This window comes from Theropithecus gelada, chromosome 10 (assembly GCF_003255815.1).
Source record: "Theropithecus gelada isolate Dixy chromosome 10, Tgel_1.0, whole genome shotgun sequence".
Classification (NCBI taxonomy): Eukaryota; Metazoa; Chordata; class Mammalia; order Primates; family Cercopithecidae; genus Theropithecus; species Theropithecus gelada.
Window position 1 is genome coordinate 25,106,364 of NC_037678.1, and position 72,089 is coordinate 25,178,452.

Sequence of the window (72,089 nt, forward strand, 5' to 3'; positions counted from 1 at the left end):
TAAGACACGCAGTTCTAAAGAGTTATTGTAACAGATTCTAGAGTCTGTGCTCTGGAAGGGAGGAATGGGGGTGGTCACTAACTCAAGGAGGGGGAAGCATCTGTGCCTGAACCATGAGTTGTTTTCAGCTGAAGAAATCAGCACATGTGGAGAGAACAAGACAAGCTTTTTATCTGAGTCCTTGAGTTTCATTAGCATAACAGGTGTCTCCATGGCCTCATGCTTGGACATGACTAATTCTAAGGAGGCTTTCCTGTTAGTCAAGTCCTAGTCTCTGGGTTTGACCACTCATTCATTCATTAGATCGTTCATTCAATAAATACCTATCAAGCCTCAACTACATACTGTGCTCTGTGGATATACTGAATGAAAAATTAGGCCTGGCCCTTGCCCTCATAGAGCCTAGGAAGAGAGACGGAAATGAAATCAAAGAACTAAACAAATATATATAAAGCAACATGTGCGATTAGGGCTTCCAAAGAGAGGTGAGCACTGCAGAAAATTGCACATCAGAGGATTGGCCTGGCCATTGAAGCCAGGGAGGACACTGGGCTGAGATTTGAAGCCTGCATAAGGGGGATAATTAGGTCAGGTGTGGCTCACGCCTGTAATTCCAGCACTTTGGGAGGCCGAGGTAGGCAGATCAGTTGATCTGTCAGGAGTTTCAGACCAGCCTGGCCAACATGGTGAAACCCTGCTTCTACTAAAAAATACAAAAATTAGCCAGGCATGGTGGTGTGCACCTGTAATCCCAGCTACTCGGGAGGCTGAGACAAGAGAATCACTTGAACCTGGGAGGTGGAGGTTGCAGTGAGCCGAGATCACGCCACTGCACTCCAGCCTGGATGACAGAGCAAGACTCTGTCTCTTAATGGGGATAATTAGGTAAGCTGGAGGAAAAATGTGTTTCAGGAAAACAGCATGTGCCAGAGTCCTGTGGCTGGAGGACTCATCAAGGGTACACAGGACAGAAAAAAAAAAAGTTTATTTACATGGTAGGAAGCTGAAAAGACAAAGCAAGGGCTGGCTCACACAGGTCTTGTGAGTCAGTAATTAGAATTTGTATCCAGAGGGTGAAGGGGAGCCATGGCAGGTTTAAGCAGGAGGGTCTCACGATCAGATTTGCATTTTGCGATCCCTCTGACTTCTGCGTGGGATTTGTAGGGGAACAGAGGGAGTGCAGACAGACCTGTGAGAAGGCTGCTGGCGTTGTGTGAACAAGACAGAATGCAGGCCTGGATCAGGGGATTGGTGAGAAGTGTGTGAATTTAACAAATTCATGAGCTCAAATGGGTGATGGAAGTTCAGGAGAGCTGCATGAAGAAATCATACACTCTTCTTTTAGGATCTTCTTCAGGGCTGCCCTGCCAAGGCTCCCAGATGCCTGTGTCTACCACCAATCAACTCCCCCACTCGAGATGCGGAGCAAAGATTTGGTTTTACGAAGCCACTATTGTGGTGGACTGTGGCTCCGACCTGGGCCTAGCTTCCAGCCTGGATTCCTCACAGAGCCTGTCAAGAGCAGCCACAAGACGCCGGGACTCTCAGCCCAGAATACCCCGGCAGCATCAACGACCACAGCAAGGGGGAGGCCCAGAAAGAGCTATTTTAGGCTTCCTATTTTTAAAGCTGGGGTCAGGGTGCCCTGCCCACCAACATTTCCAGTACTGGAAGCTTCAAAAACTTCACCTCCCGCCAGCCCAGCACGAGACAGGCTCTGTACACAGGGCTGTGCAGTGACCATGGGCAGCCAGGAGAGAGGCCTCCAGCATGGTTGGAGCAGGTTTTGGAGTGCCATGGTACAAGGAAAGCCAGAGAGGCTGACCACCCTGGGTGGGATAGAGCCCTGGGTTCAAACCCAGCTTTTTCATTTTCCACCAGCATGGCCTTGAGCAAATCATCTCACCCTTTCTGAGCCTCAGGGGCTCCCGTAGAAAATGGGAGTAAGCCACAGGTGGTGATAGGTTGGAGTGTGAGGAAATCAGCCAGCAATCACTTAATAAATGCCTCCTGTTAGCCTGTCATGGTACGCGGTGGCGGTGACGGTGACGCAATGGCGAACAAGATGTGCTTCACTGAGCTTTCATTCTAACAGAGAAACCAACATTAAAGAAAAATTGAAGGCTGGGTGCTGTGGCTCACACCTGTAATCCCAGCGCTTTGGGAGACCAAGACGGGAAGATTGCTTGAGCTGAGCCCAGGAGTTTGAGACCAGCCTGGGCAACAGAGCGAGACCCCACCTCTACAAAAAATAAAAACAAAAAATTATCAGGGCATGATGATGCACACCTGTAGTCCCAGCTACATGGGCGGTTCAACCAGGAGGATCAGTTGAGCTCAGGAGATCAGGGCTCAGTGAGCTGTGATGGCACCACTGCACTCCAGCCTGGGCAAGAGTGAGACCCTGTCTCTAGAAAGAAGAATACAGTTTCTCTCCTGAATATATAATAATGATGAATATAAAGTATGCCTGGAAGAAAAGGAGGATTTGACCAATATGTGGACCAATCTTTTGGACAGAAACTGCTCTCTCAGGAAATGGCAGCGTGAGCCACCTGGTTGATGTCTCCTCATTCCTGGATTAATGGAGAGAAAGAAAATGTATGCCCAATCCACTCAATGTTGCCTTCTTTAGTGAAAAAAATAACTCTACGAAGTAGCAGCATTAACTATAAACTGGTCTTGGAAAATGAACATATCACCCACTTATTTTAATGAAAGAAAGATGCAGAAAGGTGAACAATTTAAAGAAATACAAAACCCAAAGGCAATGGTAGCCAGATGCAATGGCTCACACCTATAATCCCAGCACTTTGGGAGGCTGAGGCAGGAGGATCATGTGAGTTGAAGATCAGCCTGGGCAACGTAGCAAGACCCTATCTTGGCAAAGCAATGGTTCTTAAACTTGGGTTTACAGTTGAGAGGGCTTGTTAAACGAAGATCGCTGGACACCCCTCCCTTCCAAATTGTGATTCAGTAGGTTTGGGTAGGACCGAGAACTTGCATTTCTTTTTATTTATTTATTGAGACACGTTCTCACTCTTTTGCCCAGGCTGGAGGGCAATGGCGAGATCATAGCTCACTGTAGCCTTGAACTCCTAGGCTCAAGTTATCCTCCCACCTCTGCCTCGAGTAGCTAGGACTACAGGTGTGCACCACCACGCCCAGCTAAGTTTTTATTTTTTATGGAGATGGGGTCTTACCATGTTGTCCAGGTTGGTCTCGAATTCCTGGCCTCAGGCAATCCTTCCACCTCAGTTTCCCAAAGTGTTGGGATTATAGGCCTGAGCCACGGTTCCTGATCAGAACTTGCATTTCCAACAAGATCCCAGGTGATGCCAGTGATGCTGGTTTGTGGCTTACACGCTGAGAACCACAGCTTCAGAGCAGCTGGGAATACCTTTGGGGATTCACTAATATTAACCCTGCTTCGCTGAGTCTCTTTTCTCACAAGAGGAGTCAGGAAGCACTCGACAGCCTCTTAGGGGGCAGAAGGGTCTGGTTTTCAGCTTCGTGCTGGGAGGAGCTTCGGGCAGCCTGTGAGCTCCTTCCCATCCACATCCCCAGCCAGCTGCTTCATCACTTGGGAGGTGATGGTCAACCTGCCCAGCACCTCGGTCCCACCTTGATAGAAACCAATTCCGTTGCTGAAGAAGATGGGTGGGGTGGAATCCACGTCCCAGGGGATTCTGAGGCAGGCATCCCATCCTGAGCAGGCATGGTTCTCCCCACTGGATGAGGTCTTATCTGAGAGAGAGAACATGCTCGTCTCCATTTTTTTTTAAACCCTCCCCACCACTCTGCTCACCTGGGTTGTCTCTGCTTTGAAGACTCACCCCTAGTGGTTTTCTTATTTCACCCAGGGGGCACCAAAAAGGCAAGAAAGTTTTGTTCCCCCCATCCCAAGGTCCTGAGACTCACTCCACAGAATGATCCTGCTTGCCAGAAAAACTTGAAACACCCCAGAGGTCAGAGATGGCCAAGGAAGTGCAGAAACCCCCCTCCCGGGGCTGATGACTGCGCTTTCAGCCTCCCGAGAGCAGTGACCACATCTCCACTTCTACTTTCCAAGGCCTCCTCACGGGTGGGGGATTTTTTAGAGTCATTGCCAGTCAGGAGTGAGAGGGACAGAACACAGCACCCTTCCAGGACTCACGATGATTAAAAGAGACACTTTCTGGAAATTAAAAAAAAAATACAGAAAAGCACAAAGCAAATGGTAACAATTGCCTAAATGGCCCATACTACAAATTCAACATTTTTTAATAATCTGGCATGTTTTCCAGTCTTTCTTCTATGTGCATACTTAAAAAAATTATGTAACTCAATCAAAATCATTAGCATTTTGTTTAAAAAAGAAAATTGGATAGCAGCTATGTTAAATCTTCCTGAAAAAAGAAACAAATATTACGTTGATTTGTGTCTACTGCTGGATAAGCTGGAGGAAAGGTCAGCAAACCGTGGCTTGTAGGACAAACCTGGCCAATACTTCATTTTATACAACCCACAAGCTACAAATAGTTTTTACATATTTAAATAGTTGGGGAAAAAAATCAAAGGGTTAGAAATAGGCGTGTTCTCACTCATACGTGGGAGCTTAAAAAGTGGATTTCACGGAGGTAGAGAGTAGATTGGTGATTACCAGAGGCTGGGAAGAGAAGGTGGGGAGGGAAGGATAAAAGAGAAGTTAGATAATGGTACAGAAATACAGTTCGATAGATGAAATAAGTTCTGTATTCAGGCTGGGCATGGTGGCTCATGCCTGTAATCTCAGCACTTTGGGAGGCAGAGGCAGGTGGATCACTTGAGCTCAGGAGTTTGAGATCAGCCTGAGCAACATGGCAAAACGCTGTCTCTACAAAAAAATACAAAAATTAGCAAGGCGTGGTGGTGTGTGCCTGTAATCCCAGCTACTGAGGAGGCTGAGGTGGGAGAATTGCTTGGGCCTGGGAGGCAGAGGTTGCAGTGAGCTAAGATTATGCTAGTGAACTCCAGCCTGGGCGACACAATGAGACCCTGCCTCAAAAAAAGAAAAGAAAAAAAGTTCTTTTATTCAATAGTACAGCAAGGAAATTATAGTTAGCAATAATGTCTTACAGATTTCAAAATATCCAGAAAAGAAAAATTGTGTTGGGTAACGTTCCCTACACAAAGAAAAGATAAAAGATAAATGTTTGAGGGGATGGGTATCCTGATTACCCTGACTTGATCATTATACATTGTGTATGTGTATCAAAATATCACATCTACCCCCCAAAATATCAGTAAATAAATTTTAAAATGTAAAAAGGTATCAAAAATATTTGTGTTAATACATGACAATGAAATTCAAATTTCAGTGGACATAAAGTTTTACAGAGGTACAGCCTCACCCATTCATTTACCTACGGCTGCTTCTATGTGATGCCAGCAGGGATGAGTAGTTGCCAGAGACCATATTGTCCTCCAAAATGTGAACTGTTTACTACCTCGTTCTTTACAGAAAAAGTTTGCCAACACCTACTCAAAGTCTGGTCGGTGGTAATTGTTATCAATCTGCGATGAGATAAACACAGAAACTGACAGTAAGATTAGAAACTTTTGGCTGGGCATGGTGGACTCACCCCTGTAATCCCAGTACTTTGGGAGGCTGAGGCAGGAAGACCTCTTGAGGCCAGGGGTTCAAGACCAGCCTGGGCAACACAGTGAGACCCCCCCCCAACTAACCCATCTCTTAAAAAAAAAAAGATGACTTTTAATAATTTGACAGTCTGTTTTAATTGTTAATATAAAAACTTTAAATTGGGGATGTTTGTTGTATTTTTCATTCTGCATTTCTGGTCATTCATTTTTATTATATTCTACTAACTTTTCAGTTCATAAGGGATCAAAAATAGTAAAATACAAAAACTGATCCCTCACTACAGGTAATTTGTGTTTTAAAAACATTTTTATAAACATCAAATATTGTTCTGTAACTTGCCTGTTTTTTTGGTTTGTTTTTGTTTTTTACCTCCAGCAATATTTCTGAGATATGCCCATGTTGAATACGTAAGGTCTTGTGTATCCCTTTTGTCTGTTGCATGATAATATTATTGCATGCTGATTATTTACTCATTCTCCTTCTGAGGGACACGTAGGTTGTTTCCAGTTTTTTGCTAGTGCAGACGACGCTGCTCTGAGCATCCTGAGCCTATCTCCTGTACAGATGTGGGAGAGATTTTCCAGGGTAAACACCCAGTGAAGAAATAGCTGGGCCTCCAGATTTCTGCATCTTCAACATTACTAGAATCTGTCAAATTCTAATTTTTGCAAAGTGATGGCACCGGTGTACATCACTGCAGAAGTGCTTTAGAGTTTTTGTTCTCCAAGCCTTGCAAACATTTAGTATTGGCTGATGTCTGAGTTTGGGTTTAAAATTCTTAGCTTTGAGCAAGCTTCAGACCTTTATAGGCATTGAGGAGGCGGCGAAAGGTTTTACCTTTTCCTCCTCCCTCCTGCTGTCTCTCCAATTTCCTCCAGTTTCACCTGCCTGCCCACTGTGAGCTGACCTGGCCTGGGGCTGCACCTGGACCCTGATTTTCATAAAGCCTCCCTCCCGGTTCTTGTGCACACCCCACAGCTCAGCATCTTGCGTTCTCTCAGCTCCATTAACCAGGGGCTGCCCTAGGAGGGAGCAGGAGTTCCTGGCAAGTGACAAGGCAGGCTTGACAGGCAGGCTCCTTTGCTTTGGAGCAGCGGGCAGCACAGGAGAGAGTCCCCAATCACTATTCAATGAATGAATGAAGAGCGAAAAGGCAACTAGGCTGTCATTTATTGAGCAACTACTTCGTGTCAGGTCGGTGACCAGGTGTCTGAGAATTACCAATGGGGAAAAAACCCCATGGCCCTTGGTTAGATGAGAAAACAGAGTCTCAGAGAGGTAAGGTCATTTGCCTGCCGTCACAGGGTCAATGAGTAGGAGATCTGGGACTTGACTCTAGCGCTGCCTGACTTCAGGGGCCTCTGGCTCCACTGCCTGGCTTGGGGCTGTTTCCACTGCCTCTGTTAGGGCTGCCCTGTGGCTTCCTCCCCATTTCTGCCAGGCTCCAGCCCACTTCCCAGGGCCTAGTCTGGCTGCTGAGTCCAGCTCTCCAACACCAGGAACTAGTCCCCCTGAAACCCAAGGCTCCTGCAGATGGTCAGGCAGGCCCTCCGCAGCTGCTTAGAGACAGTGGTCTGTCCACCTTCATAAGCCCACCTGCCCGTCCCTCTACCCCATCACACTAGAGGGTGACGCTGGGGCCTGGCTGAGTGGCTGCATCTGGGGCCATGAGTGAGGAGAGGAAGGAGAGAAGGTGGAGGTTGGAGAAAAGTGGGGGTGCAGAGCAGGAGAAACCAGAGGACCAGGAGGAAAAACAGGAAAAGGGCGAAGACGACGGAAGCAGAGCAAGGGCGGCAGGAGGAAGATGGGAGCGCTCAAGTTTATAAGAGACCATTGGTTTGGACTGAGCTCCTGCCCTAGGCCCCACTGACCAAATCAAAATGGAGTGACTCGTGCTGACATGCCACACCACGAAGCCCAAACCAAGCTGTTTGCCCAGCCTTCCAGTTTCAGCCAGCAGGAGAACGAAGTTCCCTAAGATTTAACCTTTACAGGGAAAGTAACTTTGAAAGGACCATTCTGCTTTTTTGTTCTATCTTCTTCCATCTGCCCATTGCTGTCTGTAAATCTCTTCTGTTCAACTCATCTGGACACATAATTCTATTTTACAGAATGAGATGTTGTTGCTCAATTCTACAACGGCAAATAGAAGTCAATCAAAGGCTGGGTGCAGTGGCTCACGCCCGTAATCCCAGCACTTTGGGAGGCCAAGGCGGGTGGATCACCTGAGGTCAGGGGTTCAAGACCAGCCTGACCAATATGGCAAAACCCCCTTTGTACTAAAAATACAAAAATAAAAATAGCCGGGCATGGTGGCATGTGCCTGTAGTCCCAGCTACTCCAGAGGCTGAGACAGGAGAATTGCTTGAACCTGGGAGGTGGAGGTTGCAGTGAGCTGAGATTGTGCCACTGCACTTTGGCCTGTGCGACAGTGAGATTCTATCTCAAAAAAAAAAAAAAAAAAAAAAGTCAATTAAGGCCTTTAAACTAAATTTGTTGTAATTTTGTGACAGGAATGAATAAGCGAACTGGTAAATGAACATATGGAAGGTGTTTCCGTCCACGCCATCTGGCAAACTCTTATTCCTCCTACAAAACCCAAGACGACTCCTCCTGGGAGCCTTCCTTGCCCACACCCCAGCCCCCACAGCCACTTCTCACACTGTGCTTTTACCCAGGGCCTTGCTGTGTGACTGGCTCTGCCCTAAACTTTGTTAAGTGTCATCTTCTGGACTCTTCACCGCAATCCTCTGAGCGGCATCATTGCTCCTATTTTAAAGGAAACCGAAGCACAGAGCGGTTGGTCTGTCAGATGCCCAAGTGGCGGGACTGGGGTTTTGCTCCGTGGCTTCCAGTGACATCATGGGTGAGAAAGGGCCTTGGAATCTTGGAATCACCTTCCTAAGGCAAAGAACGGTTGCTGGATTTTTTTTTCTCCCCCGCCCGAGTTTTGGAAAGCAAAGACATGGGACTCTTGGCCACACTGTTCGGGCTCCGGGCTCTCTGAGCCTCAGTTTCCCTACTGAGGGTGAGGAAGTGCGGTGGCCCCACCAAGCTTGGGCTGCCCGCCCGTCACTAACGGCGCTTCAGAGCCTGCGCAGCTCTGGTCGCCCAGCCGGGAGCCCCGAGGATGACGCTTTGCTGACACCTAGTGGCTGCAGGAGAAAGTGGAGCCTTGACGACTGGAAGAATCGGCCGGGTCCTGCAGAGACCGCAGGAGGAAACCGTAGGCCCCCAGGGGAGGTGAGTAGGGACACGAACAGAGCACTCCTCACGCGAGAAAGAGGGGGAGGAAGAGAGGGGACGGGCAGGGTACTCTCTAGGAAGTCCCCAGGAAGGCTGGAAGTCCGAGGTTAAGGCATTGGCAGGGTCGGGTCCCTCTGGAGGCTGCGAGTGACACTCGTTTCTCCCCTAGCTTCTGCTGGGTGGCCGACAATCTGCGGCACTTCTTGCCTTGCAGAAACATCACCCCAGCATCATCTTCACATGACATTCTCCCTGTGTGCGTGGCTCTCTCCAAGTTTCCCGTTTTCATAGATACCAGTCACATTCCATTAGGGGCCCACCCTACTCCAGTATGATCCACTAATATAACTAACTACATTTGGCCAGGCATGGTAGCTCACACCTGCAGTCACAGCACATTGGGAGGCGGAGATGGGATGATTGCTTAAGACCAGGAGACCAACCTGGGCAACACAGTGAGTCCGCCCCCCCACCCCCCAATCTCTACATAAAATAAAAAATTAGAGAGGTGTGGTCATGCACGCCTGCAGTCTCAGCTTCTCCAGAGGCTGAGGCAACAGGATCACTTGAAAGCCCACGAGTTGGAGGATGCAGTGAGCTATGATTGTACCACCACCCTCCAGCCTGGACAGTAGGGACCGTAGCGCTTCAAAAAAATTGCACTTGCAATGACCCAGTTTACAAATAAGGTCACATTCTCTGAAGTACTAAGGATTAGGATTTCAGCATATGAATTTGGGGGGTTCTCATTCAATCCATAATAATCACCATTGCTCTACTCTCAGACTATTACAATCACCCCCACCCCCCCAAGTGAGAGCTTCTAGGGGTAGAATCTATTACTTTGTACCCCTACTCTGCCCAGTTCCAGGAGTGAAATAGGCACCAAGTATCGGGTGAAGAATCAATGAAGAAATGGATGAGAGTAACATTTATTTAGCATTTATTAGTTTCCACCTTTATGATAATCATTTTAACCACTTTAACAAGGTTTTCCATGTGCCCCCACATCTCTGAGCATTCCAGCCACCACCGTGCCTTTGTGGAGTTTCTCAGAGCTATCAGGCTCCTCCCACCACAAGGCGTTTCACATGCCACTCTCATCTGGGACGCTCTTCTTTAGCCCTGCAACCTCTACTCTTCCTTGAGATCTCAGCTGGAGTCTTTTCCTCAAGGGAAGTACCTTAGACTTGTGTGGATTCTGTTTTTTAACTTTTCAGTTTGGGGGTACATGTGCAGGTTTGTTATAAACTCGTGTCATGGGGGTTTGTTGTAGATTATTTCATCACCCAGGTACTAAGCCAAGTATCCAAATAGGCACGCAGTAGGTATTGGTTGAAGAATGAATGAAGAAATAGATGACAGTAACATTTATTGAGCACTTAACTGTTTTTTTCTAAGTTCTGGGATACGTGTGCAGAATGTGCAGGTTTCTTACATAGGTATACATGTACTATGGTGGTTTGCTGCACCCATCAACCCATCGTCTAGGTTTTAAGCCCTGCATGCATTTGGTATTTGTCCTAATGCTCTCTCCTTGCCCCCCAACCCGACAGGCCTGGGTGTGTGATGTTCCCCTCCCTGCGTCCATGTGTTCTCGTTTTTCAACTCCCACTTATGAGTGAGAACATGTGGTGTTTGGTTTTCTGTTCCTGTGTCAGTTTGCTGAGAATGACGGTTTCCAGCTTCATCCATGTTTCCACAAAGGACATGCACTCATTCTTTTTTATGGCTGCATAGTATTCTATGGTGTATATGGAGCACTTACTGGTTTCTACCTTTATGATAATCATTTGAACCACTTTACCTCATTCAACAAGGTTTTCCACTTTTCCAAATGTGAGGGAACGCTTCTAAATGGAGTCCTAAAGGGGAAAGAACATCTAAAACATTCCTAAAGAAGAATCATGTTATAGGGCAGTGGTCCCCGAATGTTTTGGCAGCAGGGATCGATTTTGTGGAAGACCATTTTTCACGGGCTGTGGGCAGCGGACATTAGATTCTCATTGGAGCATGCAACCTAGATCCTTTGCACGTGCAGTTCACACAATAGGGTTTGCATTCCTGTGAGAATCTAATGCCACCGCTGGTCTGACAGGAGGCGGAGCTCAGGCTGTAATGCCCACCTCCTGCTGTGCAACCCCCATTTCAGGCCCTGGGAGGCCCAGGGTTTGAGGGCCCCCGTTTTAGGGACCTCAACACTGACTACAAAGCAATAGTCATTAACAATGTGGCAAGAGTGCAGGGATACACAGACTACAGGAACAGAAAAGACAGCCCATAAAATCACCCCATCTGTGGGGAAGGGGATAGGACAGCAAGGTGACTGCGCCGCAGTGCAGCAAATGGACTCCTTCATGAATTGACACTGGACTTCCAAAGAGAAAAAAAAAACAAAACACTGAATCTCTACCATACACCATATACAAGAATCAGCTCCAGAAGGATTAAGAACGCAAATGTAAAGAGCAAATGTTTAAAAAGTTTAGAGAAATAAGTGTATTAGGGAATTTCTTTGTGACTGGGGATTAGAAATAATTTCTTCAAGGTTGGCCGGGTGCAGTGGCTCATGTTTGTAATCCCAGTACTTTGGGAGGCTGAGGCAGGCAGATCACAAATGTTCAGGGATCCCAAGACCAGCCAGTCACTCAAGAGGCAAGGGAATTGCAAGTCAGGTGAAGAAACAAAGGCTCAGAGAGGTTGGGCACTGTGTCCAAGCTCACACAGTTAAGAGCTAAGCAGCTGCAGAGAACCATAAGACTCCCTAAGGGTTCTGTTGCCCTATTCCTAGCCCAGATACTTGGCAATTCTTATTTCTATCACATACACACACGCGCGTGCGCACGCATATACACACACCCCAGCTGCCAGGGGAGATCAAAGACCCACAGCAGACAAGTTGCAAGTCATACTTTACTCACTCTCTGCGAGGTCTGGAGGGTTCCTGGGCAGCAGGCCTGGGTCCTGGGAAGGAGGCATGGTGGGGAGGGCACTAGTTGGAGGAGTGGAAGGCGCCAACATTGGTACCACTGCATATCGCGGATGTGGCACATGGACTGTACCTGGGAGTGACACGCCCTGAAGTCGCTGCTGTCCTTGTAGTCTCCTTCTCCAGCAGGTACTGCAGTCCGCGGTAGCCAGGGTACTGGTAGCCAACCCACCTGCAGGACCAGAGGTGAGGGGAGGGTGAACCGGGGGAACAGGAAGAGAAACAAGAGAGAAGCGAGGGGAGAGAGCATCCATAAGCCACTAGGAAGGGTGAAGCCTCCCAACCACTGCCACTTCCCAGGGGTAAGCAGGACACCCTTTCCACCCCACCCTTCCAGCACTGAGCCTCTGCTTTCTTCCTTCTCTTGACAGGGAGCTCACTGCCTCCTGAAGCAAATTTTGACTGAAGGCCTGGTACTGGGGTCAGAGCAAGGGGGTGGTATCTTAAGCTCACTGAAGTTTAGAATAAGCCAGGCCTTTGAACCATCTCCATCCACTCCTATCCCACCTCCAAGCCCAGCTGCAAGGCCAAAGAAGAGTTGGGGGAGGTTCCAGGAGCTACTTAATGAAAGTGCTGGTCTTCTCTCCAGAAAACGTCACACAGGCCTGGCCTGCAAGGACCTGCCTGGCCAGTCTCTGTGGACATCTCCAGCACTACCTTCGCATTCTTACGCTCCCTCATCTCTGCATTCCAGCCAGTGGCCTTTACTGTAGAGTTTCTCAGACCTACCAGGCTCCCCCGACACACACCACAGGGCCTTTGCACATGCTGCTCTTGTTGCCTGGGATGCCCTTCCTTGGCCTCTTTACCCCCACAATTCCTAACTGTTCCTTGAGATCTCAGCTCAAGAATCTTTTCTCCAAGGAAGTAGCTTAGACTCATGTGGATTCTTAAATTAACAGTTGCCCCTTCTAGACTGTTGGCTACACAGGGCAGAAGCCAAAACTCTTTAATCTCCTTCACCATCGGCACCTAACACAATGCCTAGCATATGGCAGCACTGACAAACTGAATGAATGAATCAATGAATGAATGAAGGGAAAGAGGAAATGAAGGGGAACAGGAGCACAGAACTTTGCACACCACTTTAGGAGTTTGACAAACCCCAAGAAGCCAGTATGTTTGGCTAAACTGGTTCTGTTGGGGGGAAAGAGCCTTAATTCATAGCACTTGCTCATTTCTATGCTGTAAATGCACCCACTGTGGCTGGTTTCAAGCTACCAATGATTAGTCAACCAGTTCACACAAATTCTGAAAATGTAAGAGTTGGTTCCAGGCTGGGCGCGGTGGCTCACACCTGTACTCCCAGCACTTTGGGAGGTTGAGGTGGGCAGATCTTGACATCAGGAGTTTGAGACTAACCTGGTCAACACAGTGAAACCCCGTCTCTACTAAAAATGCAAAAAATTAGCTGAGCTTGGTAGTGGGCACCTGTAATTGGAGCTACTTGGGAGGCTGAGGCAGAAGAATTGCTTGAACCTGGGAGGCAGAGGCTGCAGTGAGCCAAGATTGTTCTATTGCACTCCAGCCCGGGTGACAGTACAAGACTCCATTTCAATTTAAAAAAAAAAAAAAAAGTTCTTACAAGCTGGTATAAGCTGTTCAGCACACCACTGCCCAAAGCTCATCTGTGGACCCCTCATGGAATCCAAATTTTTTATCATGAGAAATCCTCCATTGCTGATGGCCAGGGTCGATGTGCCCAGGAACTTCCATTCAGAGGAAAATGACACCTCCTGTTCCCAAACTTAGGGACACATGCGGTCAAAGGCAGCATGGGCTGGTCCTCCTGCTTCTCACAGCTTTCAGACTACTCAACTCATTCCTTCCCTCCTGCCTCAACCTAATCCTCCCTCTGCCTCAACTTGCCCCTCTGACATACATGTCTTGCTCACTGGGGCTGAGGTAAAGGCCAAGGTTTCTCCACTCCAAAGGCCGTTTCCCCAAAGGCAGCTCTAGAGAGAAATTCAGGGGCTGTAAGCCACCTGTGGGCAGAGAATTCCCATTTACTTTCCAGAGGGAAGCCAGAGGTCAGCAGAGTACACTGATGTGTGCAAGATCACCAGTGTATACAGAGCAGAGCAGGACTTAGGACCCGAGAGTCTCAGTTCCTGGGGCAGGGTGAGCCAGGGCTGGCAATGCACTTACACGTGCCACTCTGCACCCGCACAGATGACACCTTCTCCTGGTAGCCGTGGGCGTGGAAGCTGGGTACGTCGTCATCTATGATTTCCATCTTCTTCCCGGTGAAGTTGGGGTTTTCATAGAGGATGATCTTGTGCTTTTGGCTGTCCTATTGGCAGAGGATATGGGTAAGTGAGTATGGGTGACGGGGCCCAGGGTTGGCCTTCCCACCCCATGCTCATGCCCCAGAGTTGGGATCCCCATGTCCCACACATCACTCTCTGCCCAGTGCACCTACCACGTGTCTATGACAACTGCTGTTGGATCGCAGCCATTTGTTAAGTTTCTACTGGGCCATTTTCATGTAACAGACACTCTGAGATGCTACACTTTGGGGAATATTTGATTCTGAAATGTCATTTTTTCCTCCTATGCCTCAAGTTTCTCTTTTATAAATGGCAGCTATGATCTACCACCCACTCACAAGTGCACACCCACACATGCACACACAGGCACGCACACACACACAGGCACACTCATAATTATGCCATTTGGCAGATGAGAAAAACAAGGCACAGAGAGGTCAAATGACGTGCTCAAGGTCACAGAGCTGGGAGCAGCACAGCCAACATGGCAACCTGGGTCTGTGGGGTGTGAAGTCCAGTGTTCTCCAACCTTCCAGTAGGTCCTGGGAGGAGCTAGACTGGGCTTGGAGGGTTTGGGAGTGTAACTGAGCAGTGATGGGCCCTGTCCCCTCCCCGACAGTTTACACACTCACACACTAGTAAGAATCAGGATCTCAGAAGCACTGAAAACTCACACTGGCATGAGTCTTGAAGAAGAGCTAAACCACCTTCTCCTCCAGTCCTGAACTCAGAATTTCTTGTATTTCGGACGGCTATTGATTATTGAGCAATGACTCTGTGATGGGAGTTGCCCAACCCTGCGGGGTGGGGGGTACCAACCACATAAAATAGAATGTGAATAGTGCCCTCTGGAGCATTTCATAGTCTTGTGATTGGAGCCCCCTGGAGTTGCGCAGCGTGACAACCCTCAAGCTAATAAGCACATTGGAATCTCAGGACAGTAGATACCAATATGCCCATTTTACAGATGAAGAAACTGAGGCTCAGGGAAGTAAAATGACTTTTGCAAGGTCACCCAGTGAGGAGGTTCCTCACCAATCAGAAGGGGCACAATGCTAGAGGGGCAGGCTCCTTCCTGGTCTCAGGACCTCCGGCTCCAAGGTGGCAGAGACAAAGTAGGATGATGGGCAGAGAGAGGAAACAGAATGATGGCAGGGGGCTCACCACTTTGATGGGCCTCAGGGAGCTGAGGGAGTCCGTCCTCTGGCTGCTGGTCCACGGTCCCAGCCAGGGTACTCGCCCTTCTCAAACACAAACTGCTCGCCCTTGCAGTTGGCCTGTTCATAGCCCACCCAGCTGCCATGGAGACAGAGAGAAAGGGGGCAGGTCAGTTCCACTCCAAGCTTCCTATGGCAGGATCCTGGCTACTCACATTGGCCCCTGGGGTTCACTTTTGCCCAACTCGGCAAGATGTAGTAGCCCCACCCGAACCTTAGCACAGCAAATCCAAGTGCACAGTCCCCTCAGTTATCCAGAACTCAGTGCTATGTTGCCTTTAACCACCTGGAACACAGGTAAGAAATAAGAAGGCGGTCTAAGTAACGGCCCGCAACAAATACCAATATATAGACGCCATGCACTAAAGCCAATAGCATGCTGGTAAGTTAACAGCCAACTCTCATAAAAGCAAAACAAAAAGTAACACTCTTGATTTGCAGCGTTTGCCAATTTCCATGGTGTAAATGCTCCCACTGTGGCAGATTTCAAGCTATGGCACGGCTGCAAGTGGAGCTGGGGAGAGAGATGCACAGTCAGCCTTCACCACTGAGAACTGACCCCAGAACCCCTCGGTTGTGCCCAAACTCCTCTCTTTGGATCTGTTTCTTCTCTTGTCCCTGTTGTTAGACTCTGCCCAAACTCTGGTTTTGTAGATCCACATTAGAAGAAAAATAGTACATTAAAGAGGGAGGGATGGCCTTCAGGTCAGGCATGGCTTAGAGGAAGGCAGAAAACAGAAGAAAGAAAACACAAATCTCAAAATGATTAGCATTCTGTGGCCAGCCAGTGCAGAGGCAAACATTTCAGCAATGTGCAGTAACGGCTGTTCAGAGGAATAATCTAAGTTATTAACGAAAGAGGAAATGTTTATTATCCTCTTTTGGAAGAGTAGTCTTGATCTAGCAACTCTCCTTTAGCAATGGGTCCTTAGAAACAGTTGTCAAGGGGCTGGGCACCACGGTTTATGTCTATAATCCCAGCACTCTGGGAAGCTGAGGCAGGTAGATCACCTGAGGTCAGGAGTTCGGGACCAGTGTGGCCAACATGGTGAGACTCTATCTCTACTAAAACTACAAAAACACTGGCCAGGCATGGTGTCTCATGCCTTTAATCCCAGATTTTGAAAGGCCAAGGCAGGTGAATCACAAAGTCAGGAGTTCGAGACCAGCCTGGCCCACATGGTGAAACCCCATCTCTACTAAAATATACAAAAATTAGCTGGGCATAGTGGCAGGCACCTGTAATCCCCGTTACTCAGGAGGCTGACGCAGAAGAATCGCTTGAACCTGGGAGGCGGAGGTTGCAGTGAGCCAAGATCGCACCACTGCACTCCAATCTGGGCAAGAGTGAGATACTGTCTCAAAAATAGAAAAAGACGTTCAAGTGCCCAACTGACATGAAAAAATGCACAACGTCACTGATCAGTGAAATGCAACTCAGAAACACAATGAGATACCATCCCACACTGGTCAGATGGCCATTTTTCCAAAATTAAAACATGCTGGTGAGGCAGTAGAGGAAAGGGAACACTGCTACACTCTTGGGGAATGTGAAAAAAGGTTCACACTGTGGAAAGCAGTGTAGAGATTCTCAAAGAACTTAAAACAGAACTACCATCAGACCCAGCAATTCCATTACTTGGTATCTACCCAAAGGACAATAAATCCTTCCATCAAAAAGACACATGCTCTCCTGCATTCATGGCCGTGCCATTCACAAGAACGAAGACTTGGAAGCATCCTAGGTGACCAGCAACAGTGGATTTGATTTTTTTTTTTAATGTGGTGCATACACACCACAAAATACTATGCAGCCGTAAGAACACACAATCCTGTCCTAAGCAGCATGGATAAGACCTGGGGGTTATTATGTTTAGCAAACCAAGGCAAGAACAGAAAACCAAACACTGCATGTTCTCACTATGAGTGGGAGCTACACAGTGAATACATTTGAACATAAAGATGCAAACAATAGACACTGGGGACTATCAGATGAAAAAAGGAGGCAGAAAGGGGGTGCGGGCGGAAGAACCACCTGACTGGCACTTTGCTCCCTGCTTGGGTGATGGTGATGCGGTCAATGACCACAAGCCTCAACGTCAAAGGTTCACATGTAACTAACCTGCAATTTAATCCAAATAAAAGTTGATCTTAAAAAAAAAAAAAAAAAAGAAAAGAAAAGAAACAGGGTTGCCCCAGGCACAGTGGCTCCTGCCTATAATCACAGCACTTTGGGAGGCTGAGGCAGGCAGATCACTTGAGACCAGGAGTTCGAGAGAAGTCCGGGCAATATGGCAAAACCCTACACCTCTACAGAAAGTACAAAAAATTAGTGGGGCATGGTGGTGCACACCTGCAGTCCCAGCTACTTGGGAGGCTGAGGAGGGAGGATCACTTGAGCATGGGAGGTTCAAGGCTGCAATGAGCCAAGATCGCACCACTGCATTCCAGCCTGAGTGACAGAGCGATAACCTGTCTTAAAAAAGGATTAGGATATATTATAGACAGATAGATAGGTGGATGATAGATAAAACCTACAGTTATCCAGGCAATCATGGACTGGCATAAACACAGAAAGACAACTGAATGGACAAAATGAGAGAGCCAGGTAATCAACCCAAAATTGTATTTAGGGCACACATTTTTCAAAATCACACCAAAGGCACAACAATTGAAAAAACTGGGTAAGTCATGTGCAAAAGACTGAAATAGCACCCCTGTGTTGCCCAATACACAAAAATTTACAAAAAATAAATCGAACAGTTAAATTCAATCCTGAAAGCAAAACACTCCAAAGAGATAATATGGGATAAGTGTATGTTTGGGGGAAACTTGACCCTGTGTACACAGGTTGCAAAAAGAAAAAAGAAAAGGAAAAATTAGGGGGAAAATATGCATAGACAATAAAATGGCTTAACAATCTCTTTTTTTGGATGGGACACTGAAATCACTGCTAACAAATGGAAATGTAAACATGAGAGACTAAGTACAACATTAGAGCCTCTGCACAGGAGAGAACAAACGAACCCAAAGAGAAGGCATCCTAGACCGGGCATGGTGGTGCGTGCCTGTAATCCCAGCTACTCAGGAGGCTGAGGCCACAGAATTGCTTAAACATGGGAGGTGGAAGCTGCAGTCAGCTGAGATTGTGCCACTGCACTCCAGCCTGGGTGACAGAGCAAGACTCCATCGGCGGGGAGGGGGCAGAGAAAAAACAAAAACAAAACCAGCATTGCAAAGATGAGAAGAAAGTTTCGGGAAACATACAGCTGATAAGGCCTTGTTTTACAAAAGGCACAGGCTACTAACACTAGTAACTAGCAAAAAAACTAAATGAAAGAGAAACTAGTAACCGAACCAAAATTGGGCAAAGAGCCTGAATAGATTTTTTGGCAAAGAAGACACAAGACTGACTCTATCTTTACAGAAACGTGGTTAACATTACTACTTCTGCAAAAAATGGAAATCAAAACCATACAAAGCATCTCTTATTTGAAATGAATATGAGAAATAAAAATACAAACACAAAAGCTGGTGTGAATTTCCAGGAAAAAGAAGTGTTCATGGGAGGGTCAATTACTACATACACTATGGAAAGCAGTTGCAGATTCCTCAGAACACTCAAAGTCCAATACTATATGATCTATTCATCCTACTACTAGCTACACAGTCAAAGCAAATCAGTATTTTGAAGAGACACCTGCCTTTCCATGTCTATTCCATCGCTATTCACAATAGCTAGGATGATGGAATCCGCCTACCTGTTCACCCACAGATGAAGGATAAAGAAAATGTAGTACATCTATACAATGATATACTCTTCAGCCATAAAAAAAAAATTGCAATTTTCATTTAGGGCAACACCAACAAACCCAGAAAACATTCTGTTAAATAAGCCAAGCACAGGAAGACAAACACTGCATGACCTCGCTTATGTTGAATCCAAAAACTTAACCTTCAAGAAGCAGAAAGAACAGGAGTGGTCTCCGGAGGCTGGGGAAGGAGGGGAGGATAGAAGGGATTGGTGATGGAAACAAAGTTTTGGGAGGAATACATTCTAGTGTCCTGTTCCACAGCTGGGTGACTCTGGTTACAATATTGTATTTTTCAAAAAAGCTAGAAGGGAACAATTTTGAGTGTTCTCACCACAGAGAAATAACACCTGTAGAAGGGAATAGTTATGCTAAGTACCCTGATTTGATCATCACCAACAATACACATGTATCAAAATGTCCCAGATGAGGCTGGGTGAGGTGACTCATGTGTGTAATCCCAGCACCTTGGGAGGCTGAGGTGGGCGGATTGCTTGAGGCCAGAAGTTCGAGACCAGCCTGGCCAACATGGCAAAACCCCATCTCCACTAAAAAATACAAAAATTACCTGGGCATGGTGGCACACACTTGTAATTCTAGCTACTAAGATGGCTGAGGCACAAAAATCACTTGAACCCAGAAGCCAAAAGTTGCAGGAAGCCAAGATCATGCCACTGCACTCCAGCCTGGGCAACAGAGCAGGACTGTCTCAAAACAGACAGAAACAAAAACAAGTGTCTTAGATGAGAAAAAAAAAGTCCCAGGATACCCTCTGTTTATGTGCCTTATTATAGACAAAACATTTAAGAAGTACAGGCCAGGCATAGTGGCTCACGCCTTAATCCTAGCACTTTGGGGGGCTAAGGCGGGCAGATCAGGAGGTCAGGAGATCAAGACCATCCTGGCCAACATGGTGAAACCCGTCTCTACTAAAAATACGAAAACTAGCTGGGCATGGTAGCGCACGCCTGTAGTCCTAGCTACTTAGGAGGCTGAGGCAGGAGGCTCACTTGAACCCAGGAGGCGGAGGTTGCAGTGAGCCGAGGTCATGCTATTGTGCTCTGGCCTCTTGACAGAGTGAGACTCCATCTCAAAAAACAAAGCAGGGGAATGGGGGGTGGGGGCGGGCCAGACTCGGTGGCTCACGCCTGTAATCCCAGCACTTTGGGAGGCCAAGGCAGGTGGATTACAGGGTCAAGAGATAGAGACCATCCTGGCCAACATGATAAAACCCCGTCTCTACTAAAATACAAAAGAAAAAAAAAAATCAGCCGGGTGTGGTGGCACACGCCTATAGTTCCAGCTACTCAGGAGGCTGAGGCAGGGGAATCGCTTGAACCCAGGAGGTGGAGGTTGCAGTGAGCCGAGATCACGCCACTGCACTCCAGCCTGGCGAAAGAGCAAGAGTCCGTCAAAAAAAAAAAAAAAAAAGTTTAAATACACAATGCTAATATTAACATGGAACCACTAACAGTCCTGAACATCTAAGGAACCCTGAGAAATACAAACTAAGTTGGAGGACTCACAATTCCTGATATCAAATTGCGCTGCAAAGCTGTAGGTAGCCAATATTCCAATATACATGGTCCTGTGATGTGCCACGGTGCTCCAGCTTGGGTGAGAGTGACCTGTCTCAAAAAAGAAAAAGATTATGAGAAAATAGGAGGGAATCATAGAAGTGATAACTGGTTGTTATCAAACACGTACACAGAAAAAAAAAAAAACCAAATAGCATAAAAAATACACACCCAAACTGAAATCAGGCAGAAAACCTGAACTGACATCGCTGCAAAAATGACATAAAATGCACAAACACATAAAAGGTCCTCAACATTACTATACATTAGAAAAGAATGTACTCCATAACCACATTCAGGTACCATCCCACACCTACTGGAATAAATGTAACTGAAAATATCTTTAAAATTAAAAAGAATGCTGGTGCGGATTTGGATAAAGGGAAAATCTTATGCATTGTTGATGTAAAGATAAATTAGGACATACACTATGGAAAAAGTTGTAGGCCAGGCGCGGTGGCTCAGGCCTGTAATCCCAGCACTTTGGGAGGCCAAGGCAGGCAGATCACGAGGTCAGGAGATCGAGCCCATCCTGATAACACAGAGAAACCCCGTCTCTACTCAAAATACAAAAAATTAGCCGGGCGTGGTGGGCATATGCCTATAGTCCCAGCTACTCAGGAGGCTGAGGCAGGAAAATCACTTGAACCTGGGAGGCAAACACTGCAGTGAGCTGAGACCACACCACTGCACTCCGGCTGGGGCAACAGAGTGAGACTCCCTCTCAAAAAAAAAAAAAAAGAAAAAGTGAATTCCTCAAAAAATTGAAAATGCAACTACCATACGATCTAGCAATCCTACTACTGGGTATACCTCCAAAGCAAATGAAAACAGTATCAGAGATCACAAAGCCTCAATGGGGGATAGGATTTTCTTCATTAAATGGTTTTGAGAAAACGGATGTTTATATGAAAAAGAATGAAATAGGACCCTTCTGGTATAGAACACACAAAAATCAACTCGAAATGGATTGAAGACCTAAACACAAGACCTGAAATTATACATCATCATCAAACGTCTGTAAGAAAAAAGGGGGTGGGGGATGGTGGAGCACTTAAGTTTTGGGGCAACTTGCATCTAGGCTCACAGGCTGGAAACGCGAAAAGAAAAAACGAAAAAAAAAAAAAAGCAGAGAGTAAAACCTCATGGAGAATGGAATGGCTTGTGAATATATTTATCCTTTAAATCGGGAAAGCGAATCATAGGTAACAAAAGCAAAAACCACCACGTGGGGCTACAACCAACTGGAAAGCTTCTGTACGGAAAGAAAACAGTGAACCAAATGAAAACCAATCCTACCAATGGGGAAAAAGTTTGGGGGGAGCATGTATCTCCTAAGGGACTGTTACAAAAAATACGCAATACCTTCACAGCGCCCAACAGCAATAACAACAACAAGATCATCAACCCCAAACTGGGCAGGACCCAGCATAGACATTGCTGCACAGGGGAGACAACACTGAGCAGCATGGACAGAACCAGGTGCTCAGCTTCCCCGTCACCAGGGACAAGTCCCTGTCAGGCTTGCACCTGGGTGTACCTCCCCGCCCCGGTGGTCGTGACCAGAGGGACTGAAGGGGACACAGGCTTCCCTGAAGGCCGGGGGGGGGGGGGGGGGATGGGGGCGGTGAAAAAGTCCCGATGTGTCCCGATGGCGCGAAGGCAAATTTAAAAATTCATCAAATCCTGGAGGCAGCTGGCATCTCTTTTCCTCCGTCTGAGGCCTGGCCAGGGGGCAGCCAAACACCCAGGCCTAGTCCCAACTCCCACCTGGGCCGGGCTTCCCCTTCCTCCTGGGGCTTTCCTCTCTCCCCATCTATACGGGACAGGTTCCCTCAGAAAAAGTCCTCAAACCCCAAAAATACCACAGTCTGCTACACTTGCCACCCTCAAAAGCCCTCAGGGAACAAAACTCATGGTAAGACAAATACCAAAATACTAAAAAAGAGGAAAACAATGGAGAAGATGAGAATAAAGGGAACATTGGAGGAACCAAGCTTCTGTACTCACCGCGTAGAAAACAATGCCCTGGACAAGCTGAGCCGCACGCAACCCCCGCCTAAGCAGTCAGGGCCACAGACAGGAGCTGTTTTCTCCCTAGGACGGGGCTCCAAGTCGTCCCCAAACCGCCGCGGTGCCCCCTGAAGCGCGTCCTGAAGGAACCGGAGCCGCTTTCCTACTCATTCCGGACGCCACGCCACGCACTCCATGCAGTGTCTGCGGTGAGAACACGCATGCGCACCATGTGGGGCAGAAAAGGCTGTTTTAGCGCCCCCTGCCAGTCACAGTGTGGGATGATCAGCCTCAGGGTAGGCATCACCCCACGCCAGTCTAGGTAGGGTAGAAGGGTGCGTTGTGTGACACCAGAGAGCAGGAACTCCCCAACCTATGCATGTGGACCTCCCCCTGTGAAGTTTTTTTTTTTTCTTTCCCCGGACAGGGTCTCACTTCTTTTGTATTTTTAGTAGAGACAGGGTTTCACCGTGTTAGCCAGGGTAGTGTCGATCTCCTGACCTCATTATCCACCAGCCTCAGCCTCCCAAAGTCTTGGGATTACAGGCGTGAGCCACCACTCCGGGCTGGTCCCAGTCTTCTTAAGGCTTTACCCTGAATTCAATGTTAACCTTGTATCATAAGAGGGACCACATTGACATTTATTTTTTGTTTGAGACAGAGTTTCACTCTTATTGCCCAGGCTGGAGTGCCATGAACGGATCTCGGCTCATTGCAACCACTGCATTCTGGGTTCAAGCCATTCTCCTGCCTCAGCCTCCCACATAGCCGAGATTACAGGTGCCTGCCACCACGCCCGGCTAATTTTTATGTTTTAGTGAGACGGTTTTTCACCATGTTGATCAGGCTGGTCTCAAATTCCTGACCTCAGGGGATCCGTCTGCCTCGGTTTCCCAAAGTGCTGGGATTATAGGCATAAGCCACCGTGCTCGGCCTAACATTTTGTGTGTCTCAGAACAGGGACTGAAGGAGAGAGATTCATATAACATTCCTAGGTATGTACAGCTTCTCATAGGATTTGAATCCAGGCTATTCATTAGGCACCAGGCTCCGTGTTTTTGGTCAGTCTGCTCTGCTTCCTTTCTACATTCTCATCTAAAGAAAGGCATTTGCCTATAACATCAGTCTGTTCCATTTTAAGTGCTACCCACACTGCAAGGTCTTTCTAGGAGGACCAGGCACAGCGGATCACACCTGTAATCCCAACAGTTTGGGAGGCCAAAGCAAGAGGATAGAGTTTGAGGGCAAGAGTTCAAGACCAGCTTGGGCAACTTAGGGAGACCCCACCTCTACAAAAAACTTTTAGAAATTAGCCCCGTATGGTGGTACGTGCTTGTGGTTCCAGGTAATTGGGAGGCTGAGGTGGGAGGATCACTGGAGCCCTGGAGGTCGAGGCTGCAGTGAGTCATGAGCATGCCAATGCACTGCCACCTAGGTAACAGAGCAAGACCCCATCTCAAAAAGATCTCTCTCTCTGTAGGGACTAACTCTGATTCAGGTGGCTGTACTAAGCAGGTGGTAAAAAATTGGATCAAAAGTTTGATCTGTGAGCACGGCGTGGTGGCTCATGCCTGTAATTTCAGCACTTTTGGAGGCTGAGGCAGGTGGATCACCTGAGGTCAGGAGTTTGAGACCAGCCTGGCCAACATGGTAAAACCCTATGTCTACTAAAAATATAAAATTATTAGCCGCATGTGGTGGCGCATGTCTGTAATCCCAGCTACTTGGGAGGCTGAGGCAGGAGAATCACTTGAACCCAGGAGGCAGAGATTGCACTCAGCCCAGATTGTACCACTACACTCCAGCCTGGGCGACATAGCAAGACTCCATCTCAAAAAAAAAAAAAAAGAAAGAAAGGTTTGATCTGTGCATAAAGTATTACTAACTTATCTATGGTCTTCTGCCTGTAAGATTTCAACAGCTATCTTTTTTGTAATTTCCTAAGATCTTGCATCCCGAACATAAAAGTAATTCCTGAGGAACTGGCGGAGCCTCTGCCGACTCCAATCTGAGCATCCAACAACTTCTGGCCCAACAACACTCACCAGTAATCAGTGCAGTCGATATTTCTCCCTGGAAGCAGACCATCCAAAAACTTCTGACTAGGCAAATAATGAGTGTGCATATCAATCAAAGGTACTGCGGTTATTTTATTAAGTTCATTCAAGCAGAGTGATTCCAGTTGGTTAAGCATTTCGCATTTAATACAACACTATTTATTTTGAGATGGGGTTTCACTCTTGTAGCCCAGGCTGGAGTGTAGTGGCTCCATCTCAGCTTGCTGCAACTTCTGTCTCCTGGGTTCAAGCGATTCTCCTGCCTCAGCCTCCTGAGTAGCTGGAACTACAGGCATCCGCCTGTCATCCAGGAGACAAAAATTAACCATGCCTGGCTAATTTTTATATTTTTAGTAGAGACGGAGTTTCGCCCTGTTGGCCAGGGTGGTCTCAAACTCCTAACATCAGGTGATCCACCTGCCTCGGCCTCCCAAAGTGCTGGGACTACAGGCGTGAGCCACCGCACCAGGCCTACACAAAACTTTAAAAATGTTGTGTCGTATTTCTTTTATTTCATATGTGCAACTTTAAGTCAGTTGCCACTACTACAACTATAGAAGTAATGGCATATTTACAACTACAAGTTTCATTCACTTTAAACAGAAAACATCTCAATTGAAAGTCTGAATATTTAGCTCACATTAAACATTAGCTGAGATGGATCTCTTCCTGAAAGTGTTGCCAGAGTTTTAAAACTAAAGAGTTTATGTAGGACAGTTTTATATGAACGTAGAAATTGAACAGAGTACAGAAGGTTCTCAGACCCTCCTCCCCCAGTTTGCTTTTCTTAACCACCTTTTACATGGGTGTGGTCCATGTGTTACAATGAGTGAACCATTACTGATACATTGCTAGTAACTAAAGGCCAGAGTTTGCATTAAGGTTCAGTCTGGGTTTTGGTAGTCTAAAAGTTTTGACAAACTAATAATGCCATTCATTACCATTACAAGATAGTTTTACACCCTGAACATTACCTGAGTTTCAGCTATTAACTTCTCTCCCCCTTTTCCAGATCCCTCAGCAACCACCGATGTTTATACTGTCCCTCTAGTTTTTCTTTCCCAGAAAGCTTATAGATTTGGAATTGTAGAGTATGGAGCTTTTTCAGATTGACTTATTTCACTTAATCTACATTTATGACTTTTTCATATTTGTGCCTTTTTATCTCAACGTTTTTTTTTTTTTTTCCCCCCAGGATCCTATTTGATTGTTTTTATGACTTTTAAGAATCAAGCATGGCCGGGTGCAGTGGCTCACGCCTGTAATCCCAGCACTTTGGGAGTCCCAGGTAGGCGGATCACGAGGTCAGGCGTTCAAGACCAGCCTGGCCAACATGGTGAAACCCCATCTCTACTAAAAATACAAAAATTAGCCAGGTGTGGCGGCACTTGCCTGTAGTCCCAGCTACTCGGGAGGCTGAGGCAGGAGAATCACTTAAACCCAGAAGGCAGAGGTTGCAGTGAGCTGAGATTGTGCCACTGCACTACAGCCTGGAGACAGAGCGAGACTCCATCTCAAAAAAAAAAAAAAAAAAAAAAGTGAGCATGAAAATAAATATTTTCGGCCGGGCGCGGTGGCTCAAGCCTGTAATCCCAGCACTTTGGGAGGCCGAGACGGGTGGATCACGAGCTCAGGAGATCGAGACCATCCTGGCGAACACGGTGAAACCCCGTCTCTACTAAAAAATACAAAAAACTAGCCAGGCGAGATGGCGGGCGCCTGTAGTCCCAGTTACTTGGGAGGCTGAGGCAGGAGAATGGCGTAAACCCGGGAGGCGGAGCTTGCAGTGAGCTGAGATCCGGCCACTGCACTCCAGCCCGGGCGACAGAGCGAGACTCCGTCTCAAAAAAAAAAAATAAATAAATAAATAAATAAATAAATATTTTCTATTATCTACCAGTAAAAGAAAGTTAGGTTCACAGTTTGGGCTCTTGACACAAAGTGAAATAGGAGGCAAATTTAGATCCATCGGATACAATCAATGGAGCAACTTTTTTTTTTTTTTTTTTGAGACAGAGTCTCGCTCTGTCACCCAGGCTGGAGAGCACTGGCGCGATCTCAGCTTACTGCAACCTCCGTCTCACAGGTTCAAGCAATTCTCCTGCCTCAGCCTCCCGAGTAGGGAGGCCCAGCCCAGACTATTTTTTAATTAAACTGGATAAATACTTAGGATTGTGATCACTTACGTGATAAAACTACGTAAGAATTTGGTAGGATTGCTAGGCATAGTGGCTCACACCTTTAATCCCAGCACTCTGGGAGGCCGAGGCAGGCGGATCACGTGAGGTCAGGAGTCTGAGACCAGACTGGCCAACGTGGTGAAACCCCGTCTCTACCAAAAATACAAAAATTAGCCAGGCATGGCGGTGTGTGCCTGTAGTCCCAGCTCCTCAGGAGGCAGAGGCAGGAGAGTAACTTGAACCCACGAGGCGGAGGCTGCAGTGAGCCAAAATTATGCCACTGCACTCCAGCCTGGGCAACATAGCAAGACTCCATCTCCAAAAAAAAAAAAAAAAATTGGTAGGCTTTACCAGTAAAACCATCTGAGCCTGGTTTTTTTTTTTTTTTTTTGGAAGTTACTAATCATCGATTCAATGTCTAAAACTGATACAGGTCTATTCAGTTTATCAATTTCTCCTTGGGGAGTTTTATAGTTTCTGCCTTTGAAGGAATCAGTTCCTAAGTTTATCAAATTTGTGGGCATAGATTGTCTTCTCAATGCCCATAGAATCACAAGTGATGACTTCTCTTTTAGTTATTAGTACATTATGACTTCCTTTCTTCGTGGTTAGCCTGACTGGAGGTTTATTGTTTTTTTTATCTATTCATATAAATAGCTGTTGGTTTTGATCATTTTCTGTTGATTTTCTTCATTCCATTGATTTCTGCAATATTTTCTATTCTTCCGTCTGCTTTCTATTGCACTGCTCTGTTTTCTCTGGTTTTCTAAAATAAAAGCTTAGGTTATTGACTTTAGGTCTTTCTTATCGATCACATGGCATTCAGTTACAAATTTCCCTCCGAGCCCTGCTTTGACTGCATCCCACAGATCTTAACGAAGTACGTTTTTATTTCATTGTGTTTAAAATATTTTTTCGGCTGTGTATGGTGGCTCATGTCCATAATCCAGCACTTTGGGAGGCAGCTAAGGCAGATGGATCACTTGAGGTCAGGAGATCAAGACCAGCCTGGCCAACATGGTGAAACCTTGCCTCTGCTAAAAACACAAAAATTAGCTGGGTGTGGTGGTGTGCACCTGTAGACCCAGGTACTCGGGAGGGTGAAGTGGGAGAATCGCTTTGAACCCAGGATGCGGGATGTTGCAGTGAGCTGAGCTCCCACCACTGTACTCCAGCCTGGGTGACAAGAGCGAAACTCCATCTCAAAAAAATGTATGTATTTTTACAACTTCATTGAGGCGTCTTCTTTGATCCATGTATTTTGCAGAGTACGTGATTTAATGTCCAAATACTTGGAGATTTTCCATTCATCTTTCTATTACTGAATTCTAGTTTAATTTTGTAACAGTATGACGGCATATTTTAGAAATTTTACTCATTTACATAAGTTGTGGTATTTTATGGCCCACAGTGTTGCCTTTGCCTTTTTTTTTATTTGAGGAGTCTTGCTCAGCTGCTAGGCTGGAGTGCAATGGCGCCATCTCGGCTTACCACAACCTCCGCCTCCCAGGTTCAAGTGATTCTCCTCTCCCTCAGCCTCCCAAGTAGCTCGGATTACAGAGGCATGTGCCACCAGGCCCAGCTAATTTATATTTTCAGTAAAGATGGTGTTTCTCCATGTTGGTCAGACTGGTCTTGAACTCCCAACCTCAGGTAATCCGCCCACCTCGGCCTCCCAAAGTGCTGGCATTATGGGCATGAGCTACCACGCCCAGTAGTCTTTTTAAATCTGTTCTTGGCCAGGCGCGGTTGCTCACGCCTGTAATCCCAGCACTTTGAAGAGGCCCAGGCAGGCGGATCACAAGGTCAGGAGATCAAGACCATCCTCGCTAACAACGTGAAACCCCATCTCTACTAAGAAATACAAAAAATTAGCCAGGCCTGGTGGCGGGCACCTGTAGTCGCAGCTACTTGGTAGGCTGAGGCAGAAGAATGGTATAAATCCAGTAGGCACAGCTTGCAGTGAGCAGAGCTGCACTCCAGCCTGGGCAGGAGTCGCCACTGCACTCCAGCCTGGGCAACAGAGCAAGACTCCATCTCAAAAAACAAAAGAAAAAAAAAAACTCTTTTGCTGAGTCTTTAATATTTGAAGTGGGTTTCTGGTAGAGAACACATATTTGCATATTTTTATCCACTCTTCTAGTCTATGTCTTTCAGCGTATATAGACCATGCACATTTAAAGTGATTATTAGTATATTTGAATTATTAGCTATATTTTTGTAACTGTTAACATGTAACATATTGTAACATGTGATAAACATTTTTTGCCAAGTATTGTGCATCAATGGACTAACAAGAAAGCAGAAAGGCAATCTATACTTATACAATGGAACAGAACCTTTGCAAATTACGTATTTCACAAGGGAATTCATATCCGCAGTATGTAAAGCACCCCATAACTCAACAATGAAAACAACCCAGTTAAAAAATGGGCAAAGGGCCAGGCACAGTGGCTCACGCCTGTAATCCCCACACTTCGGGAGGCTGAAGCAGGTGGATCACGAGGTCAGGAGATGGAAACCATCTTGGCCAACATGGTGAAACTCCATCTCTACTAAAATACAAAAAAAAACCCCAAAAAACCACACACATTACCCAAGTGGTGGCGCATGCCTGTAGTCCCAACTACTCAGGAGGCTGAGACAGAGGAATCGCTTGAACCCGGGAGGCAGAGGTTGCAGCGAGCCAAGATCGAGTCACTGCACTCCAGCCTGGCGATGGACCATCTCAAAAAAAAAAAAAAAAGAAAAGAAAAAAAAAGGGGGGAAGAGCAAAAGACTTGAGTAGGTATTTCTCCAAACACATACAAATGGGCAAGTACAAAAAAGATACTCAACATCATTAGGCATGAGGAAGTATGTATCAAAACAATAGTGAGACACAGCTTCACACTCTGGGGTGGTTGTAGTGGGGGGATAAAAAGGAAAAGTAAAGTAACTTTTCACAAGGATGCCACGAAATTGAAAATTATGTATTGCTGGTGGAAATGAAAAGTGATTTACCCATTGTGAGAAAGTTTGGTAGAGCCTCAAAACTGTAAACATAAAACTACTCTGATCCAGTAATTCCACTGCAAAGTGTATAAATATATATATATAGTAAGTGCAGCAACTCAAACATACATCTATATATCAAAGTTCATACCAAAATTATTCACAGTAGCTAACAGGTGGAAACAACAAAATCTTGACTGACACCCAGTATCAACAAATAAATGGACAAACCAAATAATGTGTATATCTGTATCAGAATACTATTCAGCCATAAAATGAATTCAATGTTGACATACGCTGTTACATGAATGAACCTTATAAAATATGCTTAGTGAAATAAAACAATGAGGGGACAAATACTGCATGTTTTTACTTACATGAGATTCTGTCCGGAATTGGTGGGTTCTTGGTCTCACTGACTTCAAGAATGAAGCTGCGGACCTTCGGGGTGAGCGTTACAGTTCTTAAAGATGGTGTATCCGACATTTGTTCTTTCTCACGTTTGGACACGTTTGGAGTTTCTTCCTTCTGATCTCGCTGGCTTCAGGAGTGAAGATGCAGACCTTCGCGGTGTCACACAGCTCTTAAGGCACCATGTCTGGAGCTGTCCATTCCTCCCGACGGGTTCGTGGTCTTACTGGTCTCAAAAACGGAAGTCTCAAAAACGGAAGTTGCTGACTTCCGCGTCGAGTGTTACAGCCCATAAACACACCGTAGACCCAAACAGCCAGAAAGCGACGCACATAGATTGCCGCTGCTAGCGAGGGCAGCCTGCTTTTATTACCTTATCTGACCCCACCCACATTCTGCGGATTGGCCCATTTTACAGAGCACTGATTAGTCCATTTTACAGAGAGCTGATTGGTCCGTTTTAACAGGGTGCTGATTGGTGCCTTTACAATCCCCGAGTTAGACACAGAGTGCTGATTGGTGCATCCACGAACACTGAGCTAGACAGAGAGTGCTGATTGGTGCATATACAATCCTCCGGCTAGACACAAAAGTTTTCCAAGTCCCCACCGGACTCAGGAGCCCAACTGGCTTCACCTAGTGGATCTGGCTTCAGGGCTGCAGGTGCGGCTGCCCGCCAGTCCCGCGCCGCAGCCTGCACTCCTTCGTCCTTGGGCGGTCGATGGGACCGGGCGCGGGCGCCAGTAGGGTAGGTTCCGGCCGCGCGGGAGCCCACCGCAAGAGAGGGGGGGCGCTCGGACGGGGCGGGGGGAGGGTTGGACATGGCGGGCTGTAGGTCCCTAGTCCTGCCCAGCGGGGAGGCGGGAAAATTCGAGCCCGCGGCGCAGGCGGGCCGGCAGTCCTGGGGGACTCGGTGCCCCCTCCGCAGCTGCTGGCCCGAGTGCTAAGCCCCTCGCTGCCCGGGGCCGGAGGCGCCGGCCGGGCGGCCGCGCCGAGTGCTGGGCTCGCCGAGCCCGCGCCCACCGGGAACTGGTGCTGGCCCGCGAGCGCCGCGCGCAGCCTTGGTTCCCGCCCATGCCTCTCCCTCCACACCTGCCCGCAAGCGAGGGAGGCGGCTCTAGCCTCGGCCAGCCCAGAGGGGCTCCCACAGTGCATTGTGGGCTGAAGGGCTCCTCAAGCCTGGCCAGAGCAGACACTGAGGCCGAGGAGGCTGAGAGCGAGCGAGGGCCGCCAGTACGTTGTCACCTCTCAAGATGTCTAGAATAGGCCAAATTCAAAGAGACGGAAACTATAGATGACTAAGGGAAGGAAGGAGAGAAGAGAGGGAGTGCTTTGTTTTGTGATTTTTTTTTTTTTTTTTTGAGGCGGAGTCTCTGTCGCCCAGGCTGGATGGAGTGCAGTGGCATGATCTCCGCTCACTGCAACCTCTGCCTCCTGGGTTCAAGTGATTCTCCTGCCTCAGGCTCCTGAGTAGCTGGGATTACAGATACCACCATGCCTGGCTAATTTTTGTATTTTTAGTAGAGATGGGGTTTCACCACATTGGTCAGGCTGATCTCAAACTCCTGACCTTGTGATCTGCCCAGCTCTGCCTCCCAAAGTGCTGGGATTACAGGCGTGAGCCACCACGCATGGCTTAATTTTTGTATTTTTAGTAGAGGCGGGGTTTCACTATGTTGGCCAGGCTGGTCTTGAACTCTTGACTTCAGGTGATGCCCCCTCCTCAGCCTCCCAAAGTGCTGGGATTACAGGCATGAGCCACCACGCCCGTACGAGGGAGATTTTTTTGTGGGTTCAGAGTTTATATTGGGTCTGATTAAAAATTGAGTGGTGTAGATACTGGTGGGTACAGTGTTGTGAATGTCAACAGTGCCACTGAATTAGACACTTGCAAATGATGAAGATAAATGTGATGTCTATTTTACCATAAAAAAAATTTCAAAAATACAATAGAAGATATATGCAAGAGCAGCGGCTGTAGATTCATGGAAACTAAATGATCCCATATTATTTCAAGAAATGTAGGAATTTGCCTGGGCTTCAAAACAGACAAGAGGAGTGATGAGATGCACTCATTGAACCATACAGTGTTTTTCTGTATTAACTGGTTCTTAAGGTGACAGTTTCCCATTGGTGAGGTTGCGCTAGCTAGAAAGCCAAGGTTGTTACTTTCATGTCTTCCTGCTCCTCTCCTTTGCCTTCCTTCACCAAGGAGAATAGCTCAGCAGCAGCACAGTCCACGCTTGTTAACCACCCACCTCCCTACACTCCTGCCCCAGTCCACATCCCCCAAAGCTCTCTGCAGGATTCTTCAGCGGCACCAATGGACTGTTGCTCTGTGTCCTTTTAGTTTCCCCTGAGGAGCTTATGGAGGACACCTTATCTATGCAGGTGAGGTGCACCGCTTTGTCTGAAAGAAAAAACGTTTATTGGTTGCTTACTTTTTTTTTTTTTAACGGAGTTTTGCTGTCACCCAGGCTGGAGTGCAATGGTGCCATCTTGGCTCGCTGCAATCTCCGACTCTCGGGTTCAAGCGATTCTCCCCCCAGTCTCCTGAGTAGCTGGGATTACAGGCACCCACCACTATGCCTGGTTAATTTTTGTACTTTTGTAGAAACAGGGTTTCACCATGTTGGCCAGGCTGGTCCCAGGCCAAGAAGCCTCTCTCATGTCCTATCTTCCATTTCATTGATTCTCTCCTTAAGTTGTGTCAAACATGCTGCTATACCCATCCTGAGCTATTTCAGTTAAGTTTTTCAGTTTTGGAATCTCCAAATTGGTTCTTTTCTACAATTTGCTCAACATTTATATTTTACTTTTTGGAATACTGTTGATAACTCACATGACCTGAGCACCTATGCTTCTATTTCTGTTGTCTTGTTTCCCTTGGCTTTGTCTTATTGTCCTCTTACGTTGGTTGTTGTTGACCGAGTACTATGTATTGCATGGAAATGTCAGATTGATGACAAAGATGTTATTATCCTGCAACGAGACTGCTTCTGGCTGATGACTCTGGGGTATTAATGATCCAGGTGGTTTAAAGGTAAGTTCTGTTCCTGGGAAGCCTTATCTTTGTCATGCGCCTTACTACACTGTATCCCTGAGAGTCTCAAACCAGAGTGTGCAAGTAACCTACAACCCTCCATGCTGCTTGCTGGACTTCAGTTTTGTTTTGTTTTTTTTTTCAAACAGACTCACAAATATGTCAAAACAAACCTGACTTCTCACTCAATGGCCCCTTCCAGAATCTGTGGCATAAGAAGCAGTTCCAAATACCAGGGTCATATTCCTGGATTTCCTTCTGCCAGATATTGGCACTGTTTTCTCTGCTTTTCCATCCCTTTTGTTAAATATAGTGAACCCCAAGTTTCTCTTCAAAGAATCAGTATGTCACTATGTTCATCTCTTAGATTCTCCATTTTAAAGTTTAACTTCCTGGTTCCCTTTGCCCACTTGTTTCTAGTTTCGGTAAACAACTTTCCCACCAGTCTTAATCAGTAGTTCGCATCTGTTCCCCTGGTCACCTGCTCCGTCCTGACTCACCCCGGTCACTTGCTCTGACCTAAGTCACCTTTAGTTACCTGTTGCTAACCTTCCTTCCTGCCAGACTATTCACCCTGCCACTCCAGTTCATACTCCTGCTCTTTTTAAAAAACAACCAATCAGGCCGGGCATGGTGGCTCAAGTCTGTAATCCCAGCACTTTGGGAGGCCGAGACAGGCAGATCACGAGGTCAGGAGATCGAGACCATCCTGGCTAACATGGTGAAACCCTGTCTCTACTAAAAAATACAAAAAACTAGCCAGGCGAGGTGGCAGGCGCCTGTAGTCCCAGCTACTCGGGAGGCTGAGACAGGAGAATGGCGTAAACCCGGAAGGCGGAGCTTGCAGTGAGCTGACATCCGGCCACTGCACTCCAGCCTGGGCAACAGAGCGAGACTCCGTCTCAAAGAACAAACAAAACAAACAAACAAAAAAACCCAGCCAATTGGAATTAGCTTAGACTGTGTGGTCCAGCCATAGCCAATAAGGGAACAATACAGCAGTTGGGGCCACCTATATCAGGAATAAGAACTCCTTCCTCTCCCCTGTCCAGGTGTGCTCTTACCATTATTCCATCTGCAATGAGCACCCTTTCTGCAGAAAATTAAAACTGCCTTGCTGAGAAAATTAAATTTTTGTTTGAGTGCTATTTCTTTGCAGCACCAGGGAACAAGCATTTTGTTTAACACTTTGATGCTGTTCAACATTCTAATATTTTGTCCAGCTTTGACCTGTATTCAGTGCAAGGATCGATATGTTATTTGCCAGAGTCAAGTTCATTTTTTGAATTATTGTATTGCTACTTTGTAGGCCAAATGGATTTCTTATGATTTTTTTTTTTTTTTTTTTGAGACGGAGGCTTACTCTGTCACCCAGGCTGGAGTGCAGTAGTGCAATTTTGCTTCACTGCAACCTCTGCCTCCCAGGTTCAAGGGATTCTCCTGCCTCAGCCTCCTAAGTAGCTGGGATTACAGGTATGTGCCAGCATGCCCAGTTAATTTTTGTATTTTTAGTAGAGACAGGGTTTCACCATGTTGGCCAGGCTGGTCTTGAGCTCTTGATCTCAAGTGGTCCACCCACCTCGGCCTCCCAGAGTGTTGGGATTACAGGCATGAGCCACCATGCCCAGCCCTGACAGACCTTTAATTAGCACTCCCAACCCTGGCTCAACAATGTGAAACTGAGGTGTTGTGATACATTACATTTTTATCTGTAAGCCTCTGAAATGAGACTTTTCCTGGAAATATTGGATACCCAGCTTCCTTCACCCAACTTACAAACAACTAATAGGCTAATTGGATATTTCCCTGGTCACAGCAGTATTTCTAGTTATCTTAGAAAGCAACAAATTAGTATATTAGGAAGGCTAAAAACATTTAAAAAATAACAAGAGCCAGTCATGTTTAATTCATGTTAAAATCACTGATTTTAACATGAATAACTTTATTGAATCACATCATCTTAAATTTAACAGTGTTAGGAATAGATGATATATTAGATTTATAGAGAACATTCAGAAAGTTTTAATACCTACTTTGTTTGTTCTTTCCAAGAAACTGTTTTTAGACCTCTAGAAATTAATCGTTATAAATCAGATTCTAACTTAAGAACATGTTATCTTAGTGTTTCTTAAATTACAGACCCATCTCAATGTTTATTGCCGTTAGCAATAACTGCTCAGGAGGACATTACCTAGATTACGATGAGTTTAGATTCTGAAGTCTTTCCATTTTATTTCTTACAAGACCAGTTCAAATTATAAACCTAATATGTAATCAAGCAATTATGTTTCCAAATATACCTTTTCTTGTATATTTGAAGTTAATCCCCACCCCTACACCCACCCCCACAATAACACTATCTGAGTATAAGAAAACAAAACAAGGCCAGGCGTGGTGGCTCACACCTGTAATCCCAGCACTTTGGGAGGCTGAGGCGGGCAGATCACTTGAGGTCAGGAGTTTGAGACCAGCCTGGCCAACATGACAAACCCCCATCTCTACTAACAATACAAAAATCAGCTGTGTGTGTTGGCGCATGCCTGTAGTTCCAGCTACTTGGGAGGCTGAGGCAGGAGAATCGCTTGAACCTGGGAGGCTGAGGTTGCAGTGAGTCGAGATCGCGCCATTGTACTCCAGCCTGGGTGACAGAGCAAGACTCCATATAAAACAACAACAACAACATTTAAAAAAAAAAAAAATTGTTTTCTGAGTCTAATTAAGGATAGTTTTAGGTGGAGAGAAAAAAGTCCACTTTCAAGAAAAACATAATAGCTCCACTTAAATAACTTACTGAAGACTTTGGATTTTGATCCAGCTAACATAACATACTGGGACCATGCAATAGAATGAATTAAACAAGTTCATTAACAGAGCTTAGTTTTCCTTCTTTGTGGAAAAACCAAATATTTGTGTTCCTAAGCTGCCATTTTTTGTTTTGTTTTGTTTTTGAGACAGAGTCTCACTCTGTTGCCCAGGCTGGGGTGCTATGGCAAGATCTTGCCTTGCTGCAAACTCTACCTCGCAGCTTCAAGCGATTCTGCTGCCTCAGCCTCACGAGTAGCTGGGATCACAGGTACCCACCGCCACATCTGGCTAATTTTTGTATTTTTAGTAGAGACAGGGTTTCACTATATTGGCCAGGCTGGTCTGGAACTCTTGACCTCAGGTGATCGGCTCGCCTCGGGCTTCCAAAAGTGCTGGGGATTACAGGCGTAATCAAGCTTTCTTTATGACCTTTCCACCAAAAATACATCCAAATTCCCACCCCAGTACAAGGAATAACACAATGCTTCCTATGTAGCTCATCAGTAATAGGTTAATTCTAAATACAAAATATTAAAAAGAAATTTGGTGTTGTTACTTTTATGTCTTCCTTTCCTGTCCGTTAACAAAAAAGTTTCAAAAATAAAGTAGATGTAGTTTTCCAAGTAGAGTTTACTTGTTCACAGATGTACTCTCTCTGTGACAAATGTCCCATCTTTTCAATTATTAGAGTGGCCCTGCTTGGGGTGGAAAACGTTCAGTCACGTTTAGTTATGAGATCTCTGTCACATATTTGAAAGGGAAACTGCAAGCCAAACCCTGTCATTTCTCCTTTCTGGAAAAATCAGTCTGTGATAGTACTGAGAGTAGAACATATCACTCTGAATCTCTCCCATGTCCAATCAAGAACAATGGGAATGTAAAGCTATGGACCTAGGAAAATATTTCAGACATCCTGCTTCAAAAGGAAGACAGGCTTACACGCTGTGGTTTCAGTATCACATCAGGTCTTCCTCTGCAGGTCAAAGGTAAAAGAGACGGGTTGACAGGGAACGATTCGGTTCCTGGTGAATGGACTGTCCCACGAGGTAAGCCAGCTTGTGGGCATAGTGGCAAGGCGCTGGAACTCGAATGATGCCCTTTAGTAGGAAAAAAAAAAAAAAAAAAAAAAACCCACAACTAAATATGTTTCACCTTACATCTACTTTCCCTAAATTTAAATTCATGGAAGCCAATTCAGAGGTCCAACATTGTTCAATCTTCAATAGTACATTTTAAAAATCTGAAGAAAAAAGTAACAGAAAATACTTACTGGCAAATTATAATACATGTGGCATAGACAGTATGTTAAACGCTGTACTGTATTTGGGCTCAAGCCAATCGTGTCATAGATGACGTTATAATGAGTGGGGGTAACAGTTCCATCTTGCACAGACTGACTCACAATAAAAAAGTCATACCTGGAAATATAGGACATGTGGGTATCAGCTCATTTTCGAAAGAGGGTACAGTAAGTAAACCTAATGTCTGAAATGAAAACATTTAGTAAAATAGCTTACAGAAATCTATTCTATAGACTAGGTTTCCTTTGCATTTAGAAACCTGTCTAACTGAGCAATGATTTGAGAGATCAAATTTATAGAATGCAATTAAATCACTGACAGAGATAGTAACTCTCGTGGGATTTTGACTTCAAGTACACGTACTGAAACCTAGAGGAAGAAACAAGATTGGCGCATTTGATCTGATATGGCCGTAGATAATTCCATTCAGAGATCCTGGGATGAAGGCCTGCTGCCTCACTGAGGATCACTGGACTATATTTAAACTTCTTAATACAACCCATGAGATTGATCTATGTGTGTGTTATAAATATTGAATTAATTTTTATGTTTACAATCTTATGTTGTACTTTATGATACTTTTTATTTGCTCCTTCCTTTAATCCTTTCCTGCCTTGCACTAGATTGATCAAATGTTTCTGCCTTGCCTTCATTTTACTTCATTTCTTCCTAACTCTTGGTATGAATGTCATGATTTCCACTGTGGTTTCACGTTAAGTCTTTCATTTATATAACTGCTTTAAGTATAAAGCACCAGAAGCTTTATCATTTTCCCTAATAACTGAAGAATCTTAGTATGCTTTAACCTCATAACTCCTTTTCCATGTAAGTGTTATATCCAGTATTTTAGGGTTTTTTTTTTTTTTTTTTTTTTGGACACAGTCTCACTCTGTTGCCCAGGCTGGAGTGCAGTGATGCAATCTCAGCTCACTGCAACTTCTACCTCCTGGGTTCAAGCAATTCTCCTGCCTCAGCCTTCCGAGTAGCTGGGATTACAGGTGCCCACGACCATGCCCAGCTAATTTTTATATTTTTAGTAGAGACAGGGTTTCACCATGTTGGTCAGGCTGGTCTCGAACTCTTGACCTCGCGATTCACCCGCCTCGGCCTCCCAAAGTGCTGGGATTACAGGTGTGAGCCACCACGCCTGGCCAGGTCTTGTTTTAATATACCCTATAAATTGTCATTTATGAAATCAAGGCTTTTTTATGCTCCATCGTAACTCATCAGCATTGCTTCTTGCATTTCATTCTCCCTTCACTGTTCGATTTCCTTCTTCCTAAAATACAGTCTTTTTGGGTAGTTCTCTCAGTGAGGGTCTGGTGGATCTGCTAATGTATATACTGTATATGCACAAACTGAGCATGTTTGTATTTCACTGTCACCCTTGATAAGTTAGCTGGGTATCAAATTCTAGCTTGATGGCTATTTTTAAGTATTTTAAAAATACTTCATAGTATTCTTGTTTCTACTCTTGCTGAATGTGATTTTTATTGTTTGTAAATATATTATTCCTGTGGTTGCTTTTACATTTTCTTATGCCTGCTGAAGTTTCGCTATAACATTTCTAAGTGTGAACTTTTACTGATCTTTGCCCAAATCTTGTTATTCTTCAATCTGAGGATTCAGAATCTCAAACTTTCTCTTTGAATATTGCTCCACCCCACCACACCCCCATCATATCTTATCTACTACTGAAACTTCTATTAGATATAGAGTAAATCTTATTTTGCCTTACATTTTTCTAAACATTTTTTCATATCTTCCACATCTTTATGGCTCTCCACTGCATTATAGGAATTTCGTGAACATATGTTCCAGTTAACAATTTGTTTTCTTTTATGTCTAACCTTCTCTTTTAACCCTTCCACTGATTTTTCTTCATTTTGACTATATTCATGTTTGTTAGATATTCAAATACAAATTGACCTTTTCATTAGACATTCTTACGGCCTTTATTCCTTTTTATATCTTTTCTTTTTTCAGTACATTTTTATATAGAATGTCTCTAACCATTTCATCTTCTGGAAGTTGTGTCTAATCTTAATGTCTTAAAGGCTGGCTGTCACTCATAATGACTTACATCCTCATAACAAGAAAAAGACTTCTAAATCACTGTTTGGAATTACTTTCCTTGCATCCATGAACAACAGGGCTGACTATATGAAACTATTTTGTAGCCTATTCAGTATTACTTTCTGAACACATCATTTCTTTGTTCAGGATAACAAAGAATAAGTGTCATACAAAATGTTTCACATGAAAGAAACTGGTCTCTTTTTTCACACTGCTGTTTATTTTTTTATTTTTTTATGTTTTGGGACAGAGTCTCGCTGTGTCGCCCAGGCTAGAGTGCAGTGGTGCAATCTTCGCTCACTGCAAGCTCCGCCTCCCAGGTTCACACCATTCTCCTGCCTCTGCCTCCTGAGTAGCTGAGACTACAGGCACCCACCACCACACCCGGCTAATGTTTTGTATTTTTAGTAGAGATGGGGTTTCATCATGTTAGCCAGGATGCTCTTGATCTCTGGACCTCATGATCCGCCCGCCTTGGCCTCCCAAAGTGCTGAGATTACAGGCATGAGCCACCACGCCCAGCCCCACACTGCTGTTTTAAAGCAGAAAGACATTTTTAAAATAGAAACCTCTGGCTGGACGTGGTGGCTCACGCCTGTAATCCCAGCACCTTGGGTCACCAAGGTGGGTGGATCACTTGAGGTCAGGAGTTCGAGACCAGCTTGGCCAACATAGTGAAACCCCATCTCTACTAAAAATACAAAACATTAGCTGGGCGTGGTGGCAGGCACCTGTAATCCCAGCTGCTCAGGAGGCTGAGGCAGGAGAATTGCTTGAACCTGGGAGGCAGAGGTTGCAGTGTGCTGAGATTGCGCCACTGTACTCCAGCCTAGGCGACAGAGCAAGACTCCATCAGATAGACAGAGACAGACAGACAGATAGATAACCTCTTAGGCTACTGCATAAACATTTTGATGGTCATGATATATTCAATATAATTCGATTTGTGATGACTCCAAATTGTTAATATAAACATCACTTGCTATCTTTTGTATTCATAATTTAAAGGGTTTTAGGGCCACACTGAAGTTAACTCTTATGTGGTCACAGACATTTACAAATGTTTGATGAAGGAACTTCGACAACCAAAAGACTAATTGCAATTTCTAGATCCAAATGAGGAATCTCTACCCAATAGTAAAAAAACAGACCAAATTAGTTCTAAAGAATCAGAAATGGGCCGGGCGCGGTGGCTCAAGCCTGTAATCCCAGCACTTTGGGAGGCCGAGACGGGCGGATCACGAGGTCAGGAGATCGAGACCATCCTGGCTAACACAGTGAAACCCTGTCTCTACTAAAAAAAAATACAAAAAACTAGCTGGGCGAGGTGGCGGGTGCCTGTAGTCCCAGCTACTTGGGAGGCTGAGGCAGGAGAATGGCGTAAACCCAGGAGGCAGAGCTTGCAGTGAGCTGAGATCCGGCCACTGCACTCCAGCCTGGGCGACAGAGCAAGACTCCGTCTCAAAAAAAAAAAAAAACAAAAAAAGAATCAGAAATGCTTTAAGGTAAATTTATTGGAATTAAGTGATTGTACTGAACTGAAGCAAATTGAGAAAATTATAGATCCAGATACAAAAACTACAGGTGACTTACCATTCATTCCTAGTCAACTCTATGTCAATAACTGTTCCTGGAGGTGGATTTTGAAAATCGCTTCCACGCTTAAGAAAAAATCTAGTGTTTATTCGTTTCTTCACCACAATGAAAGCTAGAGTGAAACTTAAAAAAATTAGGGTAAGTGTCTCTAGGTTTACTCAGTCTTACCTCAGAAGTATACAGTGTATTAAAACATCTGTTTTACATTTGGGACCCATTCAGAAGAATGGACAGCAGCCCTCCTTACACCCTAATTTTACTGTCTAAGCTCCATGTGCCCAATTGAAGCAGTAAATGAGGAGGTATTTATTCATAGCCACCCACATCCCAGGGGAAGGGTCCCTTCCTCACAACTTTAGGATCATTCCTACAATCCCGGCTGGGCAGCGGGCCCTCAGGAAACAGGAGTTTTACAAAAGTGGAGTTTTCCAGGTTTTGTAAGTCTTAGGGCTGGAGATTCCCTCCCGCTGGCTCCTCTAGTCTGGAGACACACAAAAGTCCAGGATAAGTGTGAACTGTTGGCAGGCTACGTTCATGGATTTCTTCTTTTTTTGAGATGGAGTCTGACTCTGTCCCCTAGGCTGGAGTGCAGTGGCATGATCTCAGCCCACTACAACCTCCCTCTCCCAGGTTCAAGCGATTCTCATGGCTCAGCCTCCCAAGTAGCTGGTATTACAGGTGTGTGCCACCACGCCTGGCTAATTTTTGTATTTTTATTAGCAGGGATGGGGTTTTGCTATGGTGGCCAGGCTGGTCTCAAACTCCTGGCCTCAAGTGATCCACCCGCCTCCGCCTCTCAAAGTGCTGGGATTACAGGCATGAGCCACCATGCCGGGCCGTTCACGGATTTCTGTGATTATCTGAGGTTAACAAGCCCTCCCACAGCAAGACTTGAAATAAAGTAGGAAGATTCAGCTGGAGCTTTATGGTGGAAGCAGTCTGCTCCTGCCAGGTCCAATTCTGCTTTGCATTCTGACTTGGGCGTGGAACGCAAAATCAAAGCAGAAGGGTCTTCCCCGTGCTCCCCCCACCCATCCACAGAAGCCACTATTTATATCAAGCTCCTACTCTCATTCACAGAAGCCACTATTTATATCAAGCGCCTGCTCTCATCACACATTGTATTGGTGTTTTCCCCTAAAAAACATCAGATTTTTTTTCAAAGACTAAACTGTCAAGCTAAAATCTTCACAGTATGATTTTTTTTGAGACAAGGTCTCACTGTGTCACCCAGGTATGAGTGCAGTGCTCCTAGGCTCAAGTGACCTGCCCACCTCAGCTTTCTGAGTAGCTGGGACTGCAGGCACACACCACCAGGCTCAGCTAATTTTTTTATTTTTTGTAGAGATAGGGTCTCTCTCCGTTGCCTAAGCTGGTCTTGAACTCCTGGGCTTAAGTGATCTGCCCACCTTGACCTCCCAAAGTGCTGGGATTACAGGGATGAGTCACTACACTTTACAATTAATACAACCTACTTGTTAGGAGAGAGGGTTTTTAAGTAGGTCGACATCTTTTTCGCTTCATGGTCAAGCAATGCTTGAAGCTGACCATCTCCCACTCCGTCCCGATACACAATAATAGAATGTGGCATTGATGATTCGTTTTTACACCAGACATCCAGGGCAGCTGAAAGGAAATCAGAAGCTTGTGTAAATAAACGGTAACTTGGAAAAAACTAGCCTTTGCTGCTTTTGACAAATTCTAAGTCCATCTTTTAACACTGCAGCTTTCAGGGCAATTTTACTGCTTAAGTCCTGTCTATTCCCAACACTGTAGCTTTCAGGGCAGTTTTACTGCATGAGTCCTGTCTATTCCGGGGTTCCTCAGCGACAGCACTATGGAAGTTTTGATCCAGAGAATTCGTGGTGGAGGTGGTGGAGATGGGGTCAACCTACGCATGCTAGGATGTTTAGCGGCATCTTTGTCTTCTATCCACTAGGACTCAATGGCAGTACCACCTCCACCCCAGTTGAGATCCCAGACACTAAAGGTTCAGTCATTGCCAAGTGTCCTCTGGAGGTAACAGGTCGACTGGTGGAGAACTACTTGTATAGTGTCGGGTTCCCCAACCGCTACAAGACACTGACCTTTCAAGCAGGTCTGCAGCTCTTTCACAAGCTCTTCTCCTGTTTTCTGGATGACACATTGAGAGTACCACCTGTTCACAGAAAAAACAAACCACCAGTTTGGAAAACAAGATTCTTAAAATCTCATTTTGAGTCTGCATTAATCTACGAGCAAAAAAATATTACTATCAGTAGTTGAGGACATTTTAGCATCAATTCATATCGCCACAGAGATCAAAGTCTTGGTTGGTCTCTTTTGATCTTAGGCATTTTAGAAAATTCTGAGTGCATACAAATAGTCAAATAGAATGGAAGCATTTATTCACATTACTACAAATTAGTCATGCTTTATTGTACAAGACGACTACAGTTTCGCCTATGGGGGAATGCAATAAAATGAAAACCCTGTGCTCCCCGTGGCTCCTGCTTTGGGATCAATGCTCTCAACAGTGGCTCCTACATGTTCCCCCTCACTGAGGAAGGGGTTTGCTTTGGAATGGTGGCAGCTGTTGTGACAACGTCAACATATCCAGTAAAATGGTATGTTGCCTCAAGTTTCTATCCCCTTACTGCATTCTTGTTTACTTCAGAGTAACCCCATCTGACCACCTGACATATTGTGATGTATCTGTCTGTCTGCCTCTTCTCACTAGGATTTAATTCATAGGGTATGACCAGGCGGTCTTGGCTCCACATTTTCACTGCCAGTGTCAGCATCGGAACATGGCAGCCACTCAGAAAAATCTGTTGACAGCTCCAAGAATGATTTGGTTCGTGATGGTCTCTGCTTTCTTGGGTTTGGAGTACGTAATTGTAATATTTACTTAGCTATGTGTGTTTCTCTTTGTTCAAGGTATTGGCTATTTTCATAATTTTTCTGGAAGTTTTTCTTTCATTGATTGGAAAGCAGATTTTACACTATTAAAATAAGTTTATTACTTGAAAAAGTATCTGTTGAATAATTGTAAGTATAATTGTTCCCTATGATTATTTTCAAACAAAAAGTAGAACAAAACAGTGTTACCATATTGAAGCAGAATATGACTGGAAAAAAAGTAATCATCTATGGAAATAAAGATGGATCTTCCTTAAAAGATATTCCTGAATACCTAGTGGGCCATGATCATTGTTAAACATAGAGGTAATTTGCAGTGGTCACACATCAAGTAATGCGCAAAGGACGGCAAACTTAAGACTGCAAACTTATTTCAAGGTACAGCGTGGTTTCTACTCTGAGAACAGAAAATAAAAGGGCCCTGGGAGAAAACAAGAGCATGGGATATAGATGTACATCTCCTCTCGGAAGTACATCACATGCAAGTATATGAAGACAAGATCTTATACTTACAGATCTCTGACCACTTATTATGTTTCAATGTCTCTTTACCCATGCACATCTCAAATATTTCACTATGTGTTAGTGATATCCATTTAAGACATTTACTGAGCAGAGCCTATGGTAGACAGAACTCTACCTATTCTAATCCCTGGAGCCTGTGATCACGGCAGGATACCACCCCTGTGATTATGTTATGCTATATGGCTCCATTGACTTTATGATAAAGGTTTTCCAAATGGGTCATTTGTAATTACATGAGCTCCTTTAAAAGCAGGGATGTTTTTTCTGGCTGATGGCAGAAGAGGTGGTCAGATTCAACACAGAACAAGGGCTCAATGTGCCCTGGCTGGTTGGAAGATGGAGAGGGGTTTGCTATGTGAGAGAAATCAAGACTGGCCCACAGCTGACAGCCAACAACAAAAACAAAAAAAACAAGGACCTCTGTCATCCAACCACAAAAAATGGATTCAGCCACAATGACATGAGCTTGGAAAGGGAGGGCTGCCCAGCCTCCAGATGATAATGTGGCTTGGCTGATACCTTAATTTATGCCTTGTAAGGTCCTGAGAGCTGTGAACTACCAGGTGTCTGGTGAGAAGAACTGTGCAGATAGAGACGGGCATTTGTCATCAACTGCCACGTTTGTGGTATGTTAGGCAGCAATGGAAAATGATGTAGAGCAGCCAACCATGCAAAGTGTTCTGGGAACATAACTTTGCCAGCAAAATCAGGAGAGCACGTGACTAAGAATAACTCATCTGTCAAATTCCCAACCTCTTGAGTTAACAAATATTAATTAGGTTCATCTTTTCTGTTTGGTCCACAGTCAGCTACCGACTAAACAATATCTACCAGAGCTTACTTACTTTGTTAATTCAGCATTGGTACTTGCCACAAATCCTGCTATTGATTTCTGTCGATTTACGATATCATGGAAACAATCAATGCCAACGAACATTGTTCTTTGTACCTTAAGGTTTTTTGGAAAAGGTAGTGGAGTTAGAATGTGAGCAAAATTTAAGCATTAACAATTAAGAGAACCTTAAGTTTTATTAGATGTAAGTTAAATGACGTCAATGAAATACAACGTACATCAGTCTCCACCTTCCAGAGGGCTCCTCCCATCTTGCAGTTCATCTGCTGGGCAATCTTGGTGACAATGGTTCTTGCCTGGACTTTTTCTAAGGTCTTTTTCACTACACATTGGCTTGGAATCGGGCATTTGGTACATAGGTATCTTTTTATACTGTCATATCTGTGTTTGTCATCATTGGGCAGGATACAAATCACCTTGAAAACCAGGCAACATGACATTCCATAAGATACAACAACAGTGATACAGGAAAGAAAAACCATCTCGAGCAGGCAACTTAGGTGGAAGACTGACAAGCTAGAGTCAATTTATTAAGAAAATATTTGAACCCAAGAGGGTGAAGGGTCTAGAGCCATGTTATTAATTATAACATAATTATATCAATTATATGGTATGTATTTATTAGAAAATTATAATTACATTAGTTATAATTATTAGTTACATTAAACAATTGGAAGGGTGAATGTGTGGAACAAATTATAATTAACATTACAAACTATAATTAACATTAAATTGTTAAGTGTTTAAATTATAGTGTTGTAAATTATAGTTAATATTGATGTTCTAAATTATAGTTAACATTAATGTTATAAATTATAATTATAAATTACAGCAATTGCTGCAAGAGGCAATTTGGCAATATACATCAATTGCTTAAGCCTGCAATATCATTTCCATCCTATTCAGTTTCCAGGAACTTATCACCGTGTTGACAAGGATGGGTTAAAAACAGGCTCAAGGGGCCGGGCACAGTGGCTCACGCCTGTAATCCCAGCACTTTGGGAGGCCGAGGCGGGCTGATCACGAGGTCAGGAGATCAAGACATCCTGGCTAACACGGTGAAACCCCGTCTCTACTAAATATACAAAAAATTAGCCGGGCATGGTGGCGGGTGCATGTAGTCCCAGCTACTTGGGAGGCTGGGGCAGGAGAATGGCATGAACCCAGGAGGCGGAGCTTGCAGTGAGCCGAGATCGCACCACTGCACTCCAGCCTGGGCGACAGAGCGAGACTCTATCTCAAAAAATAATAAGAAGAATTTGCTGTAGTAATTCAGATAAAACATAATGACAACTTGGTCTAAGACACTGAATGCAAGAAAGGAAAGAACAGACTCCTAGAAAAATACCAGGCAAGAATTGCCAGGCACGGTGGCTCATGCCTGTAATCCCAGTGATTTGGGAGACCAAGGCGGGTGGATCACTTGAGGTCAGGAGTTAGAGACCAGTCTGGCCAACATGGTGAAACCCCATCTCTACTAAAAATACAAAAATTAGTGGGGTGTGATGGTAGGCGCCTGTAATCCCAGCTACTTGGGAGGGTGAGGCAGGAGAATTGCTTGAACCAGGAGGTAGAGGTTACAGTGAGCTGAGATCACACCACTGCACTCCAGCCTGGGCCACGGAGCAAGACTCCGTCTCAAAAAAAAAAAAGAAAAGAAAAAGAAAAATACCAGGCAAGAAGAATAACACAGGTTAGAAGATCGTGATCATAGACTTGGCAGGTTACATCTGGGGATGAAAGTTAATGAATGTGGTGATTGTTAATACCCACACTACTTTACACTTGTATAGTGTGTTTTTTTCAAGTTAGGAGATTTTAAAAGTAATTACAGGTCCCCAAGCCTGAGAAAATTAGCTTAAGATTGTGATATTCAGGAATAGCTAAACCACGAAAGGCTGTATTCAGCTATATTATGCAGGTTAATCTGCTTTCATTGGCAAGTTCAGGAAACCAATGACAACATTTTGAATTCTAAAATACTTATCAAAATAGTTTAGAACAATAACTAAAGACTGTACATGTATCATCTAGACACTTACCATCTGCAGTGTTGGTCTGGTATATTTCCGTAATGTGTCTATATAGGAGTCAGCATCCCCATCTACTTCAATCCTAAAAAATATAGCATTCATATTCAAAAGGTACTGACCAGTGAAACATGATAAACATCTCAGACAGCTAATTAAATATAAAGTAAGACATGATAAAAAGGCAAGATATGCATTTCAGTAGAAAGCATATTTAAAAGAAAAAAGACAGTCGGGCGCGGTGGCTCACACCTGTAATCCCAGCACTTTGGGAGGCCGAGACGGGCAGATCATGAGGTCAGGAGATCGAGACCATCCTGGCTAACACGGTGAAACCGCATCTCTACTAAAAAATACAAAAAAACTAGCCAGGTGAGGTGGCGGGCGCCTGTAGTCCCAGCTACTCGGGAGGCTGAGGCAGGAGAATGGCTTAAACCCAGGAGGCGGAGCTTGCAGTGAGCTGAGATCTGGCCACTGCACTCCAGCCTGGGCAACAGAGCGAGACTCCGTCTCAAAAAAAAAAAAAAAAAAAAGACAGTAGACTTTCAGTTTCCGATTCTACTTGTAAGGAGCTTTGAAGTCACTACTCTGTCCTAACAAGTCAAACGCTAAACAGACTGAAAAAAATGAACAGTTCTCTTAGAATTTTCAAGAGAGGTGAGGACACAAGGCAAATCACTGCCTCCTATATTGAAGAGACAAATAAGCAAAACAGGGAGTCCTGGCTAGCTGGAGCAAAGACTCAAGAAACTTCCCAGGATAACAGTTCCTGTGTCAGGTGATCTAAACTGTAACTGATGAATTACTGCAGGCTCAGCATGGACAACTGTGAGGGTTAAAAACTCCAGGTATACCCAGTCATAGGAGGCTCCCACAATTTTGAGAGTTTTACCTCTAGGAGCTTGACCAGGTCCTCGCAATAAATACCAGAGGAAAATTGTTTCGTGCTTCCAGCAGGGAAAGGAGAAAATAAACTATTGTGAAATACACCAGGGCCCTGTGTTCCTAACAGGCCCTGCCCTCAGGAGACGCTACTTAACCAGAACCTAACCCTTTTTTAAAAAAAAGAAAACATTTAGGTTCAGGGATACACATGCAGGTTTGTTATACAGGTAAACCTGTGCCCTGATGGTTTGTTCTACAGATTTTATCATCCAAGGTCGAAGCAAAAGAAGCCAAGGCCGAGAAGACTGCATACTGTGTGAGTCTAACTAGATGACATTCTAAAAAGGCAAAACCATGGAGATGGTAAAAAAAAAAAAACAAACCAAATTGTCCTCAGAGGTTGTGGCGCAAGGGGTAGGTGGTGGTAGAAAGGGATAATTAGATGACGCACAGAAGACTTTTAGGGCAGTGACAAATACTCTGCATGGTGGATACAAGTCAGATACATTTGTCCAAACCAGTAGAATGTACAATTCCAAAAGTGAACCCTACTGTAAACTATGGACTTTGGGTGATTATGATATTTCAATGTGGGCTCATCAGCTGTAACAAATGTACCACACTGGTAGGGGATGTTGACGGGGGAGGCTATGCATTATTGGGGGCAGGATATATATGAGAAGTCTCTGTAACTTCCTCTTAATTTTGCTGTAAACCTCAAACTGCTCTAGAAAGTTTCAGTTCAGTTTTTGGAAACATGACTGAGAATTCTTAATATTCTCCATCCATTCACATCAAGTCCTTAATTCTCATACCTTCTACAACATGTATCTTAATAGCCGTACACCATATATCACAAAGTCTGTTTTAATATTTTTTGACTAGAGATTAGACTTTACAGACTTTTAAGGTTTTGATACAGTGACCAATTCCTACAATATTTTAGTTGTTATACTTTAAGATTGTTAACTGATTTTCAAATTGGAAGTAATTTTTGCTCTACTTACATTTCTGCTGGTTTCATAGTTATGCCCATGGGGGCTGTGACACTCTGTAGATGACTCTTTAAGGACATGGCTTCCCTGTGACTGCTCCTACTATGGAGTATGAGCCAACTATGTAGCGGCATTGCATTAAGTAACGGTAATTCTCTTATTTCTCTTGACCAGTCTCCTTGTGAATTGGCTTTAACCTGGAAAAGAATGATAAGACCTAGCATAAAACTTTAAAGATCAACTTATGTAAATCTGTGCTATCTCCTATTGAAATGTTACAATTATAAACTTGAATGGCCAATTTAGGTATTTTTTTCAATAAGATATAGGTTAACAGAACTGAATTCTATCCTAGGTGCAAAAAATTTTCGTTGAGAGGCCATTGCGGGGGAGATGACTTCAGAGCTTTAGGTTCCCATGCAGGCAAAGCAAAGCCCAATGTAAACAGTAAAGCAAAGCCAGAGACTTTACCAATCAGAAACTACCAGTTACCAACTAGGGTTCTTCCACTGTAATAGAGCAAATGTATTTTGTCCTATTTCTCATCAGCCTATAAAAGCTCACTGCTCACACTGCTGCAGCAGAGCTCGCTGAACCCCTTCTGATTGAGTGCTGCACAATTTGTGAATCAGTCTTAGTGCAAATAAACTTAATTGTATTTGATGTGAAGTTTCTTTTGGAGCTTTTCGATGCTGTTAGACTCAGATTGGCTCTTCATACTGTTCTATCACAGCAAGTGCTCCCTAAAAATTTAGTCTTTTGGTGGGAACTTTATTCCAAGGAATGACACTTGAAACATTTAACCAAAGATAGAGTAAGATGGCCAAATAGAGGCCTCCACTGATCATCCCTAGAAGAGGAACACTAAGTTTGACAACTATCTGTACAAAGGGAGCACCTTCATAGGAACCAAACATCAGGTGAGCACTCAGTGTCTGGTTTTTACTTTCTATTGCTGAAAGAGGCACTGAAGGTGGGAAAAACAGTCTTGAATTGCTGACGTCACCCTTCTCCCACCCCTGCATGGCACGGAGAATCTGTGCAGTTGGGAGAGGGAGAGCACAGCAACTGTGAGGCTTTGCATTAAAATCAGCACTGCCCTGTCACAGCAGAAAGCAGACCTGGGCTGTACTCAGCTGATGGCCACCCACAGGGGGAACATTTGATTCTGGCCCTAGACAGAGGGGAATTGCCCACCCCAGTGGTCAGAGCTCGAGTTCTGGAAAGCCTCACCACCATGGGCTGGAGTGCTCTGTGGCCCTAAGTGAACCTGAGAAATAGTCTAGGCTACAAAGACTGCAATCCTTAGGTAAGTCCTAATGCTCATCTGAGCTCAGAGCTCGTAAAGTGGAGGTGGAGCAGCAGGGGACATGATCTACTGAGGCACCAGTCGGGGTAGCTAAGAGAGTGCTTATATCACCCCAACCCAAGGCAGCACAGCTCAAAGCTCCAAAAGAGGCCCCTTCTTTCTGCTTCAGGAGAAAAGAAGGAAGAGTGAAGACTCTGTCTTGTATCTTGGATACCAGCTCAGCTACAGTAGGATAGGACAAGAGTCAGGGTTGTGAGGCCCCCATTCTGGGCCCTAGCTCTTGGATGACATTTCTAGACATACCCTGGGCCAGAAGGGAAACCTGACGCTTTGAAGGGAAGGACCCAGCCCAGGCAGGATTCATCACCTACTGATTAAAGAGCCCTTGGGCTCTGAAGAACCAGCAGTAATACCCAGGTAGAATGTCAAAGGCCTTGAGTGGACCCAGAGATGCTGGTTTCAGGTGAGAACCAGCATATTCCCAGCTGTTGTGGCTATGGGGAGAGACTCCTGCTTGAGAAAAGTAGAGGGAAAAGTAAAGGGGACTTTGTCTTGCACCTTAGGTACCAGCTCAACCACAGTGGGGTAGAGCACCAAGCGGGCTTTTGGGGTCCCTAATCCCAGGCCTTGGCTCGTGGATGGCATTTCTGGACCTGCCTTGGGCCAAGGTGGAGCACGCTGCCCTGAAGGGTAATTCCTAGGCCTGGCAGCGTTCACCGCAAGCTGACTGAAGAGCCCATGGACCTTAAGGGAACATTGGCAGTAGCCTAGCAGTACTCCCTATGGGCCTGTGGTGGCAGTGGCCATGGGGTGAGGCTCCTCTATGTGTAGAAAGAGAAGGGGACAGGATGTGGTGGCTCACCCCTAGAATCCCAGGACTTTGGGAGGCCAAGGCGGGTGGATTACTTGAGGTCAGGAGATCCAGCCAACCTGGTGAAACCCCATCTCTACTAGAAATTAGCTGGCTGTGGTGGCGGGCGCCTGCAATCCCAGCTACTTGGGAGGCTGAGGCACGAGAATCGCTTGAACCCAGGAGGTGGAGGTTGCAGTGAGCCGAGATTGCACCACTGCACTCCAGCCTAGGCGACACAGTAAGACTGTCTCAAAAAATAAATGAATAAAAAGAAAAGAAAAAGAAAGGGAAGAGTGAGAAAGGTCTGCATCATGGTTTGAGTGCCAGCTCAGCCACAGTACAACAGAATACCAGATAGGTTTCTATGATTTTTGACTCCAGTCCCTGACCCCTGAATGGCATTCTCTGCACCTGCCCAGGGCCTGGGGGAACTTACTGCTCCTGAAGGGAAGGACACCAGTCTGGCTGCTTTGCCACTTGATTGCAGAGCCTTAGGACCTTGATCCAACATAGGTGGTAGCCTGGTAGTGGTCACAGTGGGCCTTGGGAAAGACCCAGTGCTGTGCTGGCTTCAGGTCTGACCCAGTGCAGTCCCATTGGTCATCACCACAGGGGTGCTTGTGTCACCCCAAACCCAGATCCAGGTGGCTCAGCACAGAGAGAGACAGAAAGTAAGCGAACAAGACTCTCTGCCTGGTCATCCAGAAATCTTCCGGATCATACCAAGATCACCAAGGTGATGTCACTATGAATCTGCGCGAACCATAGTATTACTGTGCTTGGGATGTCCCCTGATGCAGATGTGACTTAGATCACAATACCCAAGTCCTTCTGAACACCTGGATAGCCTTCCCAAGGAAGATGAATACAAACAAGCCTGGACGGCGAAGACAATAACGAAAACCTAACTTTCAATGCCCAAACACTCATGAACTGCCCCAAGCATCAAGACTATCCAGGAGAACACGGACCTCAGCAAATGAACTCAATAAGGCACCAGGCACCAATCCTGGAGAAATAGATATGTGACCTTTCAGACAATTCAAAATAGCTATTTTGAAGAAACTCAAATTCAAGATAACAGAGAATTGAGAATTCTAGTACATGAATTCTACAGAGAGATGGAAATAATTAAAAAGATTCAAGTAGAAATTCTGGAGTTGAGACATACAATTGACATATTGAAGAATACATCAGAGTCTCTTAAGAGCAGAATTAAATCAAGCAGAAGAATTACTGAGCTCAAAGGCAGGCTGTTTGAAAATACATAGTCAGAGGAGATAAAAGAAAACACATATACCTAATGTAAATAACGAGTTAACAGGTGCAGCACACCAATATGGCACATGTATACATACGTAACAAAACTGCACGTTGTGCACATGTACCCTAGAACTTAAAGTATCATAAAAAAGAAAACACAGAAGCATGCCTACAAAATCTAGAAAATAGCCTCAAAAGGGCAAATCTAAGAGTTACTGTCCTTATAGACGAGGTAAAGAGATAATGGTACAGAATTCACTCAAAGAGATAGCAAAACTTCCCAAACCTAAAGAAAGATATCAATATCTAAGTATAAGGTGGTTACAGTAGATTTAACCCAAAGACAACTACCTCAAGGCATTTGATAATCAAACTCCCAAATGTCAAGGATAAAGGATCCTAAAAGCAGCAAGAGAAAAACAACATAGAATGGAGCTCCAATACATCTGGCAGCAGACTTTTCAGTGGAAACCATACAGGCCAGGAGAGATAATCTGAAGTGCTGAAGGAAAAAAGAATTACCCTAGAATAATATACCCGGTAAAAATATCCTTCAAAAAAGGAGAAAGGCTTTTTCCAGACAAATAAAAGCTGAGGGATTTCAACACCAGATCTGCCCTATAAGAACTGCTAAAAGGGGTACTTCAATCAGAAAGAAAGGGATGTTGAGGAGCAATAGGAATTCATCTGAAGGTACAAAACTTACTGGTAATAGTAAGTGCACAGAAAAACACAGTAAGGGTGGTGTGTAAACTACTCTTAAGTAGAAACGCTAAAAAGTGAACCAATCAAAAATAGCAACAACATTAAGACATACGATAGAAATAGAAACATAAGTTAAAAAGCAAAAGGACATAAACAGTTCTCAAATTTAAGAAAATCAAAATTGTATCAAGTACTTGCTCAGACCACAGTGGAGTAAAACTGGAAATCAACTTCAAAAGGAACACCCAAAACCATGCAAATACATGGAAATTACATAACCTGTTCTTGAATGATCACTAGGTTAACAATGAAATCAAGATGGAAATTTTAAAGATTTGAACTGAATGATAATAGTGACAACCCATCAAAACCTCCGGGATACAGCAAAAGCAGTACTAAGAGGAAAGAAAGCTACATGCCTACATCAACAAGTCTGAAAGAGCACAAATAGACAATCTAAAGGTTACACCTCAAGGAACTAGACAAACAAGAAGAAACCAACCCAAGCCCAGCAGAGGAAAAGAAATAATCAGCATCAGAATAGAACTAAATGAAATTGAAACAAAAAACCCACAATAGAGAAATGAAACAAAAAGCTGATTCTTTTAAAAGTTAAATAAAATTGGGCTGGGTGTGGTGGCTTACGCCTGTAACCCCAACACTTTGGGAGGCCGAGGCCGGTGAATCACACAGTCAGGAGTTCAAGACCAGCCTGGCCAAGATGGTGAAACCCCGTCTCTACTTAAAATACAAAAATTAGCCAGGCGTGGCCAGGCGTGGTGGCTCACGCCTGTAATCCCAGCACTTTGGGAGGCCGAGGCGGGCTCATCACGAGGTCAGGAGATCGAGACCATCCTGGCTAACACGGTGAAACCCCGTGTCTACTAAAAATACAAAAAAATTTGCCAGATGTGGTGGCGGGCACCTGTAGTCCCAGCTACTCGGGAGGCTGAAGCAGGAGAATGGTGTGAACCTGGGAGATGGAGCTTGCAGTGAGCTGAGATCGCGCCACTGCACTCCAGCCTATGGAACAGAGGGAGACTCCGTCTAAAAAAAAAAAAAAAAAAATAGGAGTGGTGGCGGGTGCCTGTAATCCCAGCTACTCAGGAGGCTGAGGCAGAGAATTGGTTGAACCAGAGAGGCAGAGTTCGCAGTGAGCCGAGATCATGCGACCACTGCACTCCAACCTGGGCAACAGAGGGAGACTGTCTCAAAAAAAAAAAAAAAAAAAAATTCTAAAAGCTCAATTAGAAATGAAACTGGAGGCCGGGCGCAATGGCTCATGCCTTTAATCCCAGCAACTTTGGGAGACCAAGGCGGGCAGATCATGAGGTCAGGAGATCAAGACAATTCTGGCTAACACGGTGAAACCCCGTCTCTACTAAAAACACAAAAAATTAGCCAGATGTGGTGGCGGGTGCCTGTAGTCCCAGTTACCCAGGAGGCTGAGTTAGGAGAATGGCATGAATCTGGGAGGCAGAACTTGCAGTGAGCTGAGATCATGCCACTGCACTCCAGCCTGGGTGACAGAGTGAAACGCCATCTCAAAAAAAAATCTAACTGGAGATGTTACAACTGATACCACAAAAATACAATAGATCATTCAAGGCTACTATGAACACCTTCACACACACAAACTGGAAAACCTAGAGGAGATGGATAAATTCCTGGAACTGGAAACATGCAACCCTCCTAGATTAAACCAAGAAGAAACAGAAACTCCGAACAAGCCAATAACAAGCAGTGAGATTGAAATGGTAATATAAGATGCCACCAAAAAAAGGTCCAGGACCAAATGGATTCACAGCTGAATTCTGTCAGATACTCAAAGAGTTAGTACCAGTCCTACTGAAACTATTCCAAAAGACAGAGAAAGAAGGAATCCTCCCTAAATCATTCTATGAAGCCAGTATCACCCTAATACCAAACCAAGAAAGAAGAAAACAATAAAACAAAACTACACATCAATATCCCTGGTGAACATAGATGTAAAAATTCTCACAAAATACTAGCTAAATGAATCCATCAGCATATCAAAAAGATAATCCACCATGATCAAGTGGGCTTCATACCAGGGATGCAGGGATGGTTTAAAACATGCAAGTCAATAAGTGTGATACACCACACAAACAGGATTAAAAACAAAAATCACATGATTATCTCAATAGATGCAGAAAAAGCATTTGATAAAATCCAGCGTCACTTTATGATTAAAAATCTCATGGCCGGGCATGGTGGCTCACGCCTGTAATCCCAGCACTTTGGGAGGCTCAGGTGGGCCAATAACGAAGTCAGGAGATCAAGACCATCCTGGCTAACACGGTGAAACCCAGTCTCTACTAAAAATTAGCCAAGCTTGGTGGCATGCACCTGTAGTCCCAGCTATTTGGGAGGCTGAGGCAGGAGAATCACTTGAACCCGGCAGGCAGAGGTTGTAGTGTGCTGAGATCCTGCCACTGCACTCCAGCCTGGGTGACAGAGTGACACTTTGTCTCAAAAAAAAAAAAAAAAAAAACCCCTCAGCAAAATCGGCATAGAAGGGACATACCTTAAGGTAATAAAAGCCATAGGATATAAATAGAAACATAAATTAAAAAGCAAAGGACACAAACAAGTCTCAAATTTAAGAAAAATCAAAATTATATCAAGTACTCTCTCAGACCACAGTGGAGTGAAACTGGAAATCAGCTCCAAAAGGAACACCCAAAACCATGTAAATACATGGAAATTAGATAACCTGCTTCTGAATGATCATTGGGTTAACAATGAAAAGTTGAGCCGGGCGCGGTGGCTCAAGCCTGTAATCCCAGCACTTTGGGAGGCCGAGACGGGCGGATCACGAGGTCGGGAGATCGAGACCATCCTGGCTAACATGGTGAAACCCCGTCTCCACTAAAAAAATACAAAAAACTAGCCGGGCGAGGTGGCGGGCGCCTGTAGTCCCAGCTACTCAGGAGGCTGAGGCAGGAGAATGGCATGAACCCAGGAGGCGGAGCTTGCAGTGAGCTGAGATCCGGCCACTGCACTCCAGCCTGGGTGACAGAGCGAGACTCCGTCTCAAAAAAAAAAAAAAGAAAAGTTGAAAGCACTCCCCCACAAGAACTGGAACAAGACACTGATGCCCCCTTTCACCACTTCTATGAAACATAGTACTGGAAGTCCTAGCCAAAGCAATCAGACAGGAGAAAGAAATAAAGGACATCCAAATTAGCAAAGAGGACGTCAACCTGTCACTGTTTGCTGATGTTATGACTGTATACCTAGAAAACCCTAAAGACTCATCCAACAAAGCTCCTAGATCTGAGAAGTTAATTCAGTGAACTTTCGGGATACGAAATTAATGTACACAAATCAGTAATACTGCTATACATCAACAGCAACCAAGCTGAGAATCAAATCAAGAATTCCACCCCTTTTACAATAGCTGCCAAAAAAAAAAAAAAAAAAAAAAAAAAAAGGAATATACCTAACCAAGGAGGTGAAAGACCTCTTTATAAGGAAAACTATAACACACTGCTGAAAGAAATCATAGGTGACACAAATGAAAACATATCCCATGCTCATGGATGGGTAGAATCAATATTGTGAAAATGACCATACTGCCAAAAACAATCTACAAATTCAGTGCAATTCCCATCAAAATACCATCATCATTCTTCATAGAACTAGAAAAAAAATCCTAAAATTCATATGGAACCAAAAAAGAGCCTGCATAGCCAAAGGAAGACTAAGCAATAACAAATCTGGAGGCATCACATTACTTGACTTCAAACTATACTACAAGGCTATAGTCACCCAAACAACATGGTACTGCTATAAAAATAGACACATAGACCAATGGAACAGAATAGAGAACTCAGAAATAAAGCTAACTACTAGTAGCTAACCGGTCTTTGACAAAGCAAACAAAAACAAAGTGGGGAAAGGACAGCCTATTCAACAAATGGTGCTGGGATAATTGGCAAGCCACATGTAGCAGAAAGAAACTGGATCTCATCTCTCACCTTATGCAAACATTAACTCAAGATGGATCAAAGACTTAAATCTAAGACCTGAAGCCATAAGAATTCTAGAAGATAGCATCAGAAAAACTCTCCTAGACATTGGCTTATACAAAGACTTTATGACCAAGAACCCAAAACCAAATGCAACACAAAGATAAATCGATGGGACTTAAACTAAAACACTTATGCACAGCAAAAGAAATAATCAGCAAACAGACAACCTACAGAATGGGAGAAAATATTCCCAAACTATGCATATGACAAAGGACTGATATCCAGAATCTACAAGGAACTCAAATCAGCAAGAAAATAATCCCATCAAAAAATGAGCAAGGACATGAATAGATAATTCTCAAAAGATACACAAATGGCCAACAAACATGAACAAATGTTCTAATGACCAGGGAAATGCAAATTAAAACCACAGTGCAATACCGCCTTACTCCTCCAACAATGGCAATAAAAAAAAATCAAAAGAGATGTTGACATGGATGTGGCAACACTTTTATACTGCTGGTGGGAATGTAAACTAGTACAAACACTCTGGAAAACAGTGAAGAGATTTCTTAAAGGACTAAAAGATCTGCCATTTGACCTAGCAATCCCACTACTAGGTATCTACCCAGAGGGAAAGTCATTATATGAAAAAGATACTTGCACATGCAAATTTATAGCAGCACAGTTTGCAATCACAAAAATATAGAACCATCCCAAATGTCCAGTTAATGAGTAGATAAAGAAAATGTGGTGTATATTCACACCATGGAACACTACTCAGCCATAAAAAGCGCTTGTAGCAATCTGGATGGAGTTGGAGACCATTATTCTAAATGAAGTAACTCAGGAATGGAAAATCAAACATTGTTATCTTCTCACTCATAAGTGGGAGCTAAACTATGAGGATGCAAAGGCGTAAGAATGATGCAATGGACTTTGGGGACTGCAGGGAAGGGTGGGAGGGGTAATGGATAAAACACTACATGTTGGGTACCGTGTATACTGCTCAGGTGATGGGTGCACCAAAAGTACAAATACCACTAGAACTTATCCATGTAACTACCTGTTCCACAAAAACCTATTGAAATAAAATTTTTTAAAAAAAGAAAAATGTTTTAAAAAGCAAAGGACAAATTTAAAATAGAGTTTATTCATTTTCTTTTTGCTTGTTTGCTTATGCAAGCAGTGTTGTCAGCACCTTAAAAGAAGGGGTTATAAGACAGGATTTGCAAGCCTTACGGGAACTTCAAAAATATGCAATGGATACACAAAACAAACAAGTTATATCAAGCTAGAGAAAATCACCTTCACTAAAAGGCAGGCAGGAAAGGAGGAAGAAGAGACCATAAAACCAGAAAACACATAACAAAATGGCAGGAGTAAATCCTTACTTCTCAATAATAACATTGAATGTACATGGACTAAACTCTAATTGAAAGAGTGACTGAATTAATTAAAAAAAAAGATCTGCCTGCAAAAAACACTTAACCTATAAAGACTCACATAGACTGAAAATAAAGGCATGAAAAAGCACAAAAAAAGAAAAAACAGGAATAGCTATACTTAGACAAAATAGATTTCAAGACAAAAACTATGACACAAAGAAGGTCACTATGTAACAATAAAACGGTCAATTCAGCAAGAGGATATGACAATTGTAAATACATACGCACCCAACCCTGGAGAACCCAGATATATAAAACAAGTATTAGAGCTAAAGAGAGATAGGCCCCAATATGATAATAGTTGGAGACTTTAACACCCCACTTTCAGCACTGGACAGATCTTTCAGACAGAAAAAAAGGAAACGTTGACCTTAATCTGCACTACACACTAGAGGGACATCATAGTTACAGAACGTTTCAGCCAACAGCTGCATGATGAACATTCTTTTCCTCAGTACATGGATCATTCAAAGATAGACCATATATTAGGTTACAAAAGAAGTCTTAAAACATTCAAAAGACAAACGTAAAGCATCTTCTCTGATCACAATGAAATAAAACTAGAAATAAAAAACAAGAGGCATTTTGGAAACTATACAAACACATGAAAACTAAACGATATGCTCCTGAATGACCACCGGTCATGGGTCATAAGGAAATTGACTTTTCTTGAAACAAATGATAATGAAACCATGACATACCAAAACCTATGGAATACAGTGAAAGCAGTACTAAGAGGGAAGTTTATAGCTATAAGTGCCTACATCAAAAGAGCAAAACTTCAAACCACCCAATGATGCATCTTAAAGAATTAGAAATGCAAGGCCAGATGTGGTGTCTCACACATGTAATCCCAGCACTTTGGGAGGCTGAGACAGGCAGATTACTTGAGGTCATGAGTTCAAGACCAACCTGGCCAACATGGCAAAATCCCAGGTGCTGGGACTCAGAAGACTGACGCACAAGAATTGCTTGAACCAGGGAGGTGGAGGCTGCTGTGAGCCAGAATCACCCCCACTACACTCCAGACTGGGCAACAGAGTGAGACTCAGTCTCAAAAAAAAAAAAAAAAAAAAAAGGAAAAGAAAAGGGAGACATTACAACCAATATTGCAGAAATGTAAAGGATCACTCCTGGCTACTATGAGCAACTGTATGTCAGTAAATTGGAAAATCTAGAAGAAATGGAAAAATTCCTAGACATACACAACCTACCAAGGTCAAACCATGAAGAAATTCAAAACCTGAACAGACCAATAACAAGTAATAACATCAAAGACGTAATAAGTCTCCCAAAGAAAAGCCCAGGACCTGATGGCTTCACTGCTGAATTCTGCAGAACATTTAAAGAACTAATACCAATCCTACTCCTATGCTGAAAAATAGAGGAGGGAATGCTTCCACGTCATTTCATGAAGTATTACTAAAACCAAAGACACATCAAAAAAAGAAAACTACAGGCCAATAGCCCTGATGAACACAGATACAAAAAATCCTCAACAAAATACTAGCAAACCAAATTTACTAACACACTAAAAAAGTTCATCATGACCAAGTGGGATTTATCCCAGGGATTCAAGGATGGTTCTATGTAGGCAAATCAATGCAATACATCCACAGAATGAAGGACAAACTCATATGATCATTTCAACCTATGCTGAGCAACATTTATTAAAATTCAATATCCCTTCATGATTAAAAACTCTCAAAAACTGGGTATAGAATGAACATATTTCAATATAATGAAAGCCATATACATCAGACCCGCAGCTAGTATCATACTGAATGGGAAAAAACTGAAAGCCTTTTCTCCAAGATCTGGAGCACAACAAGGATGCCCCGTCACCATTGTTATTCAACATAGTACTGAAGTCCTAGAGCCATCAGACAAAAGATTAAGGTAATTCAAATTGCAAAGATATGATCTTATATTTGGAAAAATCTAAAGACTCAAAAAAAAAAAAAAAAACCACACACATAGAACTGATAAATTTAGTAAAGTTGCAGGATACAAAAATCAACATACAAAATCAGTAGCATTCCTACATGCTAACAGTGAACAATCTGAAAAGGAATCCCATTTACAATAGATACAAATAAAATACCTAGGAATTAACCTAACCAAATTAGTGAAAGAGCTCTACAATGAAAACTACAAAACACTGATGCAAGAAATTGAAGAGGCCACACACAAAAATGAAGGTATTCCATGTTCATGAATTAGAAGAATCAATATCATTAAGATGACCATACTATCCAAAGCAATCCCTATCAAAATACCAAGGACATTCTTTACAGAAACAAAAAACTATCCTAAAACTTACTTTAAAACCAAAAAACCCAGAATTGCATAAGCTATCCTAAGCAAAAAGAACAAAACTGGAAGAATCACATTACCTGACTTCAAATTATACTACAGAGCTATAGTAACCAAAATGGCCTGGTACTGGCATAAAAACAGACATATAGACCAGTGGATCAGAAATAGAGAACCCAAAAATAAATCCATACATCTAATGTGAACTCATTTTCGACAAAGGAGCTAAGAACATACACTGGGGAAAGGACAGTCTCTTCTGTATATCCATATGCAGAAGAATGAAACTAGATCCCTATCTCTCACCATATATTAAAAAAATTAAAATGGCTTGAAGACATAAATCCAAGACCTCAAACTATGAAACCACTACAAGAAAACATTGGGGAAACTCTCCAGGACATTAGAGTGAGCAAAGATTTCTTGAGCAATACCGCACAAGCACAGGCAACTAAAGCAAAAACGGATACATGCGATCACATTGTTAAAAAGCTTCTATGTAGCAAAGGAAACAACGTAAAGAGACAAATCCCAGAATGGGAGAAAATATTTGCAAACTGCCTGTCTGACAAGGGATTAATAACCAAAATCTAAGAAAAGCAAATGACTTATAGGGGAAAAATAATGCAATGAAGAATGGACAAAAGATTTGAATAGACATTTCTGAAGACATACAAATAGCAAACAGGCATATTAAAAAGTGCTGATATCAATGATCAGAGAAATGCAAATCAAAACTACAATGAGGTATCATCTCGCCCCAGTTAAAATGGCTTTTATGCAGGACACGCAATAACAAATGTTGGTAAGGATGTGGAGAAAAGGCAGCCCTCATACACAGTTGGTAGAAATGTCAATTACTATAACCACTGTGGAGAACAGTTTGGAGGTTCCTCAAAACACTAAAAACAGAGCTAACGTGTGATCCAGCAATCCTACTCTTAGGCATATAGCCAAAATAAAGGAAATTAGGATATTGAAGAGATATCTGTACTTCCATGTTTATTGCAGCACTGTTCACAATAATCCAGATTTGGAAGCAACCTAAATGTCTAACGGATAAATGGATAAGGAAAATGTGATACATATACACAATGGAGTACTCTTGAGCCACAAAAAACAGTGAGACCCTGTCATTTGCAACAAGGCTGGAACTGGAGGTCATTGTGTTAAATGGAATTAGCCAGGCACAGAAAAATGAACTTTGCATATTCTTACTTATTTGTGGGATCTAAAAAAATCAAAAAATTAAAATGGCTTGAATTGATCACACCTGTAATCCCAGCACTTAGGGAGGCCGAGGCGGGCGGATCACGAGGTCAGGAGATCAAGACCATCCTGGCTAACATGGTGAAACTCTGTCTCTACTAAAAACACAAAAAATTAGCCGGGCATGGTGGTGGGCGCCTGTAGTCCCAGCTTCTAGGGAGGCTAAGGCAGGAGAATGGCGTGAACCCGGGAGGCGGAGCTTGCAGTGAGCTGAGAACACACCACTGCACTCCAGCAAGGGTGACAGAGCGAGATTCTGTCTCAAAAAAAAGAAAAAAAAAAAATCAAAACAATTGAACTCATGGAGATAGAGTAGGATGGTTACAGAGTCTGGGAAGGGTAGTGGGAGGTTGGAGGGGAACGTGGCGATGGTTAATGGGTACAAAAAATAGAAGAAATGAGTAAGACCTAGTATCTGCTAGTACAAAAGGGTGACTAAAGTCAAAAATAATTTAATTGTGCGTTTTAAAATAACTAAAGGAATATAATTGGATTGTTTGTAACACGAAGGACAAATGCTTGGGGGACAAATATCCCACTTACCCTGATGTGATTATGTACTGCATACCTGTATCAAAATACCACATATAACCCATACATATACATACCTACTATGTACCCACAAAAACTGAAAGATAACAAAATCTAAATAAAGTTTTTTTTTTTGTTTTTGTTTTGTTTTGTTTTTACATAGGTTAGTGAATTACTTTGATTCTAGGTACTTGACTCTTCAGGATATATTTGAAAAATGGATCTTCTAAATGCCATGAGCAAATGTCCAGAATATTAATTAGATAGACATAATACAGAGCTATGTGCCAAGCACTTTACATGCATTCTTAGTGTTTCTTACTCTGTCAACATAGAAAATATGAGCAGTCTAAAAAGGGAACAGCAATCGTAGTCATTACTGAGACTCAGTTCCTTTTTGCATTCCTCTTCATTTGACCCAACCATGACATGATGATTTTGAAACTGTCTTACCATTCTTCTGCCTTGCACGATGTTTGCATTTTTCAAAACTCTTCCTGAGACGGACAAAAAGTTGGTATCAAATTTCAAATCCCAGAGTTGAAGTAAGTCTCGTACTTTTTTATTACTGAAAATTAAAATATCGCCAAGATGATCAAACCAAGTAAGGTAACCAAAAGCAGTTAGCCATTTGTGCAAGCAATTTCCTTCTATTCCAAGGTTCACGATCACCTGTCCGCAGCACTGAGATGCGGCAGTACCTTCCGTGAAACTCTGACATCTAGTTTTTGCTCTCATGTTCATAAAGGTACATAGAGCCTTTCGATTTCATTCTTCCCGGCCTAGCCTCCTAACTGCAATGACAGAAAAGCTAGAGTCGTGTCCCAACAACAACAAAATTCCTCCCATTGTCACTTGCTAATAGAAGAAACTGAGATGCCAGGGTTGAGATGCCATCAGCTTCATTGCAACACTATGGCACATGCACACACAAACACTCAGCCAGAAAAGCAGCACTTACTCTTGTATAGTATTGATGAATTCTTTTAATGTGTGATGCCTTCTTCTTGGACTCAGTCTTGTATGTTTAGCCAATTCTTTCATAGTGCTATAATCTTTACGTATTTCATCTGTTAGACCTTTAAAAAAAATCCAAAAGATACATCTGAACAAGCATGAATTTGTGTGAGGACTAAATTATAATAGCTGGAGGAACCTACTACCTTACCAAGGAGACACACTTTGAATTCCCTGAAAAGCCTGCACTAAGTCATAGTTATACCTGACTTTAAAGAGGGGCTGTAAGCCATCAGTACCTGTCATGGAGCACAGCTGAGGAATCAGCAGGATAGGCTCACGTTGTGTACCCGTTAGGCCCTTTTTCCATCTGCCCTGGCTGACCAAAAGTGGCTGTTTCTTCACAGTGACAATTTCTTTATGTTGCTGCTCAACAAACAAGAGACCAGCATGACCACCAGTGAAACCTCAGAAACATCACACACACACAGGTTCACAAGTATATATGTGAGACTACAAATGAAGGGCCACAGGCGTGCTGGTGATATAGCTTCTCTAAGTTTAATAATGTACTATGAATACTCTCAAAATTCTCTTACCTTTGATACGCCAGGGATCTTTTCTTGTGAGTATACTTGGCCAAAGACAGGGCTCCCATGAAACATGACACTGGAATCGTCAAGCTACTCTAACATTGTATATGAGAGTGGGTGAGACAGGATCTGTAGTTCTCACCAGGCTTGCCTTGAAAATTCCCAAAGCATACTGAAAACTGTCAAGAGGACAGTTTAAAGAAGGGCTGTAAGCCATCAGTACCTGTCATGTAGCACAACTGAGGAATCAGCAGGACAGGTTCATGTTGTGTACCCACAAATGCCATGAGCAAGTGTCCAGAATATTAATTAGCTAGACATAATACGGAGCTTACTATGTGCCAAGCACCTTACATGCTTGGTGTTTCCTATTCTCTCAATATAGAAAGAATGAGCAGTCTGGAAAGGGAACAGCAATCGTAGTCATTACTGAGACTCAGTTCTTTTTTGCATTACTCTTCATTTCACCCAATTTGGGAGGCCGAGGCAGATGGATCACCTGAGGTCAGGAGTTCAAGGCCAGTCTGACTGATATGGTGAAACCCCATCTCTACTAAAAATACAAAAATTAGCCGGGTGTGGTGGCAGGCGCCTGTAGTCCCAGCTACTTGGGAGGCTGAGGCAGGAAAATTGCTTGAACCTGGGAGGTGGAGGCGGCAGTGAGCAGAGATCATGCCACTGCCCTCCAGCCTGGGAGACGGAACGAGACTACAACTCAAAAAATAAAAAATAAAGAGTATGATAGTAGCCACTTTTAAGACTGGAAGAAGGGAAAGAAGGGGTCACACTGGCACCATTCCAGTTATGTGACATTATCCTCTATACAAGGCACTTGGATGCGTGGATAATAGATCAGTCAAGCTATAATCCTCTAAAAGGAAAATACGTATGTTTATATGACAAATATGTTCAAGTATCTAAATAAGACAAACTGAAATACATGAAGGTTTACAATTTAAATATACTTAAAGAAATACAGTTTCAGACCTGCCTGTAGTAGTCTATATAGGTGATTTTGCTGCCATCTGATCTGTTAAATGTGTCTTCAGGATTCTGCTTCCAATCAATATCATCCACTCTGTAGGTTTTGTTGTTGTATCTGTGGAATAATTACAATATGGTATCATTTCCAACTTATTCATTACATGGAACCATCCACACAGGATATAAGACTTTTGTTTTTTTGAGACAGAGTCTCACTCTGTCGCCCAGGCTGCAGCACAGTGGCATGATCTCGGATCACTACAAGCTCCGCCTCCCGGGTTCACGCCATTCTCCTGCCTCAGCCTCCTGAGTAGCTGGGACTACAGGCGCCCGCCACCACGCCCGGCTAATTTTTTTTTTTTTTGAGACAGAGTCTCACTCTGCCGCCCAGGCTGGAGTGCAGTGGCCGGATCTCAGCTCACTGCAAGCTCCGCCTCCCGGGTTCACGCCATTCTCCTGCCTCAGCCTCCCGAGTAGCTGGGACTACAGACGCCCGCCACCGCGCCCGGCTAGTTTTTTGTATTTTTTAGTAGAGACGGGGTTTCACCGTGTTAGCCAGGATGGTCTCGATCTCCTGACCTCGTGATCCACCCGTCTCGGCCTCCCAAAGTGCTGTGATTACAGGCTTGAGCCACCACGCCTGGCCGAAAATAAGACATTTTTAATCCTTCAAGGAATTACAGGATATATTAGATTTACTATGATGTAATTCACATACTGTACAACTCACCCACCTGAGCATACGATCACCTGTTTTTTTCTATAGCCAGAGTTGTGCAATTAAGACAAAGAAGAAACATAAGCAGTCACTTCCCATTTTAGCCTAATCCACCAGCCTTCAGGCAACTACTAGTCTACTTCCTGTCTCAACACATTTGCTCATTCATTTCATTTAAACTGAGTCATACAACGGGTGTTCTTTCCCGACTGGCTTCTTTCACTTAGCATCATGTTTAAGGTTCGTCCATGCTGAAGTCTTAGCACTTAATTCCTTTTCATTTCCAAATAGTATTCTATTGTATGATACCCACCTTTTGTTTATCCATTCACCAGCTAGACATTATGGTTATGTACTTTTGGTTACAAGGTTACGAACATTTGTGTGCCAATTTTAGTAAACATGTTCTCATTTCTCTTGTGTATTTAAGTAGGAATAAAATTACTGGTTCATATGGTGATGATATAGGAGTTAATAAGGAATTTAGGTGGTTAGTAAAAGTTCTTGGTGGAATTTTCTCTTAAGAAAGCAGCCCCCAAACCATTTATTTTCTAACAAAACGCAGCCTGAAAAATCAAGCTGCAAGCATAGGTAAGCAAGCTGGAAGCTTGCATAGTTGAATGTCAGCAGTTATGCCACAAGCCAGTATATCCAACGTGGAGGTTCTCTTCCCTTCTCCTTGTTGCCACGTGCGCAGGTGTTATGGTGCCGGCCAGGTGGAGACCACATCCACATTAAAGATTATAGTGGGATAGCCAGCCTCTTTGCAGGCTATGTAAATAGCACACCTGGTCCAGCCAATCCTCTGGGCCCTACGTAAATCAGACACCACCTCCTCAAGCCCCTCTATGAAACCAACCTCATCCCTCTGCAAAGGGGGAGACCCATTTGGAATGCCCCTCCCCCTGCAAGGGGGGGATTTTCTCTTTTTTAACCTACTCAGCTTTCTGCTCCTAAACCCACACCTCCTGCATCTGCATCTTTGCTTTCCTTAGTGTGAGACAACAAACCTAGTAAATTTCCTCAAACAAGGCCACTTCAGTAATGCACATCTTTAGCATTTTAAGAAAGTGCCAGACTGTTTTCCAAAGAAGCCATACCATTTAATGTTATTACAAGCAGCATACTAGGGTTGCTTCTGATCTTTCCACATCCTTGCCAACACTTGTCAACATCTGTCTAATTTTAACCATCATAGTGGGTATGAAATGATATCTCATTGTGGTTTTCACTTGCATTTCCATGATGGCTACTGATGTTGAACACCTTCATGCATTGGCCACTTGCACATTTTGTTTAAAGAAATATATCTGGAGAAGTATCTAATCAAATATTTTGTCCATTTAAAAAAGTATGTTGTCTCTCGATTAAGTATTGTTTGTATATTCTAGATACAGGTTACTTATGTGATTTGCAAACATTTTCCCCACTTTTTCCAGTTGTGTTTTCACAATTTTGATAGTATAGTTTAAGTTTTTAATTTGGTGAAATCCAGTGTATCTATGTTTCTTTTGTTATCACTTCTGCTTTGAGTGGCTTATCTAAGTTTTTGCCTAGCTCAAAGTCAAAAAGATTCAGTCCTATATTTTCTAAGAATGTTGTGCTTTTAGTTCTTAAATCTAGATCTGAGTTGGTTTTTGAATTAAATTGGAATTGTGTGAACTGCATGAGGAAGAAGCAGGTGGATATTCAGTTGTCCCAGCAACATGATTGAAAAGATTATTCTTTCCCCTTTTGAATTGCATTGACATACTTGTCAGAAGTCAACTAAGTGGAGGGTTAACCTTCTGGACTTTATTTCATTGGTCTCCGTCTATCATTAGGTCAACATCACACTGTCTTGATTACTAGAGCTTTCTGGTAAGTTTTAAAATTGAGAAGTGCGAGTCCTCCAATTGCGTCCATGTAAGATTGTGTTGGCTAACTAACTGGTTCTTTAAATCCATTCTCTCATCAATTTAAGATTTCTGTTGTAGAAAGATTTTAAAACTTCCTTCAAATGGGAAATGGCTGATGGATTATAACTAAGCACCGGTTTTTAAACTAGCTAAATGCCTACAACAAAGAGGAAAAGGAAAGAAATTCAGAAACAGCTTAGTGTTATGTGCAAGGTAGGGTTCAGAACAAATGGACTGGCATTAGGGATTACAAGAGAGTGAGGTCTACAATTGACACATTCTTCTCCCAAGTTGTATAACCAGAGGAGAGACGTGACCAGTTGTTCTTGCCATTTCTACTCCTGAACTTCAACATTGAGTGATCAGAAAACTATAGGACCATCTCTTGGGAGGGGGTGGGGGGGAGTTAAAGTGATTGGATAGGTTTTTAAAAGACAGACTTACTTTGTCAGAACAATTGATCCAATTAATTTATTAGTTACTTCCTCTCGGATGTTTCCTGTCTGGGCCTCGGCAGATGTTCTCTTTATGAAATCATAAGCAGTTTCTATTCGGAGCAGTTTGTGGCTCACATCGGCACAGAGGGTAATGCCGTTTTCGTATTGAAGAATAGAAGTCACATAACCAAGCCAGATTTCCAAACTGGTACTAGAATAAATTACATGAGAGTATTAAGTCCGAGCTCTTCACATAAAGTCAAGGGCTTCTGGGCCTAAGCTCTGGGTCAAAAAATTGGTACTTAAGAGTCAGTTTTAAGTATTTGTTCTTAGTCTTTTGAAGGACTTTCAGATAAACATTTATTGGATGTGCTATTTATACCATTTTTGTTAAACTATTTTTTATCACCCACAGGCTTAAAGTATTACATCCGTATTTATCTGTAACATAACTTACATGTAATATACACATATACCCATGAGTAATATACAGAGATATAGTTGCTATGGTTGAAGATATTTTCAAAGACAAATTACCCATTTTGGATGATTGTTTAGGCTTAACAATGTATACGCAACAACTGAATACCTCAAGGTTTATATTTATAGATGCTAAGATTTTTAAAGTGGCCCTTACTTTGAGTTGACATTATACTAAATTGTTCATGGTTAGTGAATATTATTTAAAAGGCCATCACTTTTAAGGCATACCACTTCAGATGTGAAATGAGTAACTTTCTCAAAAAATCCTATGCTGAAGTCTGCAGAATATTAAATTTTCTACTTTATACAAACCCATGACGGTACAACTGAATTGCCTTCTTTTTGGTATAATAGTTGCGACCAACTTGCTCAAAATCCAGCAGCTTGAAAGTTCTAGAAATGGGAAGAATAGATTTTGTTGAAAGTAGCAGGTACATCATTAAGCATTTGGTAAGACACATAAGGGAAAGAAAAAAATCTGCCCGTGACTGTTTATATTATCAATGAACACAAAGTACCTGATAACTAAGTTACATTATGAGGCGGATATTAAGGTTCATTTAACCTCAATTGTTCTGTCTCCTTATAAACACAATATTATAGAAAGGTTATCAAAATGTTCTTCATTCTCAAAACTGAACTAAGGCCTCTTTTTCAAACTGTGCCTTTTTTTTTGAGACAGAGTCTTGCTCTGTCACCCAGGCTGGAGTGCAGTGGCACAATCTCTGCTCACTGCAACCTCCACCTCCTGGGACCAAGTGATCCTCCTGCCTCAGCCTCCCGAGTAGCTTCCTCTCGGAAGCACCCGCCACCATGCCTGGCTAATTTTTGTATTTTTAGTAGCGGCAGGGTTTCACCATATTGGCCAGGCTGGTCTGGGACTCCTGACCTCAAATGATCCACCCGCCTCAGCCTCCCAAAGTGCTAGGATTACAGGCGTGAGCCACCATGCCCGGCCTCAAACTCTGCCTTTCAAATTTTACCTTTCAATATTTAGTCATCGTAGTGACCACAGAATAAAACATGTATATCCTACAGAGACATACACAGATGTGCATAGCTGATGTCTATTACTCTTTCTAGGCAGGTATGAGACAAAGAGCAGGGATAGGCCAGGAGGAGAACATTGAGGATAAGCCATGAACTTGCATATGCTAGTTGAGCCTCAAGTATCATTTCGTCTCCAAGACCCTTCACTCTCTTAATACACGAGGACTATGAAGAACACAAAGTGCTGGAAGCAAATGGCCGTGTTCCACACCACTACACAGTGAAACAACCGAATGAATAGCAAAGAAACTCAACCCCGGTCACATACCTTCTAAAGAGAATGTTGTAATAGCGTAGGCAATCTGGCGACGTGGGCCTGATTTCTTTGGAAAACTCAACTGTAATCTTCACAAATTTTTTGTCTTTGGTCATGCTCAACCATTCCACTCTCTGAGATTAAAAACAAAAAGTCCAGATATTCTTCCAAAAAACTCAGCTTCACTGCACGGCAAATCACCATGTCACCTGGCTATCCAACACACCATCGTGATGGAGCAGTCTTTCCCACAGAAGTACGTGCATGTAGAAAACATGAGTCGCAAGAGTGAAGAGTTGGAATTAAACACTTAAGTTGAAATATTTTACTTAAGCTCCTGAAATTTAATTGTTCAGTTAATATAGAAATTTATAGAAGAAAATAAGTTCTCTAATTTTTTTTTCTGCTAGGAGTGGGGGGCTGAAGTTTCGAAGGAAACAAATTAAAAAAAAAAAAAGTATCTAAAACTTTGTCAGCATTTGTGAGCCACGTTGTGCTATTAAATTTCATTTAAGCATTAAAATCAGAGGCATTATCGAATATCAGTGATAACCAAACATGGCACGTAGGTTTTACTACAAGTCATATGGGCAAGAGATCTTTGGGGCGTCTCAACAAACAACTGCACAAAAATAGGTATTTTATTATAATAAAGTAAAAACAAGAGAAAGAACACAGGAAAATGTGAAATAACATTACTTAACCCGCTCTTTTAGTGGCCGAGATAATAATAAAGAGTTTCCATCAAATATATGGCACTCTCCAAATTTCCTTCTATGTTGATCAAGTAAAATTGTACGGAGATTTCCATCTTCTATATCTGGTCTGTAGTCAACGTTGTATTTATATGCAACCCACTGAGGACGAGAAATCACTCGGAAGTGGTTGGCGAGTAGCTGTACCACTGTACCCTCTGAACCTGAAAAATTGAGTCATGTGACTATAAAGAAACAGACTGATTGGGCCCAAACAAACAGTTTGGACACTACAATATTAAAAGCCAAAGTTAGGGCTGGGCACAGTGGCTCACGCCTATAATCCCGACACTCAGAGGCCGAGGCAGGGGGATCACCTGAGATCAGGAGTTCCAGACCAGTCTGGCCAACATGGTGACCCTGTCTCTATTAAAAATACAAAAAATTAGCTGGGCACAGTGGCGGGTGCCTATAATCCAAGCTTCTTGGGAGGCTGAGGCAGGAGAATCACTGAACCCAAGAGGCAGAGGCTATAGTGAGCTGAGATCACACCACTGTCATCCAGCCTGGGCAAGAAGAGCTAAACTCATCTCAAAAAAAAAAAAAAAAAAAAAAGCCAAAGTTAGGTCAGACAAGGAAATAAATAACATTTGTAATGCACCTGATGTCCAGAATGCCTATCAATTTCAGTAAGCCCTTATGCAAGCATACATTTAGGAAGTTTAATATATTGAACAATAGATAAAAAATTAGAACATTCGTGGTTTACAAAAGGAGAAAAAGTGCCACCTTATGTAATTTTAAAAAAGGTCTCAGCACAGGCCAGGGCATGGTGGCTTACACCTATAATCCTAGCCCTCTGGGAGGCCCAGGTGGGAGGATGGTTTGGGCCAGGAGTTCCAGACCAGCCTGGGCCAGGTAGGAGGC

General features: G+C 43.7%; 1 protein-coding gene and 1 pseudogene across 5 annotated transcripts in view; both read right to left on the reverse strand.

Annotated features, from left to right (window-relative positions):
• Nucleotides 1–11,764: 11,764 nt before the first annotated feature.
• On the reverse strand, nt 11,765–31,212 carry LOC112632377 (annotated as a pseudogene). Its single transcript, XR_003121391.1, has 5 exons — nt 31,026–31,212; nt 22,745–22,910; nt 15,293–15,424; nt 14,009–14,151; nt 11,765–12,030 (listed from the first exon to the last, which is right to left on the reverse strand). The product of XR_003121391.1 is annotated as a beta-crystallin B2-like (transcript).
• Nucleotides 31,213–36,742: 5,530 nt separating this feature from the next.
• PIWIL3 (piwi like RNA-mediated gene silencing 3) overlaps nt 36,743–72,089 on the reverse strand; it is a 56,011-nt gene continuing 20,664 nt past the window's right edge. For 3 of the 4 annotated variants that reach the window (XM_025399668.1, XM_025399667.1, XM_025399666.1), the window contains 17 exons: nt 71,172–71,386; nt 70,480–70,601; nt 69,474–69,554; nt 68,686–68,889; nt 65,629–65,740; nt 64,348–64,474; nt 64,053–64,170; nt 63,545–63,659; nt 49,412–49,596; nt 47,532–47,604; nt 45,708–45,905; nt 45,482–45,585; nt 43,298–43,368; nt 42,686–42,836; nt 41,208–41,333; nt 37,508–37,655; nt 36,743–37,334 (listed from right to left, as the gene is read on the reverse strand). In XM_025399668.1, the coding sequence (XP_025255453.1) occupies nt 37,218–37,334; nt 37,508–37,655; nt 41,208–41,333; nt 42,686–42,836; nt 43,298–43,368; nt 45,482–45,585; nt 45,708–45,905; nt 47,532–47,604; nt 49,412–49,596; nt 63,545–63,659; nt 64,053–64,170; nt 64,348–64,474; nt 65,629–65,740; nt 68,686–68,889; nt 69,474–69,554; nt 70,480–70,601; nt 71,172–71,386 (2,267 nt within the window). In that variant the 3' untranslated portion in view covers nt 36,743–37,217. Of the gene's footprint in view, nt 37,335–37,507; nt 37,656–41,207; nt 41,334–42,685; nt 42,837–43,297; nt 43,369–45,481; nt 45,586–45,707; nt 45,933–47,531; nt 47,605–49,411; nt 49,597–63,544; nt 63,660–64,052; nt 64,171–64,347; nt 64,475–65,628; nt 65,741–68,685; nt 68,890–69,473; nt 69,555–70,479; nt 70,602–71,171; nt 71,387–72,089 lie in introns of all 4 variants that reach the window. The other variant, XM_025399665.1, reaches the window with a different exon arrangement.